At 42.7% G+C, this 66,350-nt stretch overlaps 2 protein-coding genes and 1 long non-coding RNA gene across 4 annotated transcripts; 1 reads left to right on the forward strand and 2 right to left on the reverse strand.

Moving 5' to 3' along the window:
• The first annotated feature begins 4,428 nt into the window (after positions 1–4,428).
• On the forward strand, positions 4,429–48,019 carry pex10 (peroxisomal biogenesis factor 10). 2 transcript variants are annotated; one of them, XM_084015416.1, is made up of 6 exons: positions 4,429–4,803; positions 27,795–27,875; positions 35,241–35,653; positions 43,637–43,809; positions 44,231–44,366; positions 45,259–48,019. In XM_084015416.1, the coding sequence occupies exons 1-6, from the start codon at positions 4,692–4,694 to the stop codon at positions 45,325–45,327; spliced, it is 984 nt and encodes a 327-aa protein (XP_083871542.1). In that variant the 5' UTR covers positions 4,429–4,691; the 3' UTR covers positions 45,328–48,019. The 2 variants fall into 2 exon arrangements, with proteins under 2 accessions (XP_083871542.1, XP_083871543.1); XM_084015417.1 differs by lacking the exon at positions 4,429–4,803 and adding an exon at positions 9,493–9,519.
• On the reverse strand, positions 20,057–20,976 carry LOC311017149 (uncharacterized protein; the record flags this gene model as incomplete). The annotated part of the gene is made up of 3 exons (XM_084015323.1): positions 20,714–20,976; positions 20,139–20,241; positions 20,057–20,082 (listed from the first exon to the last, which is right to left on the reverse strand). Exons 1-3 carry the CDS (start codon positions 20,834–20,836, stop codon positions 20,057–20,059), a joined length of 252 nt encoding a protein of 83 aa, XP_083871449.1. The 5' UTR covers positions 20,837–20,976.
• Positions 48,020–63,595: 15,576 nt separating the features above from the next.
• On the reverse strand, positions 63,596–64,456 carry LOC311017287. Its single transcript, XR_014597616.1, has 2 exons — positions 64,331–64,456; positions 63,596–63,838 (listed from the first exon to the last, which is right to left on the reverse strand). It is a non-coding gene; the product is annotated as an uncharacterized lncRNA (long non-coding RNA).
• Positions 64,457–66,350: the final 1,894 nt, after the last annotated feature.

Genomic DNA, 66,350 nt, shown 5'->3' on the forward strand with positions numbered 1-66,350 from the left:
ATCCGTGACGTTAGCAGCTGGCTGTAGCAACAGGCTAACGATTTGTTCGTGTCTGTGTAGTCATATTAGCCGCTAGCTACACACAGCGAGCCGGCTCCCCGGCTGCTTCGTGAGTGTAGGGGATAAAGCTATATCATACACACAGCACCGGCTCCCGTCTCGTTCCCGTCCCCGGGAAATACAGTATTTAGGGGGTACAGTAACGGTATTTACAGGCTGTGTGTTAGGGGCTATTGTGTTGACGTGTTGATGATACTGTTGTGATGTAGCTGAATAAAAGGCATTTAGAGCTAACCGTGAAGTGCACAATCGCATGTAAAGAAGCTCAGAGAGAGAGCTTTTAGCATTTATTTTTTTTGACTTGTGTTGTACCTTCCACACAAGATTGCTCCAGACATTATACATTGCGTTGTATGTAAAGCAGAAGAAATTGTTTGTAAAAGTGAAGCGCACAATATTACCGAACGACTGAGACGCGTATTTTCATATTATTATTGTTGCAGGCAAACATTGTATGGCCATAGTTGTTCTGGCCAAAGAGAAAAGACACCAAGGTAGCAAAGTCACAGCCAGCTTGCTGACTCAGACTGTAACTTTTTAAAATATTGCTGTTTTCCAGCTACCAGAAGAAGCAAACTCCTGAAGCAGCTACTCAGGGAAGTAAGGAGATGAGAACATCAACACCCAGCAAGCGGACAGCTGCTAAAATCTCTCATCGATCATCACCAATCGAACCAGTGTCTGAGGGGTTAGTATGTTTTCAGGAATTTCAATCTTTTCAGAATATAGACAAAACATTGAAAAATATTATAATATAAAATAACATGAAGTGCTGACATGTATTTAGCCACACTTCCCAACTACACACACACCACTGATTACACTGGTGACATTATCTTGACAGGGAAGATATTCTAATGGCTGGAGTTGGAGCATTGGTATGTGTTCTAACGCTACTGTTCTCTTCTCTCCATAAAGGCCTCAGCTACATGATCCAGAGATGTGAGCAAGAGAAGAGAGAAGACAAGACCGTCTTGTTTACCAGACATTTATTTTATTATAAACATATAAAAAATAAATACAAAATAAAACTATGTACATACTGCAAATTTGAAAAATACTTTGTTTTTCTGTAAACTTTGAAAATAAATATAAAAATATAGACTGTACATAAATGGTTTTTATTTTTGGATGAAATCTTTGCCTGAAAAATGTTATTTTTTGAGGTATTGTAGAAATTGTCAGTCCGGCACCCTAAATGGAGCTTCCTTGTAACCTGTGTAATTCGCAAAAGGGTCAGGGAATTTGGCCCGGATGCGAATAACATAGCAGCTCGGTATCGGCCTCCGGTTCCCTCTTCCCAGACGCCCATTCTGCCATATCGTAAATTGCCGGTAGGCAGCAAACCGAAACTCTCTGTTATCGCTGCCCACATCTTGGCTGTCCTCCAGAGCGAAGATGTCGTTCCACGTCATCCTGACCAGACGCAGTGTACCCTCATCCAGGCAGTACATCTCCAGATGGGCACTCCTGCTCAGACACTGGTCCGGAGCCTGCCGACAGCACAAGTTCTCCATTTGGGTTGGCATGCGTCGGCAGTTCAGGCAGGTGCACCAAGCAGGCTGCCCTCTATCTGGAACATGTGTGCCACTCCTTCCAGAGTCAATTCCAAATTCTGAAACAAAAACATTGAGAACAATAATAATAAGAATAACTTTAGTAATCCTCAAAGGGATGTTATGATTTTATTTGGTGTTATTTTTATTCTGATTCAACTTAGTATAATACCAGTTATGACATATTGACATTTCTGTTTTTCTTGTATTTACTTTGTTTTCATCAGTGCTATTCATACCATTTATATTGTCTTATAATGGAAATGGTTTCACAAATTATCTCAGTGACACTGGCACATAACACTTGGCTTGAGACATTGAATCATACTACTGCTGTTACACGATAATGACTGTACACTTATGTCAGCTTGTTAGCAAGCTTTATCCAATGTTATAAATATTAGCTATGTTGGTAATTACCACAGTCAGAAATTAGCTGCAGCCACAAAGCCAAATGCTCTTCAAATACCATAACGTTGGTGGCAGGCACATTAGCTTCACTCACCAGTCACAAAACAATGGTTATCTCTAGCTCGTTATTCACCGTGGCTGGTGAAGTTTGAACTTTAGTAACCATTTGGCCAGTGTAAGGTAAACGTACTTTACATTACAACTGTCATTTTGCTGAATGAATGCGCTAATGTTGTCAAAGAAACATCCTAAAGTTACACTAAAATAAACACTTGTTTACTTACTTCGTCGCTTGACATGATGCTGTTCGCAGATGTATGCTACCAACGTAGTTCCGCGGAGGCATGTGCGGAGGTCTTGTAGTAAACAGTCACGTGAACAGCGAGTAAATAAATAACCGTGTCACAGCATCAGCTGCACTGAAGAGTTCATGCGCGCTCCCGCGCCGGCTTGGCATATGGCTGCAGTTACCCTAACGGCCGTCGTGTCACTGTTGAGTCTTATTTCTTGATCCTGCCCTAAGTTCCTTAAAGGAGTCATCACCTGGAAATCGCAATTTCTCTTGTTAAAACATGCATATCTGTGTTTGACCTCAGTTGAAACTTGCCTGAAAGGCTGGAGTTTGAAAGTGGCGCCGTTTTTTCGCTTCTGCTCTTTTTCCGAACAGGAATAGCACACAAGGGTGTGCATTCCTAAAGCACGAGATTTTGATTCTGCGCCTTCGGTGACGTCACCGTGGCGGCTACTTGCATAAGCCCACCCCTCTTTCACCACCCAACCCCGCCCCGTCCGCTACCTGAAATCGCCGAAGCGCCGCCATTATGTTTTGGAGTCTGCATGCAGGCAAGCCCCCCCGGCTCTGTCCTTCCTGCGGCGAATCAACGCGCGCCTCATTACATATTATACAATGCACATCCGGACCAGTCAAAACCTCGCGCGTAATCTCGCGTGATAAAATCGCAGTACGAAAAAGGGTCAGAACAATGCTCAACCCTAACCCTTTTTTTTTTTTCTAATAAGTTTTACGAATTGATCCAAAGCGATCCAAGGGGGGCTGGATACGTATAAAACCAGGTGATGACTCCTTTAAGAGTGATGAAACTGAATCACTGCATGTGACTGTCTTCCTGTCCACTCTGTCCTCCACCCAGTCTATTGCCATTAATATTGCGCATAGCTCCACTGCATATATGCTTAGGTGGTCTGATGTTCTTTTTGATATCTTGATATGATGACTGGGAACCACCACTGCTGCGCCTGTTGCTCCTGTTTCTGGCTCTTTTGATCCAATATATGTGCACATATTCCCCATACTTTCCCTCTGTGTAGTTATAAAATTCCTGTACTAGGTCCGCTGTTTTATTTCTTCTCTTGATGTTCCATATTTCTAGGTCTACGCTTGTCTCTTGTAGCATCCATTCTGGTATTTGCGTCCACAGAACTGTTGGGCTGACTTCTATTTGCTGTATTTTTAGTTGTTCTGCTATTCCCTCACTGACCCACCCAAAACTTGATTTTTGTTCTTTCCCCTTTTCCCTACACATCTCCAAAACTCTCTTTGTTGGATGGTCTTTCATTGTGTCCTTTTAGATGTATCCAGTGATTGGCTATAAGCTGTTTCCTTCTGATCCATAATGGCATTTCTCCTGCTTCAACCTGAAGGGAGCATACTGGTGCTGTTTTCATTGCTCCTAGACAAATTCTTAGTGCTCGAGCTTGAATAACATCTGTAAGAGGACCGATTTAGCTGCTGATCCATATCCCACGCTACCATACTCTATTCTAGATCTAATTAGTGCAATGTATATATATTTTAATGACGTGAAATCAGTCCCCCATTCTAAGCCGGCCAAACACCTCATAACATTCAATACTCCCTTACTTTTTTGAACTATTCCCCTCACATGTTCTCTCCACGTTAATCTAGAGTCAAAACTAAATCCCAAGAATCGCATGCTGTTTACTATTTCTAAGTTCCTTCCATATAAGTTTAACTTTTTATTTTCACAGATTTTTTTTTTTTGAGAAGAACATTACTTTACTTTTTTCCACTGAAAATTTGAAACCCCATTCTGCTCCCCATTTTTCCACTTGATCTATCCCTTGCTGTAATTTCTTGACCACAATGCATTTTGGGGAAGTTGAGTAGATTTAGCAAGGTCCGCTGTATACTCAGAAATTCTTGCCAATGCAGTATACATCCGGGCATTTCTCGCGTACACAAATCCACATACTATTGTATGTGAACGCACTACGTACTCAAATTTACGTCACAATTTAGTACGAGTAGGACGTTAGTATGGCATTTCGAACACAGCCGTAAAGTCCAGCAGATGGCGGTATATGCAACACTAAGGATGCCGACTGCCATTAAACACCAACGAAGAAGAAGAAGAAACAGCAACTGTAGCAATAACTGCTAGAGAGCGATAAATGCACGTTACGACCCTGCACAGTAAGGAGACGTGAGACAACAAGCCGGTTAGCTTGTTGTCGTCGCTGTGCTCCTTCTTCTCGTGCTCTGCAGTCTAGTTGTTGTTTCGCAGCCCGGTGGCATCTTGGATGTGTGCTAGTCCGTGGGGAGTTCGTAGGTTACATGGCGGTGTTTTACCGGACTGACGACCTGCTCTGACATTTAAATACGCTTCCTGTTGTGAGCTCACGATGCCGCTCGCTCCTGCGAACCAGTCCCAGTTGATCCGGTCCAGTCAGAAGGACGAATATTACCAGAGCTTCCTGAGAAACAATGCTAACGAGGCTTTTCAAACACTGGCTGGTAAGTTTGTCCAAACACATTCGTCTTCTTTAGCTTCAGAGCAAACTCTAGTCTCCTGTCCTCGTCGGCATAAATACACGGGTCACTATCGAATCACTGATTTAGCTTTGACAGAAGTTTGACTAGTAGCAATCTATATTTTTGCTATGAAAGCTGTTTCATTTTATTACTTATTAAACTAGTATTGCTACTAGTGATGACTAAAACCTTGCATGGTTGTAAGAGGAGTACAAGAGGACAATGATGACAATGATGACAATGACTCACCAGAGGCACAGGTAACAACTTTCCCTCATGACAATGGGGTCATTCCGTGTCATTTCATCAAATGCCTCCCACCTGACCATCTCAGAATGTCCTGAAAAAATTCAAATACAAAGACACACTTGTTAATAGGACAAATCCAAAATATTATGTCTCTACTCTCAACAGTTTTCTCATGAAACATCATTGAATGAACGGTAGTTTAGACGGTTTTTGGCATCATGCTCTGAAAAGCCATTTTTAAACAGCAATATCTGGAAAACTATCTCACCTGTGGCCTTCAAAATTTCTACAGTGTATACCTGTTACTAATAGCCTCCGGACATGAAATATCAGGGGTGTAGCTCAATGATAACCTATGGTAGGTACTTAAAATGTGGCTAGTTGAAATGAAGTAGCACATTTGAAGAGTGGCTGAGCCTCCATTTTTGCAGATAAAAGACTTCTATCACTTCTGCCTCTATCTCTGGTGTTAGCTTAAACATTCTACAAAATGTGGTTTCTCTCAGATTATTAGTTTCACAGATGTTAAGGCTCAAAAATGGAAGTAAACACATCTATGCCCAACTTCAGAGCCATATTCCAAAAAACTGACAAGTATCAGGTCCAAACTTACTTTTTTGAAAGATCATATTCTTGTTAAGATCATATTGAAAAATCGGGAGGGTTTTTTGCCTCAATTTGTTGCAGTGATTTTTTTAAATCCTCATATTGGTGGGGTTTTTGTGGCCGGTGTTGGTACTGCATGTCCTATTAGCCTACTAGTAAACATCACAGCAGGGCAATTCAATTGTGTTTTTTACCATTTACCAAAGACTTACATGTGACTAAATACTACTGATAAATTTAACCTTACGAAAACATTAAAATGTAGCACAGTTGTAGTTACAGAGGCAATAAGTCCTTGAATGTGAGTTAAACATGCTGAAAGCAGCTTTTAATCAGATCAGAATCAGAATCAGGTTTATTGCCAAAGTAAGTTTTCACTTGCAAGGAATTTGTCTTGGTTGTGTATGGTGCATACAATAAACATGTAATAAAAAAGAGAAAGTACTGGTATAGAAATTTACACAAAAAAAATATATAAGAGACACTATAACATATAACATAAACAAGTATGTACAATAATAATGTCTTAAACCATGAACAAACACAGCATTATAGTGAAGACTGTACATTTTGTCATACTTTAAGTATACATTACACAACCAAATCAAATAATAATCTTAATTTGAGCATAAAGATTTTACATTACAGTAGAAAAGTCTCCAAAGTTTGATATTGAATAACAGTTTGTCTCTATGCTCACTATGAGGGTCACACATTTTTCATCTTTTAGATCCAATTCCTTCGTCACATTCATTAATTTGGCAGTCACTTTACAAATTGTGTAATGTACATCTCTGCTCTGTTGTGCTCATCTTTTTTGATGGCATACATGCGCCCAGTTTCTTTAGAGGCAACGTCAATCCTTGCAGTTCTATGCTGCAGTGGGACATTGCACATGTCTTCTCTTCTTGGCTAGTAGAAACTCTTGGCAGGGCCATGTGGGTGCATGAACTCGACCAGTACATCTTCATCTGAAACATCTCTGATACTACCTATCCACTATTTCTGATCATACACACAACTCACATATTGTCTCATAGTGAGCATAGAGACAAACTGTTATTCAATATCAAACTTTGGAGACTTTTCTACTGTAATGTAAAATCTTTATGCTCAAATGGTTTGGTTGTGTAATGTATGTACTTGAAGTATGACAAAATGTACAGTCTTCAGTATTATGCAATGTTTGTTCATGGTTTAAGACATTAAAAGCTGCTTTCAGCATTTTTAACTCGCATTCAAGGACCTATTGCCTCTGTGACTACAACTGTGCTACATTTTAATGTTTTTGTAAGGCTAAATTTATCAGTGGCATTTAGTCACTGTAAGGGTCATTCCGTGTCATTTCATCAAATGCCTCCCACCTGACCATCTCAGAATGTCCTGAAAAAATTTGAGTACAAAGACGCACTTGTTAATAGGACAAATCCAAAATATTAGGTCTCTACTGTCAACAGTTTCCTCATGAAACATCATTGAATGAAGGGTAGTTTAGACGGTTTTTGGCATCATACTCTGAAAAGCCATTTTTAAACGGCATTATCTGGAAAACTATCTCACCTGTGGCCTTCAAAATTTCTACAGTGTATACCTGTTACTAATAGCCTCCAGACATGAAATATCAGGGGTGTAGCTCAATGATAACCTAGTATGGTAGGTACTTAAAATGAGGCTTGTTGAAATAAAGTAGTACATTTGAAGAGTGGCTGAGCTCCCATTTTTACAGATAAAAGACTTCTATCACTTCTGCCTCTATCTCTGGGGTTAGCTTAAACATTCTACAAAATATGGTCTCTCTTACACTATTAGTTTCACAGATATTAAGGCTCAAAAATGGAAGTTAACACATCTTTGCCCAACTTCAGAGTCATATTCCAAAAAACTGACAACACTTATCAGGTCCAAACTTACTTTTTTTGAAAGATCATATTCTTGTTAAAATCATATTAAAAAATCAGGAGGGTGTTTTGCCTCATTTTGTCGCAGTGATTTTTTAAAATCCTGATATTGGTGAGGTTTTTGTGGCTGGTTTTGGTACTGCATGTCCTAATAGCCTACCAGTAAACATCACAGGAGGGCAATTCAAATGTGTTTTTTACCATTTACCAAAGACTTACATGTGCCTAAATGCTACTGATAAATTTAGCCTTACGAAAACATTAAAATGTAGCACAGTTGTAGTTACAGAGGCAATAAGTCCTTGAATGTGAGTTAAACATGGTGAAAGCAGCTTTTAATGTCTTAAACCATGAACAAAAATAGCATAATATTGAAGACTGTACATTTTGTCATACTTTAAGTATATAAATACCACAACCAAATCAAATAATAATCTTTATTTGAGCACAAGATTTTACATTACAGTACAAAAGTCTCCAAAGTTTGATATTGAATAACAGTTTGTCTCTATGCTCACTGTGAGGGATCACACATTTTTCATCTTTTAGATCCAATTCCTTTGTCACATTCATTAATTTGGTAGTCAGTTTAGAAATTGTCTAATGTACATCTCTGCTCTGTTCTGCTCATCTTTTTTGATGGCATACATGCGCCCAGTTTCTGTAGAGGGAACGTCAAATCTTGCAATTCTATGCTGCAGTGGGACATTGCACATCTTCTCTTCTTGGCCAGTAGAAACTCTTGGCAGGGCCATGTGGGTGCATGAACTGAACCAGTACATCTTCATCTTGATCTGAAACATCTCTGATACTTCCTATCCACCATTTCTGATCATAACTCACATATTGTCTCATAGTGAGCATAGAGACAAACTGTTATTCAATATCAAACTTTGGAGACTTTTCTACTGTAATGTAAAATCTTTATGCTCAAATTAAGATTATTATTTGATTTAGTTGTAATTTATATACTTAAAGTATGACAAAATGTACAGTCTTCAATATTATGCTATATTTGTTCATAAGACATTAAAAGCTGCTTTCAGCATGTTTAACTCACATTCAAGGACTTATTGCCTCTGTAACTACAACTGTGCTACATTTTAATGTTTTTGTGAGGCTAAATTTATCAGTAGCATTTAGTCACATGTAAGTCTTTGGTAAATGGTAAAAAACACATTTGAATTGCCCTGCTGTGATGTTTACTTGTAGGATAATAAGACATGCAGTACCAAAAACGGCCACAAAAACCCCACCAATATCAGGATTTTAAAAAATCACTGCGACAAATGGAGGCAAAACACCCTCCAAATTTTTAAATATGATTTTAACAAGAATATGATCTTTCAAAAAAAGTAAGTTTGAACCTGATAAGTGTTGTCAGTTTTTTGGAATATGACTCTGAAGTTGGGCAAAGATGTTTACTTCCATTTTTGAGCCTTAATATCTGTGAAACTAATAATCTAAGAGAAACCATATTTTGTAGAATGTCTAAGCTAACACCAGAGATAGAGGCAGAAGTGATAGAAGTCCTTTATCTGCAAAAATGGGAGCTCAGCCACTCTTCAAATGTACCACTTTATTTCAAAAAGCCTAATTTTAAGTACCTACCATACTAGGTTATCATTGAGCTACATCCCTGATTTTCTATGTCTGGAGGCTATTCGTAACACATATACTCTGTAAAAATTTTGAAGGCCACAGGTGAGATAGTTTTCCAGATATTGCTGTTTAAAAATGGCTTTTCAGAGCATGATGCCAAAAACCGTCTAAACTACCCTTCATTCAATGATGTTTCATGAGAAAACTATTGACAGTAGAGACCTAATATTTTGGATTTGTCCTACTAACAAGTGTGTCTTTGTACTTGAATTTTTTCAGGACATTCTGAGATGGTCAGGTGGGAAGATTTTCAGAAATTTGATGAAATGACACGGAATGACCCGTAAGTATTTGGTAAATGGTAAACACAATTGAATTGCCCTGCCGTGATGTTTACTAGTAGGATATTAGGACATGCAGTACCAAAACCGGCCACAACAACCCCACCAATATCAGGATTTTAAAAAATCACTGTGAAAAAAATGAGGCAAAACACCCTCCTGATAAGTTTGGACCTGATACTTGTCAGTTTTTTTGGAATATGGCTCTGAAGTTGGGCAAAGATTTGTTCAGTTCCATTTTTGAGCCTTAATATCTGTGAAACTAATCATCTAAGAGAGACCATATTTTGTAGAATGTTTAACCCTCGGGGCACTCAGAGAATTTACGCACACTCACTACCTTCGGGCCTGTACAGGCCACGCCAATACAAGTGTCATAAAAAAGAAAAGAAAAAACTTTTTTTTTTTCACTTTCACTGCATCAACCTTTTCAACAACTTCAGACCTAACCTTAGATATAAAGTTTATTCGTTTTTAATTTTTTTTTGTGTGTTTTTAAGCCTTTTTCTCACACGAACATTATGTACTTTTTATGCGAAAAACACACAATATGCAATATTTTCCAAAAATGAGGCGCAAAGAGGATTATTGGGGATGAAGTTATTACAGCCTCGACTAGGTCAAAAATTGATAATATCATTGTTTTTGATGCATTATTATTATTTTTGGAGACATTAGAGTTTTTTCAAAAAACTTACACCTGTTACTTTCGGGCCCAAATGGGGTCCCTCTCATAAAAGTGTCATAAAAAATTTATATATATATATATTTTTTCACTTTCACTGCATCAACCTTTTCAACAACTTCAGACCTAACAAAAGATATAACGCTTATTATGATTATTATTTTATGTTATAGGCCCTTTTTTCATACAAAAAATGCCTAATTTTAATGCAAAAAGCACAAAATATGTAATATTTTCCCAAATTTACTGTCAAAAACTGTCAAAATCAGAAACAAGTAAAAAGTTCCTCTTCCCAGCCTCCTGGACCTCAGGCTGGTGATGTTTTGTGGAGAGCAGCAGGACATTCTTCCTCTTCTTTGGAATGTATGACACCATGGTCTTGTTTTTAGTGAATGCGAAGAGAGAGGAGAGGACTTCTCTGCGCTTGATGTCCAGCAATGGCCTTGGAATCTCTGGCTTGTTGGCTCTCATGGTTCCGACAAGAGCCATCCTCCTCTTTGTCAGTTCGTCAGCCAGCCTCGCAGATGTAAAGAAATTGTCGGTCATCACAGTGTGATCCTCCATTTCATTCGTCATTTCCAGGACAACTCGCATCCCCTGGTTGATCTCTCTGTGATCTGCAGACCTCCCTGTGTACACCTGGAGCCTCCAGGCATAAGAGGTCTGCACATCACAGAGAGCCCATATTTTCAAGCCATACCTCGCAGGCTTTGATGGCATACATACTGCTTGAATGAACAGCAGCCCCTAAAAGGGACCAAATGTTCATCCACGCACACATCTCGGCCTGGGTTGAAAAACTTTGGGATGCGAGTAGACCATCGGCTCCAAAGCTCCTTTATCGGAGCCAGCTTCTCCCTCTGGGCGCGGTCTGGCCAGGACCACGGATCATCAAACCTTATGGAAAGGTTAATCTCCATGAACCTGTTCCGGGGCATCGCTGCAGCGAAAACAGGACGGCCCGTCTCCATGTCCCAAAGGCCAAGAGTGGATTCGTGCTGTGATCTGTAGACACCTGCCAGGATCAGCAGCCCCAAGTAGGCACGTAGCTCATCCTCGTCGACATCCCTCCAGCTGCTCTTCGTAACTCTCCTACCTTGCAGGTTGGTAAAATGGAGGATGAGCTGCAGGATATCTTCGTGAAAAAAAAGGTCAAATGCAGTCTCAGGGCTGCTGACCCTGGCAACAGCATAATGCAGAGGTCCTGGTGTTAGAATTGGAGGCAGGTTGTAGGGGAGAGTATTCTCATGGGAGGCAGACCACTGAACCCCGTTCTTGGCAGTCCACGAGGTGTCCTCCTCTGTCTCTTCCTCCTCCTCCTCCTCGTCTGAGCTGCCGGGCCCCTCGGTGGAAGGGAGGAATTCTTCACCCGATGACATCTGCAGGTTCTCCACATCCTCTTCTATGCTGGAACTGTCGTCTCCACTGACGACAGTCTCACTTTCGGAAGATTCCATTATGACAGACAGTGCCTCATCAAGATTCATATGCCTCTTCATGGCTGCGTCCTGGAGAAATGACCAGCCAGACAAGGCTGCAAACTATTCTAACAGACTTAAAACATGCACCTGCACAAACAACAAGACAATTCATCCAATGGGAGAGAGTAGGCTCTCTTTTCAAAAAGACACACACAGACTTCAGAGAAGCAACTGCATTTATTTTATACCACACAGCCAATAGTACAGAGGAGGGTCACTTTTGATCAAGAAAAATAAACATAAACAAATCCCCACTGGCCTTTCGGAATTGAATTTCTCACACACACACACACACAATCACATTCACACCACTCTTTTATATCAATCCCAACACACCCAAACCATCTCCTATTGTGACTCTGATCTCAGGCTGCTCCTCATGTCTGTCTGCTGTCTGCTGGACAAATGACCAGTCTGACCAGGCTGCAAACTATTTGTGCAGACTTCAGAGAAGCAACAGCGTGAATATTTTATACCACACAGCCAACAGTACAGGGGAGGCTCTCTTTTGATCCAGAAAATAAGACATGCACAAATCTCCATTTGCCTGTGAAGAGCTCATTTTCACAGACACACACACAACACACACACACACACACACACACACTATATATTCTCAAACACATATAATTATTAATTCCAACACACTGAGACCATTTTTGTGGATTTCAGCCTCTTCACTGTCATGCATTCTGCAGGATAAGACAACCAGTCCTCCATTGAAACTGTGGAGGATTGTGGTTAGCTCTACTGCCCCCAGTGGTTTGAGGAAGTCAGCACACCTCAAACCTTTTTTTTCTGTTATTTTGAAGGGAGAGGCTTGGGAAGTCACATTGATGCTGGCTTTAGAGAAAAAAAATGACAGTTTCACAGTATGTCAAACTGTATGTTTATGGTTTTATAATGGGAGTTAATGGGGCCGCCACAGTCCCGAAGGTGGCACGTGTGAGAATTTTTTTTTATGGTATATTCTATACATCTTGCAATCAAGTGGATGACATTTTTTTTTTCATTTTTTTTTTAATTAAAAGAAAATCCTTGGAAAAGTTTCAGAAAAGTAGGCGTTAAACTGACAGAGATATTGATAATCAAAAATCAAAAGTACCCAAACGGTCCCTCAAAGTGCCCCGAGGGTTAAGCTAACACCAGAGATAGAGGCAGAAGTATAGAAGTCTTTTATCTGCAAAAATGGGAGCTCAGCCACTCTTCAAATGTACTATTTTATTTCAACAAGCCACATTTTAAGTACCTACCATACTAGGTTATCATTGAGCTACACGATATTGACGCATGTCACACTATACCAACAAAGGACCAGAAAGTCAAACACATTGTCATTGTCTGATTTGCAAATGCAGATATAGCAAAACAAGCAAGGTTCCTGGAAACGAAGGGACACATTCAGTCCATGTTGACTGCAAATTGCAAGGTGTTTGTTAAATTGAATGGTAGTCCAGAACAGGCCAAAGTGATGTGTATAAGGAGCATGAGCACCTTGATTAGTTACGTAACCATTAGTTCAAGTCTGGGAATTCATGATTCTGAACACCTAGTGAATAAGTAGTTCTATTTAGTTCATGCTGTTCTCATCCTTATTTCAAACATGTCTGATAACAATGATTTTCGATATATTGGACATCTTAAAGCTGTATTCTACAATTTGAAAGGTTTGAAAAAAGCATCCCTCCCCACACACACACCCCTCCCCTCTGTGCTCCTCCGAGCTCGTATCGTTCTCCCCTTGCAGCCTCCCACCTCCCTCTTATTTTACGAAAATGGTTCACCGAAATGTGTTCTGAAAACATTTTAGGCGAGAAATAAGCTATGCAGTTGCTGAATCTGTCTTTATTTTAGATCGACAACGGTCAGTTTACAAGATCTTCGAGAGCTTGCAGGTGGCGGCGCCGTCTCTCAAAATTCGCTGCTCCGCGACGGCATTGCACGGCTTCTTACATAGACAATGAATGGGAACATTCCCTCTGGGTATGAACTCAGACAGGACGCCGTTTAGTTTCCCGGTGTGTCCGGGACTTCCACAAAATGTACAAAGCAGTAATAGTGTTTACGGCCACGAATGATGAAACATTATCGGTGTAAATGCAGCAGTTGCCGGTCGGATTTCTCTCTCACCCCGACTGCAATATGTTCTCGATCCCAAACTGCTCGGCGATCGCTCGCCACCCCCCCCCCCCCCCCCCCCCCCCCTCTCCGCTGACGCCACAGCCTCAGCCAGAATCTCTCTGAACTCACGTGACAGCCCCTGCTCCATACCTGAACTGCTCAGGGGAACAAGAGAGAGTGAGCGAGGATTGGATCGGAACATTTTGCCAATAGTAGCTGCAGTAACTCTGCAGAAAGTTGGCGACCTCTGTGCGCTATGTGCCTCAGCATCCGCTGACCCCGCTCTGTCATTTTACGTGGTCTACCACTTCTTGGCTGAGTTGCTGTCGTTCCCAATCGCTTCCACTTTGTTATAATCCCACTGACAGTTGACTGGAATATTTAGGAGCGAGGACTTTTCACGACTGGACTTGTTGCACAGGTGGCATCCTATCACAGTACCATGCTGGAATTCACTGAGCTCCTGAGAGCGACCCATTCTTTCACAAAATTTGTGGAAACAGTCTGCATGCCTAGGTGCTTGCTTTTATACACCTGTGGCCATGGAAGTGATTGGAAGACCTGATTTCAATTATTTGGATGGGAGAGTGAATATTTTTGGCAGTATAGTGGATATGTAATTTATCATTCATAACAGGAACATTTCCAGATAAAATGAAAGGTGCTCAAGTAATTCAATGGCGACAAACACCTTTTCACCAACCTGTATCCTTGCTTTCACAGTTCTCAAAAATAATTGAAAAACCTTTTGTTACAATAACTTCATTAAAATATATACACTCACCGGCCACTTTATTAGGTACACCTTGCTAGTACCGGGTTGGACCCCCTTTTGCCTTCAGAACTACCTTAATCCTTCGTGGCATAGATTCAACAAGGTACTGAAAACATTCCTCAGAGAGTTTGGTCCATATTGACTTGATTGCATCACGCAGTTGCTGCAGATTTGTCAGCTGCACATCCATGATGCGAATCTCCCGTTCCACCACATCCCAAAGGTGCTCTATTGGATTGAGATCTGGTGACTGTGGAGGCCATTTGAGTACAGTGAACTTATTGTCATGTTCAAGAAACCAGTCTGAGATGATTCGCGCTTTATGACATGGTGTGTTATCCTGCTTGAAGTAGCCATCAGACGATGGGTACACTGTGGTCATAAAGGGATGGACATGGTCAGCAACAATCAATTGGTACTAATGGGCCCAAAGTGTGCCAAGAAAATATCCCCAACACCATTAGACCACCAGCCTGAACCGTTGATACAAGGCAGGATGGATCCATGCTTTCATGTTGTTGACGCCAAATTCTGACCCTACCATCAGAATGTCGCAGCAGAAATCGAGACTCATCAGACCAGGCAACGTTTTTCTAATCTTCTATTGTTCAATTTTGGTGAGCCTGTGCGAATTGTAGCCTCAGTTTCCTGTTCTTAGCTGACAGGAGTGGCACCCGGTGTGGTCTTCTGCTGCTATAGCCCATCCGCCTCAAGGTTCGATGTGTTTTTTTTTTGTGATCAAATTTTTTTATTGATTAACTGAGATTATCAAGATACAACACATATTTTACATAACAAAACATAACAAAACAAATGCAAACTGCAAAATTGCTTAAATCATAAAAGCTGCCAAATTAACCAAAAAAACTTAAGCCAATACATTAACTAAAAAAAATAAAATAAAACAGACAAAACAAACAAAAGGTGTGCCACCTTCCCTCCCCCCACCCACCCATCCAGAAGTCATACACAATTGTATGGAGGGAAACTCTACGACCACACATTCACCTATACAGGGAACAAAAATAACTAGCCAGAATCAGGATATGATCATTTTAATAACTCCTTTAGTGAGTTGGCCACAGCCCGCCAACTATTCAAAATGGATTCTTTTGCACCATTGATTCTGGCAGTCGACATCTCCATGAATACAACATCTAAAAAAGTGAGAATCCAATTCTTGAAGGCAAGAGAGTGGGGAGGCTTCCACCGCAACGCAATCAGCTTCTTAGCAGCTGTGATACCAGCAAGTACTAATCGCCCTGCAGCCCTCGACAGACCCATCCCAGATAAGTCATTCAGTAACAGAACAGGAACTGTCACTGGGATAGTTACAGATGTCAAGTCTGATAGTTGAGAGGCCACCTTAGCCCAGAACTGTTCCACCGGTGGACACTCCCACATCATGTGAATAAAAGTACCCGGAGAATTCAAATTGCAGAGGCTGCAAGACGGATCAGTTATCAGTTTCATTGCATGTAGTCTACGTGGAGTGAGATAGGTTCTATGGACATAATTAAAGTGAATCTGTTGGTGATTCGGGTTGCGGGAAGCCTCCCTGATACTCGTCCACACCTGCTCCCAGTCAAAATCAGCATCCAGACTAGGGTGATCACTTCTCCATAACCTATCTAGTGGTAAGTCAGAATAAGAAGATGTCAGAAAAAAGGAGTATAATTTGGAAACCAAGCCGCTATTAACTCTATGTGTTATGATCAATTTATAAAGAGGGTGAATATGTAAAGCTTGCTTTAGGGGAATACTGTGTGCATTAAGAGCATGTCTTAGTTGTAAATAAAAAAAGAATGAGGAAGGCGGTAAGGCATAGGTGTCTCTCACATCTTGAAAGGAGCGCAACCCTGACTCATTAAAAATGTCACCTAGATAGCGGATAGTACTGTTACTCCAAGGAGATGCTGTGATGGGTCTGCCTCCAATCATAAGACTCTTATTGTGGAGTAGCGGAGAGAGCGTGTGCCACTTGCAAGGTATTTTACACAGGGATTCAACTGTGTGCCAGGTCTGGATAAGAAAGGAGACTATTGGACCAAAACGAAGCTTACATTGTGAGTCGGACATGTTGGAAAAAAGTGCCCCTTGCAACGTCAGTGGTTGAACAATGTCTTCCTCCAATTCACGCCAAGAAACAGACAAATCAGCATTAGCCCACACAAAAAGAGGTCTAAGGACAAAGGAGTAAAAATACAATTTAAAATCAGGAACTGCCAGTCCTCCGTCTCCTCTACCTCTCTGCAAGGTTGCCAGTTTCAAGCAAGGAATTTTTATTCCAAATAAATTGTGAAATAATACACTCAACAAAAATATAAACGCAACACTTTTGTTTTTGCTCCCATTTTTCATGAGATGGACTTAAAGATCTAAAATTCATTCCAGATACACAATATTACCATTTCTCTCAAACATTGTTCACAAATCAGTCTAAATGTGTGATAGTGAGCACTTCTGCTTTGCTGAGATAATCCATCCCACCTCACAGGTGTGCCACATCAAGATGCTGATCTGACATCATGATTAGTGCACAGGTGTGCCTTAGACTGTCCACAATAAAAGGCCACCCTGAAATGTGCATTTTTTTGCTTTATTGGGGGTCTGGGGACTCAGAACCAGTCAGTATCTGGTGTGACCACCATTTGCCTCATGCAGTGCAACACATCTTCTTCGCATAGAGTTTATCAGATTGTCAATTGTGGCCTGTGGAATGTTGGTCCACTCCTCTTCAATGGCTGTGCGAAGTTGCTGGATATTAGTGGGAACTGGTACACGCTGTTGTATACGCCGGTCAAGCACATCCCAAACATGCTCAATGGGTGACATGTCCGGTGAGTATGCTGGCCATGCAAGAACTGGGACCAGTGTTTCCCCTACCATTGTACAGGCCTGGCGGCCCGCCAGGCCAAGGAGACCTGCCGCCAGGCCCAAAAAAAATCAATATACCAAAAATAAGCCACCTATCAATTCATTCATAAATCAATAATCATTTACATTAGGAGCGCCTCCGCGCGGCACAGCAGACTTGCTCCGCAAGACGCGCGCTCCCGCTACGTTCTTCTTCCGTGTACTTGTCGCTTTCTACTTTGAAAACACGGAACGTTGACACTGTATTTTGATAAGCTGTTGCACTCTTCAGACTCGTGGTGTGAGCGGAACCGGTCAATAGGGTCCATAATATTTATTTTATTACATTACATTATTATTTATTTTTACATAATAAAAATGCCGCTGTGTGTCTCCGTCCAAAACCCGCTGCGCTCGCGCTGTCTGCTCGCACAGATACGCTCGTGCGCACATGCGCTGATGCAGGTCGAGTGTTGTCGAGAAATATAAGCAGAGACGGCGCTCCTTAAAAACAACATCACGCCATGTGTGTGTAGTATTAGGACGTGATGACGTATGTACAACCGGCCAAAGCCCGTTTGCCCCCCCTCCCGGGGGGGGGGGGGGGGGGGGAGGAATGTTTTTGATAAGATGTGGAACTTTGAGTTAACTGCTGTTGAGTAAACCTATAACTTATATTTTACTTGATAAAATAAGACAATATATGCACTCATATGTCGTTGTAGTGTTTTACAGTATCTGTAGCTATTAATGTGATGCTCATCATTTTCCAGACATATTTTTCTGGACCCTGATCATTTCCATCAACCAGCACCTTAATAAGTCACTCTCTCCTTGTGATCTTGAATACACTCTGGTTGAACAAAAATGTTGAATGCAAATATAATAATTGCAGAATTGCAGACTGCTTGCTGTGCCACCTGACTTAATCCAACTGCACCAATACACCATCCCACGCGTCTCGTCTGTTTAGGGTTTTTTCGGTGGGTACCACCGGGCCTGAAAAAAACTCTAGGGGAAACACTGGGGACATTTTCAGCTTCCAAGAATTGTGTACAGATCCTTGCAACATGGGGCCGTGCATTATCTTGCTGAAACATGAGGTGATGTTCATGGATGTATGGCACAACAATGGGCCTCAGGATCTCATCACGGTATCTCTGTGCATTCAAAATGCCATCAATAAAATGCACCTGTGTTCTTCGTCCATAACAGATGCCTGCCCATACCATAACCCCACCACCACCATGGGCCACTCGATCCACAACATTGACATCAGCAAAGCGCTCACCCACACGACGCCACACATGCTGTCTGCCATCTGCCCTGAACAATGTAAACCGAGATTCATCCGTGAAGAGAACACCTCTCCAACGTGCCAGTCGCCATCGAATGTGAGCATTTGCCCACTCAAGTCTGTTACGGCGACGAGCTGGAGTCAGGTCAAGACCCCGATGAGGACGACGAGCATGCAGTTGAGCTTCCCTGAGACGGTTTCTGACAGTTTGTGCAGAAATTGTTTGGTTATGCAAACCAATTGTTTCAGCAGCTGTCTGAGTGGCTGGTCTCAGACGATCTTGGAGGTGAACCTGCTGGATGTGGAGGTCCTGGGCTGGTGTGGTTACATGTGGTCTGCGGTTGTGAGGCCGGTTGGATGTACTGCCATATTCTCTGAAACGCCTTTGGAGACGGCTTATGGTGGAGAAATGAACATTCAATGCACGAGCAACAGATCTGGTTGACATTCCTGCTGTCAGCATGCCAATTGCACGCTCCCTCAATGCTTGTGGCATCTGTGGCATTTTGCTGTGAGACAAAACTGCGCATTTCAGAGTGGCCTTTTATTGTGGGCAGTATAAGGTACACCTGTGCACTAATCATGATGTCAGATCAGCATCTTGATGTGGCACACCTGTGAGGTGGGATGGATTATCTCAGCAAAGCAGAAGTGCTCACTATCACACATTTAGACAGATTTGTGAACAATGTTTGAGAGAAATGGTAATATTGTGTATCTGGAATGAATTTTAGATCTTTAAGTCCATCTCGTGAAAAATGGGAGCAAAAACAAAAGTGTTGCGTTTATATTTTTGTTGAGTGTAGAATGAATTCTTTTCCAATAATTAGCCGGTGGTGCAAGGGGAATCATAGAGGACACAAAATTAATCCTGGGTAAAATATTCATTTTCACAATGGAGATGCGGGCTTGAAGAGAATTGGGGAGGCCAGTCCATTTATCTAAATCTGATTTAACTTTATTCCAAATTTCCAAGTAGTTATGGGAAACAATGCGATTCAGGGATGGGAAAATATGTACTCCCAGATATTTAAATTGTTATACAACAGGGATATTAGGTGGGAATTGTAGTGCTCTAGCCGTGTCATTAAGGGGTAACAAGACAGACTTATTCCAATTGATTTTGAAACCAGATAGATCACCGAACTCACTACAGATAGAGAGCAGAGTTTGAAGGGATTGGACCGGGTTCTCCATAAATACAAGTATGTCATCAGCAACGCCAGATGATGAGAGGTACGGTCTACTGAAATAGGTTGCATGGTAAAGGATTGACGGATCATCTGGGCTAAGGGTTCTAGAGAAAGCGCAAACAGTGCTGGGCTCAAAGGACAACCTTGCAGAGAGGACCTGGAGACAGGAAAAGGTTCGATGTGTTGTGCGTTCAGAGATGCTCTTCTGCATACCTTGGTTGTAACGAGTGGTTATTTGAATTACTGTTGCCTTTCTATCAGCTCGAACCAGTCTGGCCATTCTCCTCTGACCTCTGGCATCAACAAGGCATTTGCGCCCACAGAACTGCTGCTCACTGGATATTTTCTCTTTTTTGGACCATTCTCTGTGTTCCGTTTTCTCCCCACGGAAAGGGCAACCCGGTGTACAAAAGAAATTACTCAGCGTTCCACTTTTTCTTTGTTTATTTCTAAAAAAGGGAAGCAGGTAATAACCTGAAAAGTAAGGAGTGCAACATTTCACTTATAATGCGCATAGCACAAACATCACAGCTCACTCACCATAATAGCTCAATAACAATCAATAATAAATAACATATCCATATCTCATGACAAATATCAAAATATAAATCAACTAACAATAGCATAAACTTCATGCATTAATCAAAATACAAATAACAATAATAATTCATAATCTTTCATGTACACGTTTCAAATGTCGAGCATTATACACCATGTTCAATACCGAAAGACCATGCAAAAGTGCATTTAACCTTTCTCCGTGAATAAAAACTACAGCTCCCATAAACCCTAGAGATGGTTGTGCGTGAAAATCCCAGTAGATCAGCAGTTTCTGAAATGCTCAGACCAGCCTGTCTGGCACCAACAACCATGCCACGTTCAAAGTCACTTAAATCACCTTTCTTCCCCATTCTGATGCTCTGTTTGAACTGCAGCAGATCGTCTTGACCATGTCTACATGCCTAAATGCATTGAGTTGCTGCCATGTGATTGGCTGATGAGAAATTTGCATTAACGAGCAGTTGGACAGGTGTACCTAATAAAGTGGCTGGTAAGTATTCAGTCACAGGCTGTATTTGAAACCGCATACTACCGTACTGCCTACTACATACTGCGTTAGTATATACTGTATACTGCGTACTGAATGTGGGATTCAGTATGCTACTTCAGCAGACAGACGCCGTTCACACCGCAGTATGCAGTATGCAAGTTTCCCAGAATGCATTTTGTGGCGACCGGCAGCGGTAGTTGTAAAACAGGCGCAAAGCTGTTTTATTTCCCGCTGTAGCGCTGTTATTATGTCACTTTATTACATTTTTATATTTTTTCATGCGAGAAAGTAACCGTTTAGATCCCCAATGTGCGGTTAGTTTACCCAAATGACGGCTGTTTAGTAATTTGCCTCGATGTTTTCGGAGAAGTGAAGCTCCGGAAGGAGCGGGTCGTCTCAGAGGCAGCTGCCCGTCTCCAGAGGTGTTCCGCCGGCCAACATGCGTCGTCGTCCCGGGGGAGACAGCAAGCCAGTTATCTTAACCGCTGTTTGTAGTGGACAGTATACAGTATATAGCGCTGTCTCGGGAGCTCTGCATGTACAGAAATCCCCAAATATTAATTAAAAAAAGTTTGAATTAACAGAGTACTTTTTTTCATTTCATATGTACAACAGCCTGGATTTCTATTGTACCTATATAGCTTTCGTCACAATAATCAAGTAGCCTATGCACTGTACTTATGTAAACAAATATAACCAATATAAACGGCGTACTGCTCCGGCGTTTGTATTCCCCTGGAAACGCTCTCTTGCTCCGTCATTACTCGATTTATCCAGGCTCCAGCGCATTGCATTGTGGGAAACAGTAGGCAGAGTAGACTGGTCGGATGCATACTGGAAATATTCTCCGAATCAGTACGACATCCGGGAACTTTTCGCATACTGCAGATTTTGCTTTTGTTTGCATACTGCATACTACATTTTGGCCAAATCAGTACGTACTAGCAGTATAGTATGCGGCTTCGAATACAGCCACAGTGTTTGGAATAACTCTGTTTAAATGAACGGCGTTAGGTAACGCCGTTATTTTTTCAGTAACTGGGTAATCTAACTAATTACGTTTCCGTCGTTACAACGCCGTTATCGTTACTGAACGCGGTGCGTTACTATGAATTGAATTTGTCGGTTGTCGGTTAAAAAAAAAAAGTCAGGATCGTGTTCTGCTTGCGCGCCGCTCGTGCCTGGTCTCGGCAGCCTGTTGTCCGTGGAGAAACGTGCAAACTTGCCGCGAGCTGGAGCCGGAGTTGGGGCTGCTGCTGGTCTGAGCGGCGAGGGCCACGCGGGCCCCGGTGTCCCGCCGTTCTGGTGTTGGACGGGAATCCGGTGCAGCTGTGGAGCGCGGATGGTGCCCGTTGGTGATGATGATGATAATGAACGGCCCGGCAGCTCGTGGAGGCACCGGGGTCTCGCCGTCATTATGTCTACTGCTGTGCGCTCTGACCCTGTTTTGTGATATATGACAGACACAGCGTCTCCCACTGTATAATTTCTCCTCAAGTTTAAATTTTTCCTGCATGCGAGGTGCGGAGAATGCAATCTCAATTATTATACACAAGACTACACGCTACGCGACTAATGAGATGGCATTGCAAGATTTCTTTTGTGTGAAATGAACAACTTATCCCTAACACTGAATTTTTCATAAATTATACTTAATAGCCCAAATAAAAACATTTCACGCCGGTGCATCTTTTACGCATTCCGAAGGTGCCCGTTTTGTCTTGGATGGGCTTGGATTCGGACATTACTACATTTCAGGATTTTCAATGGTAACAGATAAGGTCATGATAATAATCATCTTGCTTTATTATTATTAGCACTACCATCTCCTCATACTAAACAAGCAGCGTCTCGGAGCTGTCATTTTCCTAAATGAGCCGCGGGACTCGATGTTTCGCGTTGTAGGGGATTTAAAAAAGTGACGTGAGTGGAAGGGTGGCGCCGGGCAGAGTGTGTGTAAATGAGTCGGAGACAGAACGGGAGAGAGATAAGCAGCAACGCAAATCGAAATCAGGGGGGGGGGGGGCATTTTAATAGTGCATTTAATAGCGCATTTTAATCTGATCAGTTAACCGGTTTCAACCGGTTAATGAGGCTCGGTGGTCGGTGAAAAATATTTTTTAGTTTTGGCCATCCCTAATTCGAAGAAGCAGCAGAGATGGTGAGTCCGGAGCAATCCGATGAAAAGTTGGCATTTTCAAGGTGGAGATGTCTGTTCTACTCATTTCAACTGACTTGTGAAAACTGCTCAAAAAAATCCAAATTCTTTGACATAAAGCAACTCTTTTTTTTTTTTACAGTAACGCAAATAGTTACTTGCCCTGGAAACTAGTTACTTTTATTATAAAGTAATTCAGTTACTAACTCAGTTACTTTTTGGAACAAGTACTGAGTAACTATAACTAATTACTTTTTTAAAGTAACGTTCCCAACACTGTTCAGTCAGTATGGGTTCACATCAGGCAGATCAATTTATATGGCATTAATTGAGTTGGTAGAGGAAATAACTGTATAGACAAGAAATATACTATGGAAAAATTTGTTGACCTAAAAAAAGCATTTGACACAATTGATCATGAGATACTACTTAAAAAAACATAGTGAGAGAGAGACTTTATTGATCCCAAGCTGGGAAATTAGTGTAGCAGCAGCATTACACATCGCATGGCTACTATTGGATCTTATTGGAACTTCCGATCCCGACCCACTTCCACATTTGAAACTATGAGCGGACAAGCTGGTTGCCCTGAGCAGTTCAGGTATGGAGGTAAAGCAGAGCTGCAGTAGCAAGCGGCCTCTACTTGCCCCACTGGCAAAGGCTGAAAGAAAGAGAGTCTGTCACTGAAAAGACAGACACAAAGTGGAGATGCGACGTAAAGAGGGCTCAAACCCGAGTAAACCTCGGGTCATCATTTGAACAGCTGGGCTCTCAAGTCTCATGCATTTCAACCTGTTCACACTCTCACACGCCACATCTAGCCAGGATTACCAGGATCATTAAAAAATCTTTCCCTTATTTTACGCAAATAGTTCACTGAAATGTGTTTCTGAAAACATTTTATGTGAGAAATAAGCTATGCAGTTGCGGAATCTGTCATTATTTTAGATCGACAACAGTCAGTTTAAAAGATTTTCGAGAGCTTGCTGGAGGCAGCGCCGTCTCTCGAAACTCGCCGCGCCCCGACGGCATTGCACAGTCAGCCAAAATCTCCCTCTGAACAAAGTTTAAAAACTTGAGAGCCCTGGGCCCTCATTTATAAAGCTTGCGTACGCACAAAACGGGTCTGGAAACGTGCGTACGCCACTTTCCACGCAAATGTTGTGATCTATAAAAACCAAACTTGACGGGACCCGTAAGCAAACTCTGAGGCATGCGTACCGGTACGCACATTCTGGAGACTGGAAGGGAATCAGCAGTAAACGTGAGAAGAACTATATATTTTTGATGACTCGCACACATTTAATTACACTCCATATCATACGTTAGATCTGCGTTACCATGATGAACTCCAGCAATGTTTTTGACACTTTTAATGAGTGATAGTTTTTTTCATGTTAACACCTTCTTTTAAAATCTGACTTGTATCTTAAATCAAAATCATTTTGAAATATTGAATCAGCGCTGTCACCGCAGGAGGAGGAGACGGCCCAAATGCATGTAATGCAGTATACATAAATACCTTCCATTAGATCACTGCAGAACACAGCGGAAATAACTAAATATTCTCCTTATTTATGTGCATATATCATCAACGCACATACTTACAGCCATTAAGCCATCGTATAATTGTTACACTTATCCTCGTTTTTAAACCACCAGAGCGCAGAGGAAATGTGCTATAATGAGTGCCACGCTCATGCGCCCTCAGTCGTGGAGTCGTTGGAACTTTACCAAACTTCAGGAGGCAGACTCTACCACTCGGCAAAGGTGGTAGAGTCCCCAGCATGATGAGCCACGGCCCCCTGCCCGACTGGAGGGGTATCAACAGGGCGCAAGAATCCGTGAGGATGTTATGCGTTTGTAATATAAGGAAGACAACAATCAATGTTCATTGTAAACATATTATTTTATTAATCACAGTGCGCGTTTGCCGTAGCTCATCTGCAACGTTGTTGATGGCGGTGATTGTGTCTCGCTGAAGTTGCAGGACGGCATCAGTGTGCACCCGACCGCTTGATGTGCCATGCGCCCGGGGTGCGCTGCTGCTTTGCGCCGGACCCGGACGCTGTGCCGAGGGCCCGTCACCCTCCTCACATCACCCTCCTCACATCACCCTCCTCTACGCCACACGCTGCAGACTCTGGAAGGACAAAAACTATTTAACGTTTTGTTTTATATACAATAAAAGTTTAAAATCTGTTCACCCTTATACCTCTGGTCTCAGTCGCGTCGGTTTCTCCCTCCTTTTCGGACACAATCCCCGTCAAAGTCACATCAAAATCAAACTTCCTCAAATACTCTAGCAATACATTAAATCCATGTTAGGAGCGGAAAGATGTCATTTACCTTCAGATCACCGTCCGCTCCGTCCCACTGACGCCGTTGACTGCAGCAGCAATGTGTTGCCACTCGCACTGCGTCATTTTATTCGTGATCCCGCTGCTGTGGCCACTAAATTAAATTATTGTCCGTGCCTCCACCTCCCCAACAAGTGTCTCTTTCTCCGTTTCTGAAAAGTTATGTTTCTTCGCTTTTTCCTGACCTGTCGCCGTGATTCACCACACGGAAACGATTGCATGCCGGCTCATTAACATAGTAAAATGTGGGCGTGTACAGGGCGGGACTCAGGTACGCACACTTGTAGGTGATCCTGTGATTTATAAAGGGAACATTGCGTACAGCTTGCGTGCGCCGTTTTATAAATCAGATTTTTTTTTGGCGCACGCAAACTTTGGCTTTTTGGCGTACGTACACTTTTAGTTAGGATCCTACGCACAGTTTTATAAATGAGGGCCCTGGACCAGGTCATCTTTCGTCTTTATTGTGGATGTTGTGTCACAGCTTTCATGCCGATGCTGGCTAATGACTGTGAAAGCTGCTGTTAGTTTGTTGTTGTGTTATAAGACAGTGTCGAGACTATTTCTGTCTCTGCAATATTGTTTATTTGTCGACGGAGACTTTAGCCTGGAGGGGGGATGTTCTTTGTGGGAGGCTCCGAGGGGAGGACGATACAAGCTTGGAGGGGAGGGATTAAGGAGCACAGAGGGGAGGGGTGTGTGTGTTGTGGGGGGAATGCTTTTTTCAAACCTTTCAAATCGTAGACCAGGGGCCTGTACTACGAAGCAGGATTTGTGCTTAGCGAGGTAACTTAAGCGTTAACTCTGGGTTTTCCGTCCTACGACGCTGGTTCACTTCTTACCGGGGTAGATCGCCATGGTAAATTACGCTGTGGAGCTAACCTGCTCCGGAGCAGGTTATGTTCCTGATAAGAGATCAACGTGGAGAAACACACCGCCGACTGACCAATCGGCTCTCTTGGTGCGCAGATATTAAAAAAAAAAAAGATGCTCGGTGGATCGTGAGAGGGTCTCGTAGGTGAACTGTGTACACTGTAGAGTGTACAGAGACCAGCAAAACCCTTTTTCTGTCCCTGACGATGTTTTTTTTAGGACATCATAAGAGTTAAAGGGATGAGAGAGTGCGACGACATGATTTAAAAGACGGCCGTAGGGCGGATTCGAACCCGGGCCGCTGCAAGGAGCTTCGTAACATGGGGCGGTAACTCTACCACTAAGCTATCAGCGAAGTTAAAGTGATCATGTAATCAGTCAGACCTTGTACTGTTCTTATGATGGGGCAGTTTATAGTAGTATTACCCTACTAATACTATTAATACGACTTCCGCATTCACACAGTCGGCGAGTTTCTGCCAGCAGCATTTGGCAGATGAAACGGTTGCCTTTTGCCTGCATTATATGTTTAACTTCTTCGTATTTCTGTAAGATTATGGTTTGCTCCGCTGCCGTAGACTGATCCATGTTTGTGATTGGTCAAATGCTGCAAACGCCGCCTCTTTCATGTGCACGCGCTCATAGCTGGACAGGTAAACCCTGGGTTGAGTTAACGAGTTGATAACCAGCTTCGTGTGACCGCTTATCTCCGATTGCGTTTGTTTGGGTTACTTAAGCTGGATCTCTGAAAGATACCCTGGGTATGTTGAACTCGCTTCGTAGTACAGGCCCCAGGGCATTAAAAGCATGTGCATATCGGTCTATGGGGTAACATTGTGGAACGGTCTGGAAAGAAATCAAACAAAGCACTAACTCTATACAGTTTAAAAACAGATACAATAGAACAATTCTTGACAAATATAAAAAATAACGACCTCTAAACAACTCTATTTATATTCTGTATTTATTCTATTATATTTCTGTTCCCTTTTATGAAACCATTTGAATAATACAAATAACTTAAATAAACCTTTGTTTATTAATTGTTTTGTTTTATTTATTTATAATTTTTTGTCATTTTGTTTTTGTTTTTTATTTATTTTATGATGTGAGGAAGTTGTGAAGAAGGGACAGGACTAAATAAGCTTTTTGCTTCCTCCTGTTCCCTCTCGAACATATTATTTTGTTGTTCTGACATTATTTATTGTTGTTGTTCGAGATAAAAACCAAAAAATAAACAATAAAGCAAAGTAACAATGAAACACCTCTGTGCTGCTGTGAAACCTGATCCTGTCCGTCTGCTCAGTTTGTTCAGTCTCACTGCTGTTTTCAAGCAAAAGACAAACTGGATATCATCAAAATAAAACATCCTGCTGTATGTCACAGTGATAAAGTATAAAGTATTAAGTATTTGTTTTTTTCTGCAGGATCCAAAAGATGGCTGGACTGGAGGAGAGAGATCGAGCTGCTGTCAGACCTTGCATACTATGGTTTAACAACATTCTCAGGTAGGAGAAGGCAGCATGACGTCTGGCAGCATGTTGGGTCTCAAAAGTCTGAGGACAGAATGGAGCTGGACAAAAGCAATGCCACATGAAAGATGTGAAACTAGAGGTCAAATACGGTGGAACTACCACAAATGTAAAGAGAGAATCAGCTGAGACGTCTGAGCCAGTCAAACTCACGGGAGACGTTACAGTCAAAGTGAAACGCCGTTGAGAGGGTTGCCTTAACTTGTGACAGCTGGACCTCCAGAGCGACAGACTGGTAGCTGACTATCAGAGGTCCAGAGGTCAGAACGGAGGTCCAACCTGCAGATGACTAGACATCAAACACTCTGATCATTAATATTGATCACACACTGCTCTACACTTGACAAAAAATGTTAAAGCTAGGGTCTACGATCCTGGAGAGCTAGCAAGAGAGCTAGCAAGATTTCAGAGTCGCACTTCCTCTAAGTTCCCCTCCCCCCCTCCCCCTCCCGTCAGTGCTCCGTCCAAAGCCACGCCCCCACAAACTTGAACGCGCATCTGGCAGTGAGACTCAGCCGGGAGGAGAGCCGACTTTGCCGACTCAGCCGACTCAGCCATTTCTGCCTCAGACTACGACTACCTCATGTCTCATTCATCAGTAAGCAAACTATTTTATTATTCTAATGATAATTAAAAAAAAAAAAAAAGTACAATAGTATGTCTCTGCCGACCCAGAGGCTGCAGATTCAGCTTTCAAGCTAGCATGTTATGTTTAGCAATAATAACTTTAGATGTTTTGTGTTTGATGAACTCTCAAATGTACGTCACTTTGGATAAAAGCTAAATTACATGGTAACAATGTAACGTTTTTTTCCCCCCTGACAAACGTGAATTTTGTGTTCAAATATATCTTTGTTATTATGCTTGTTAGAGCTTTCACGACGAGAGCATTGGCTCTGATCCTAGCTACAGTCCGGGGCTGAGCCCGTCTTCAGGTCTAAGGGGACAGGCCCGAGGTCATCGAACAAGAGGAGGCCGTGCTAGAGGTGGTACACCGGGTAGGAGCCGAGGAACTCGAGGTAGAGGACGTGGAGCAAGCCGGACTGTGACCGGAGAACACCTTCAACATGACGACATTGTGCGAGTGGAGAATCTGCAAGCTCAAAGAATTGCAGATGAGCAGGTAGCCTATCTAAAATAGCATTTTTAATTAATATTTTTCGGACCTCAACATCACCAATAACTATAAATGATGATGACCTGCCTTGTAGGCCTACTGTGAACACAAAAGTCCTCTTACAGGACAATACAGATCTGTCCAAAAAAGTCTAATCTTCTTGATGAATTATTGTTTTACAGGCCAGAATTCAAACACTGAGCTTTGAAGAATGCAAACATTTGCTGCAGACCTGCCTGACAAGGGACCCAAGCCTCATCTTTGATATCCTGCACATGTCAACATCAGGAGATGCTCCTCCACCAGGCCCTCCAGCTCCAGGTCAACCCACTTGGTGTGTGTGCCGCAACTGCCGTGACATGCCCACAGATATCGAAAGAAAGTGTTGTGGGCAACAACCTGACTCCTGCATTTCCATACTGCCTCACTTTGATGTATACATTCTGCAGGAGGGGGTCTTGCGACTTGCCAGAAGGATCTGGAACGATGTCCGGGCTGTGGAGGACCTTCCAAACCCAGGGGAGAGTAGTAAACAATTCCGCCACGCAGCATACCGGCAATATGTTGTGTGGCAATATGGGGCACTGGGAGCTGGGCACAGAGTAGTAATTCCTAGTTGCTGTGTTTGGAAAATAAGAGACCGCTACCCAGATCCACACGGACAGTATAAAGGTTTCATCCCCAGTAGAGTGTAAGCACAGTGCAATAAATAGCATTTACTTTTGATCCCTGCCGTTTACACTGTGTACTGCTTTACATATTCCTGTAAAATTTGCACTGAGGTTTACAGTCTGTACAGTCCAAAGTTCTGTTTTTTATTGTAATTTGTCTAGTTTGAATAAAATTTAGAAAATGATAAGTGCCTTTCCTTTACTGTTTCTGCATAAGCAAGCTATTACATTTCTCACCTCCTTACATTCTAAATGAATGACAACAAATGTGGTTTTAAACACTTTTTATTATTTTATCAAAAAATAAACATAAAAAAATAGACCTAACAAATACTTTTAAAAACAAGAACACCTGAGTGTATCTACACAAAAGAAAAGGTGTTTCCAGGGATGGCTGACAGGTCATGCTGTGCATGCGGCGTCATTGTCAGCTGTGGTGATCACTCCTTTGGCAGAAATTTACCTTTAGGAAGAATATCAAAATTACACATCTGACAACTTTGTTTCCATTTCACATAGTAACAAACATTTATGACATGTGTTTCATCCTTGGCTTTGTTTAGATAATTATTTAAGATCATAACTTATGATATCGATTTTTAAAATGACCTTTTACACATAATTATGTTTGAACTTCGTGATCAAGCTACAATATTGTAAGAAAACTCACATAGCCCTCTGCTGAGTTGACTCTGCAGAAGCCGGGACACCTGACACCTGACAGAACCCCATGTTGACGGGGATCATCGGGCCTCTTCCTTGCGACCCGTGGCACACCCCCAGTAGCGGACAATTGGCACCGCAGAATTGCACTTTGGAGGTCCACAATGTATGTGTAGTCCTTTTCCACCTTTACTGTGTAAAGGCTCCACTTCCTGGACTTTTTATTGTACACCTTGCCGTATCTACCATAAGAGAAAAGATTAGAAGCTTAGGGATACATTCATATTACCTTACAGTGTACATTATTTCATTTTTCCATATAAAATTAAACATACTGAAGAGAGCCATCAGCCCTTCTCTTGGCTGGTCTGTCAACATGGTGGTTGTAGTCCAGGGCAGCCAACATGACTCGAGCAGCGTACACGGGCGGTGAAAAGCTGAAGCGCTTGCTTGCGTACATGAGAATATGATTGTGGAAGGACTCCAACTCTGCAGTTGACCTGAAACCACAGAGGAAAGATACAATTGCTTTATACTCTGGTAATACAAATGAAGAAATAGCAGTACAGAATTTTTTAAAGAATGCCACACAACAACATTATGTTTGGGGATTGAAGCTGGAAGTGGAAGCGATGCCCCTAAGAGAGCAGAGAGGGAGTACGGATGACAAAGGGAGGCCTCAGTATTAACCCATGCCGGACAGTTTGCACTGTCAGAAGATAAAAGCCATAATGTTGAATAAGTTTGACGCCCAGTAGTATAGTTGAAAATTAGGGGCAGAAAGGCCCCCAAGCCACTTGGGTCTCTCAGGGAACTCTTTACGTATGCGTGCATGTTTACCCACCCACATAAAGTCAGAAATTAGTCGTTGTAAAGTTTTAATGAATGGGCGAGTAATAAAAATGGGAAGACATTGAAAAAAATAAAGACATTTAGGGAGAATGTTCATCTTCACTGAATTAAGTTTGCCAATTAAAGAGAGAGGAAGGGCTGCCCAACGTGCAAAGTCAGCTTTACAGCGCTCAAGAAGAGGAGCAAAATCAGCCTGAAATAGTTTTGAGTATGTCCGAGCGATAGTCACACCAAGATATTTAAATTAGTCCTTTACAATGGTTGCGTGATATCAAGTCGGAGGAAGAGTTTTTGTAAAGCGATCCTATCTTTTAGGAGTTCGGGAGTAGGGTTTACTGCATATTGCTAATCTAGACGGAGAATGGAGTAAGTGAGGTCAGAGATTCTACTTTTGCAAAGCTTATTTACATGGGATTTATAAGAAATTATTTGCCCCCGCAGAAAAGCCTTCAAAGCTTCCCAGCGGATAGATGAAGAGGTATCAGCCACAGGATTAGTCAAAAGAAATGTGTCAATTTGGTTTGAGATATAGGTGACAAACTCGGGGTTGGAGAGGAGAAGAGGATTAAAGCGCCACAAACTATTTGGGGGTCTTTCCTGCCACCAAGGATTAGATGGTGTGTGTGCAAATTTGGCATCAAACTAAAGAGGTTATTAAAAAAGTTTGCATCATGCCAGTTAGGGGCATAGATGTTAACCAGTGCAAGGGCTGTATTATACAGGGTGCCAAAGACCATCACATAGCGACCATTAGGGTCCGAAATGACGCTGGATACAGAAAAAGGGACATCTTTATGGATGAGGATTGCAGTACCTCTGCTTTTAGAATGAAAGTTAGAGTGGAACATCTGCCCCGCCCACTCCTTCCTGATCCTAAAGTGGTCTAATGTACGAAGATGTGTCTCTTGCAAAAAGGCAATGCCTGTTTCTAGGTGTTGAAGATGGTCAAGTACACGCTTTCTTTTAACGGGATTATTCAGATCGTTCACATTCCAGCTGACCAGATTCGTATGTAATTTCCTAGAGAGAGTGCTCATCGATGTGATTACCTTTCACCAAAGTGAGGAAGCAGCGGTAACTGGACCTGTGGGGCAGGATGGGGTGGGGAGGAGGAGGGATGGATGGACAGAGACGCAACAACAAGAAACACATCAAAAGAAAAAGGGAAAAAAATAGGTAGGAGAACCAAACACAAAAAAAATGCCTAAACTGACGTGAATGCACTTCACCCCTCCAAATGAGGTGAAGGCAACCTACCCTACAACACTTCATAACTGTATGTAAATACATACTGCGATACCTATTTAGCAGCATCCCTACTAAATAGAAAACAGGAGAATAGCAAACTTTTTTATATATATGACTGTTTTACAAAATGGGCTAGATCTTTAAACCAGAGACAAATAACAAATCAAGGTCATTGAAGACCAAAATCAGAGCTCAAAAGTAAATGTATAGAGGTGAGAGAAAACAAACAAAAAACAATAATAATAATAATGATGATGATAATAATAATAATAATAATAATAATAATAATAATAACAATTTAAGTGGCAGAGAAAAAAGGAAAAACACTTAATAAAAATATCAATAACAATTTAACAGCTAACACACAATGGGTCGCTCTTGACAAACTGTAATACGGCTAACCCAAGCCATTGAGGGGGAATAATCCATCGACAGCTATTGGTGCACACTGACTGCGGTGGGAGTCCGACTGGAAATTTATATATACGTTTTAAGCATACACAACCAGTCATGTGTCACAAAACGCCATCTGGGTGACAAACGGAATTGGTTATGCCATGTTAGCTCACCGCCACTAAGAAGGTAAGTGGCAGCTGCGCTGGTGGAATCACCGGAGGTCGCTGGCATATGTTGGTCAATGAAGCTGAGAGCCTCCGATGGCTCGGTGAAGCTCACCTTCTGATTGTCCCACATGAAAACCAGACGGGCGGGATGGTACAGACGGAAGGTGATGTTAGCCTGGTGAAGTCTGCGTTTCACACCGGTAAACGCGGAGCGGAGGTGGCCAGCCGGGCCACCTCCGGGCTGACATCGGGGAAAAAGTGAATCCCCTTGTCTCGGTACAGAAACGGCCCCTCGTGGCGGCTGACGAGACGCAGCACCAATTTGCGTACTCTGTAGCTGTGCATCCGAACCAGAAGTGGTCTTGGCTTGGCATCAGCTGGTGGTTTGGGTGCGGCGGTTCGGTGGACGCGGTCAATGATAATGGGCATTTCAAAGGCATTGGGGCCAAAAACGGGAGGAGGTTACACACAAAATCAGCCGGTTTAGGCATCTCCACAGATTCGGGCAGGCCAATAATGCGGATATTCTCTCTTCGTGTGTAATTGCTCAGGTAGTCGTTGTAAAGTTGTTTCTTCATGGCCTCGTTTTCCTTCGTTAGCCGAGCTACCGTCCCACCTAGCCCCGAGAGCTGTCAGTTAGGGACTCCTCCACATCCTGAATTTTCGTGAACATCAACCGTCCGCTGTAGAGCTGGAATAGCAGCGCCACACTCTTTCTGAAAGTTTGCAAGTGACTCAAGGTTTTCGTTTTTCAGTTTGTCGATGGCGGCTTGAAAATCAGCAGCAGCGTCCATGATTGTGGGTAGGGGGGAGTACAAGCTAGGTTGGTTAGCTAGCTTAGCTGTGGAATCTGAGTCAGCCGTGGAGTGCATATCTTTAGTCTTCTGTCTCGTTTCTGGCATATTTCCAGACTCTCAAGTCTCTTCCAACTTTGGGGTAAAGATAACTCGGTAAAAGTTTGCAAAAGCACCAATAAAATATATTTCAGCGGGAGCTGTGAGGGGACCGTCTAGCACGCTCGCATGCTTCACTGGAAGTCCGCTGGTTCACTTCTTACCGGGGTAGGTCACCATGGTAACTTACACTGCAGAGCTAACCTGCTCTGGAGCAGGTTATGTTCCTGATAAGAGATCAACGTGGAGAAATACACCGCCTACTGACCAATCAGCTCTCTTGGTGCACGGATTTAAAAAAAGAAGCTCGTGGATCGTGGATCGGGTCTCTGAGGAGAACTAGAGTGTTCAGAGACCAGCAAAACCCTTTTTCTATATGAGAGATTCTAATCGGAGGGAATGACTTATCTGTGTCAGCATACAGCCTACTTACTACTTTGAATTATGTTTTTATATTTATTTTATTTGCTCCCAAGTCCATTTTACACCGCCGGGATTGCAGCTGAAAGAATGAGGCTGATATTGTCATACACCACGTTATAAAGAATACATCTAACTCTCACAGGACAGCGTGAAAGTTAAAGGGGCGAGAGAGAGCGACGACATGATTTAAAAGAGGGCAGCAGGGTGGATTCAAACCCGGGACCGCTGCAGGGAGCCTCGGTACATGGGGCGGTAACTCTACCACTAAGCTGTCAGCACAGTTAACATGTTAGTTCAATCAGTCATATCTAGTAGTTCCCTTATGATGGGGCAGTCATATTATGCGACTAATAATATTATTAATACGACTTCACACGCATTCACACAGTCGGTGAGTTTTTGCCCGCTGTCCTTCCTGCATGTTCCAGATGAAACTGTTGCTTTTTACCTGTATTATATGTTTAACTTATTTGTATTTCTGTAAGATTATGGTTTGCTCCTCATACTTGAAATATGCAGCTCTGCTGCCGTAGACTGATTCATGTTTGTGATTGGTCAAATGCTGCAAACCCCGCCTCTTTCATGTGCATGCGCTCATAGCTGGAAAGGGAAACCCTGGGTTGACTTACCGAGTTGATAACCAGCTTCGTGTGACCTCTGATCTCCAATTGCCTTTGTTAGGGTAGCTAGCGCTAGATGATGGATTGTTAAAGAGTTCCATCTCTGTACAATTTGTTCTGTGAAAATGTTTTTTATAACCAAGAAAAATTGGTATTGAAACTGAAATCTCTACCGATATTGAACGGGGAAGTCAGTCGCGGTACCCTGACCAAGTCAACATGAAATCTAACTTTACTTCATGTTGGTTCAATGAGCGGTCTTCTGAGCATTTATTGTGCTCTCCTCCCAAGGCTACCAGACGCTGGGTGAGGAGTATGTCAACATCATCCAGGTGGATCCCACTAAACGGCAGATCCCCTCGGGGCCGAGACGAGGCCTCCTGGTCCTCTGCCACGCCTTCTTTCCGTACTTCCTGGACAAGGTCCTGGTGTGTCTGGAGAATGAGCTGGAATGTGGGCCGGAGAGCAGCGGCGGGGTCAGGCAGCAGCAGGCGGCGTTGGGGCTGTGGAGCCTGGAGTCTTGTCTGAGAAGATGGATGCAGAGGTCACTGGGCCTGCTGTCGGGGCCCCAGAGGAGAGTCTGTCTGCCGGCCGTGTTCATCTTCCGCCAGAGTCTCACCCTCCTGCACCGGATCCATGTGGCCCTGTTCTACATCAGCAGCTCTTTCTACCACCTGTCCAAGAGAGCGGCTGGGATCAGCTATGTAGGCCATTTTTTATTTTACGTGCCATATGCCATAGGTATCACACGTGTGTGTGGTTTCAGTGGCGCCGCTACGATTCAATTTCAATGTACGCACAGAAACGGCAAATACAACAACAAATGGAAAAATACTTTTTTAAGACAAAATCTAATGTTTTCAGTATCAGTGAAATCAGTAGCGTATTTCATGTTAATAGGCCCCGGTGCAAATATTTTTTTTGTGCCCTCCATCCCCGCCCTAAACACAAACGCACGCTTGTGAGCACTCCACGCACGCACACACATGCTTGGACACACATGCACAGTACGGTATGATAACTCTCCTGGCCCGGGGAGAGAGACATGCATCGGCTCGGCCCACAGTGCTCAGCAGCAGAGAGGTGACAAGACTAGAGCCGAGCTGTATTGTGTAGTGGAGAGGGGCCAACACACGCTATGCGCAATTGCGCACACACGCGCGATCGTCCTCTCAAATGCGGCTGCGTCTCTCCAGGTCACTGTGTGAGAGAAAGAAAAGCTCTGACTTGCTTGGGCAGACGTTGTTTGGTGTCACCCGCTGATTTGCATAATTTAAATATCTAGCCCGCTGAAAAAAAAAATTATAATTTTTTTCACCTTCAAAAAAAGTACGCACAGTGCGTACAGCAGGGATGCCAGGGTGAAATTGGACAGGGGGCCAGATTTTTTTCAAGTGAGACCTCAGGGGGCCGGATTACACTTTCGGACTGAAAAGGCCAAACATTGACACAACACATGGATAGGTAGGCTATTTGAAAGTATTCATGAAGGCCTACACATCAAAAAGAATTGCATTGGCACCAAAATAGCCTCACAATGAGGCCTAAATTACATACAATCACGTGCACCTGCACCTGATTGGACGATCGCTTTCACAGCTGTCCTGTCTGCTCCCGGATTTCAAACCGACCAACATGGCGGCTCGTTTGGAAACTTTCTCTTATTTTATGACAATAGTTCACCGAAACGTGTTTCTGAAAACATTTTATGCGAGAAATAAGCTATGCAGTTGCTGAATCTGTCTTTATTTTAGATCGACAACATTCAGTTTAAAAGATTTTCGAGAGCTTGCGGGAGGCAGCGGCGCACCGTCTCCACACTTGCCGTGAGTAGAATGCATTGGGCATACCGTAAATCCTTTAATATAGCCTCAGCCAAAATCTTCGCGACGCGAACCTGACAATGAATGGGAGGGGGGGGGAAATAACGCTGCCTGTCGACATTTGCCCCGGCCAATGTGACTGGCCGGTAATAGAATACAGGCCAGTATTAGAGGATTTACGGTATATATTTAAAAAAAATAAATAGATAAAATAATAATTAAAAAAAATATTCTCCCCTTATCACCCGCGGGCCAGATGTGACGTACAGTCAGGGGTAGTGTATACATTACACAACCAAATCAAATAATAATCTTAATTTGAGCATAAAGATTTTACATTACAGTAGAATAGTCTCCAAAGTTTAATATTGAATAACAGTTTCTCTCTCTCTCTATGCTCAATATGAGACAATATGTGACTTGTGTGTATGATCAGAAATGGTGGATAGAAAGTATCAGAGATGTTTCAGAGCAAGATGAAGATGTACTGGTTCAGTTTCCCTTGGTGAAACAGACAGAGAGGAAAGACACTGGATGAAGCGGTGTGCCGTTAATAAGACTATATTGATATCGATATCAGAACATTCAAATAAAGATAAATTATAATCAGAAAATCGATTATATGAACCCAGCCCTATTTATTGATTGTGCAAAATTATCTTTTAAATTAACAAACATCATGTGTCCATATTCAAGCAGATCAGGAAATGATTTGTCTCTATGTTGACTATTGTGCATATTTTTTGTGAAACATTTGTTTGAAAGATATAAAAACAAATAAAATATATAAAATCATATATTTTATAATAAACACTCAACAAAAATATAAACGCAACACTTTTGTTTTTGCTCCCATTTTTCATGAGATGGACTTAAAGATCTAAAATGCATTCCAGATACACAATATTACCATTTCTCTCAAACATTGTTCACAAATCAGTCTAAATGTGTGATAGTGAGCACTTCTGCTTTGCTGAGATAATCCATCCCACCTCACAGGTGTGCCACATCAAGATGCTGATCTGACATCATGATTAGTGCACAGGTGTACCTTATACTGCCCACAATAAAAGGCCACTCTGAAATGTGCAGTTTTGTCTCACAGCAAAATGCCACAGATGCCACAAGCATTGAGGGAGCGTGCAATTGGCATGCTGACAGCAGGAATGTCAACCAGATCTGTTGCTCGTGCATTGAATGTTCATTTCTCCACCATAAGCCGTCTCCAAAGGCGTTTCAGAGAATATGGCAGTACATCCAACCGGCCTCACAACCGCAGACCACATGTAACCACACCAGCCCAGGACCTCCACATCCAGCAGGTTCACCTCCAAGATCGTCTGAGACCAGCCACTCAGACAGCTTCTCAGGGAAGCTCAACTGCATGCTCGTCGTCCTCATCGGGGTCTTGACCTGACTCCAGCTCGTCGCCGTAACAGACTTGAGTGGGCAAATGCTCACATTCGATGGCGTCTGGCACGTTGGAGAGGTGTTCTCTTCACGGATGAATCTCGGTTTACATTGTTCAGGGCAGATGGCAGACAGCGTGTGTGGCGTCGTGTGGGTGAGCGCTTTGCTGATGTCAATGTTGTGGATCGAGTGGCCCATGGTGGTGGTGGGGTTATGGTATGGGCAGGCATCTGTTATGGACGAAGAACACAGGTGCATTTTATTGATGGCATTTTGAATGCACAGAGATGAGATCCTGAGGCCCATTGTTGTGCCATACATCCATGAACATCACCTCATGTTTCAGCAAGATAATGCACGGCCCCATGTTGCAAGGATCTGTACACAATTCTTGGAAGCTGAAAATGTCCCAGTTCTTGCATGGCCAGCATACTCACTGGACATGTCACCCATTGAGCATGTTTGGGATGTGCTTGACCGGCGTATACAACAGCATGTACCAGTTCCCACTAATATCCAGCAACTTCGCACAGCCATTGAAGAGGAGTGGACCAACATTCCACAGGCCACAATTGACAATCTGATAAACTCTATGCGAAGAAGATGTGTTGCACTGCATGAGGCAAATGGTGGTCACACCAGATACTGACTGGTTCTGAGTCCCCAGACCCCCAATAAAGCAAAAAAATGCACATTTCAGGGTGGCCTTTTATTGTGGACAGTCTAAGGCACACCTGTGCACTAATCATGATGTCAGATCAGCATCTTGATGTGGCACACCTGTGAGGTGGGATGGATTATCTCAGCAAAGCAGAAGTGCTCACTATCACACATTTAGACTGATTTGTGAACAATGTTTGAGAGAAATGGTAATATTGTGTATCTGGAATGAATTTTAGATCTTTAAGTCCATCTCATGAAAAATGGGAGCAAAAACAAAAGTGTTGCGTTTATATTTTTGTTGAGTGTATATTAGGGCCGGGACTCGATTAAAAAAATTAATCTAATTAATAAGAGGTTTTGTAATTAATTAATCGAAATTAATCGCATTTTAATCGCATATAAATTTGACCTGAGAACAGTGAGAAGTAATTTTTTTCACATGGATTTTTAGTATACCATTGAATAATGACTGAATACATAAGCTTAAGCAACAAAATATTGTTTATTTTTGTTCAACCAAGTCCAACAGACCAGTACAAATTTTGCCATTAAGTGTAGCAATAGCCTCCCTAAGGACCTTGACGAGGCGTTGTCACACGTTGGGATGGATTAATTAGACAAAAAATGCCTACATTCGTGGGAAGTTAGCTAGCGGTTGTTTGTTAGCATCGTAATAAAGTAGCATATCTGCAACTTTTTCCCGGAATATCGCCCCCCTCTCTCGACTCCGTTGTTTTTCATACAGTGGCCCTGATGAGCCTTCGTACAGACGAGCAGAATATCTGCTACGAGCACGGAGGCCGCCGTTGTTGTTGTTGTTATGAGACGTCGTGGGGTAAGAAGTCAGGCTCGAGGGGCGGGCCGATGACGTCAGCGTATTCGTTTTCGCCGTCTACATGAAAACGAACACGAAAAGGAGGGGTGTCGTTTTTTTTCTTTTTCACCCTGAGAGCTGGTTTCAAAAAAGTGCGTTTTCAGGCCGCGAAAACGCCGGATGCATGTGGACGGCCGGGCGAAACGCACAAGAGTTGTGGTTACCCACAAAAAACGTCTTTGTATGGACGACCTCTGAAGTCATGAATGCTAGTTGGTGCTCGAGTATAATCGATCCGCCTGAAACTCATCCAGTGAGAAACGTTCCGCGGTGCAAAAATAAGTGCGATTAAAATGCATTGTATTCTATTACCGGCCAGTCACATTGGCCGGGGCAAGTGTCGACAGGCAGCGTCATTTCCACCCTTCCCATTCATTGTCAGGTTCGCGTCGCGAAGATTTTGGCTGAGGCTATATTAAAGGATTTACGGTATGCCCTGCAATGCATTCGACTCACGGCGAGTATGGAGACGGTGCGCCGCTGCCTCCCGCAAGCTCTCGAATATCTTTTAAACTGAATGTTGTCGATCTAAAATAAAGACAGATTCAGCAACTGCATAGCTTATTTCTCGCATAAAATGTTTTCAGAAACACGTGTAGGAAGATAAGGGTTAATACCTAATGGTACCTACGTAAACTGTGTATGTAAGGAAATTACAATATTAAAATATGTATATCAATGTATATTAATCTACAATTTCAATACCTGCTCTCGTAAAAGGGGCACCATCTGTTGGTCAGACAGAACTTTATAGAATTCACATTAATGACTCTAATGACCACTTATTCATTAATTAACAATTAATCAATATCATTTAATAAATCAGTCTCATTTCCTTAGATCATAAGTTCTTGAAATAGGGATCTTTGTATTCTGCACAGAAGAAATATCCACGGACAACGACTTTATGCTTTAGGGGAATTTATTGATTAACTAGGGATTAAACAAAAGTGAATAAAACAATAACAGATGTAATAAACAAAACACCAATACAACGCCAGAAATATAACTGGAAATGTGATTAACAGCTCTTCTAGCACGTTTGGCGATAAAGGCGAGTGGGTTCTTCCTAAGAATTTGGACTCCTTAGTAAGAGGAAAAAGTGAATAATGGGATAAATGACCTCACAGATATTAGATATTAACAGACGCTATAGTTAGTTTCACCCTGCAACTCGGTCATTACTGTTGAATGCGGATTCGGTCTTACTTTGGGACGCTTCTTCTCGGCTTACTGAAACTCCAAGCGGTCGCTCTTCCGTCGGTGACGTAGACCCGAAGGGATCTTCCTTGCCGTGGACCGAGGGAACCGTGAGCGCCGATCTGCGGTAGTTTCGTAGCGGGCGTCCGTCTTTGCTGTAATCCGTCTTAGTTAAACAGCTGTCTTCTCCTTGAGTTCAGCCTTGGGTGGCTTAGGTATAAGTGTTAGTCAATATGCCAAATCTTGCTGCCGCTGGTTGAATTAGCATTGATCAAAAAGGCTTGCGGAAAAAGAAAAGCTAAAAATGCAAAATTGAAGAATCTAACGTCGAACGAACTATTCCAAAAAAGGAGTAAAAATTGGGAACTAAGAAAAGTACGAAACTTGAAGAGGGTAAAAGCAAAGGCGAAGGCCGGGAGGCCAGCGCCTGGTGGCACGAGTGGGGAGGGAAGAGCGCCTGGATGCAAGAGCACCGGGAGGCCAGCCGGGAGGCCTGAGCCGGGAGGCAAGAAGCGCCCGGGAGGGAAGAACGCTCAAAGCTCGCAACTGGTAACACGCAGCTTTTATGCTGACCGAGGGGGCGTGTCCAGGAGGGACCCGTTCGAGTTACAGTCTGAAATCTTTGTGATTTAAACTGTTAAACAAAACGAAATGCAATCCTATGACTAGAACGTTTGAACACCATCTCGCCGTTATGGTCAAAGTTGGCACATAGAATGATAGGTCTAAACAAATGAAACATGAACTGTAAACATTTCTCTGTCAAATCATTTTTGGTAGAGTTGAAAGGAACTTTGATCCAACACATACAATGCAAACCTATCAAGCTAGCCCAAACAAGTTTGGTAACTTAGTAAGCATTTTGTCCTTGGTGATGCGGGCAGATTAATGAGCAAACACATTTTTGTCTGACTGCATGAGTGCAGTAGTTTAGTCCATTAAAATTACATCGTTAATTTTTAGCATTTTTGGTAACTCTTCTGTTCTTCGTCGTAGAACAACGGGACGTTCGCCAGTATGCTTATAATTCCTCAATGATTATTGGATGGTTTTAAACTAATATTGAACACATATCTCATCCTTTTCTTGGATTGGTCAAAATGTGAACATGTTTTCCTGCAGAGTTCATGTGACCTCTCTCTGCATGCCAGCAGACGAGGTCATTAGTTTATGACTCCCAAGAGGGGAGGAAGGGGTCTTCACCTTAAAGGATAACACCAGATATACTTTATACTTCAATCGAGGCTCTCTGTCAAACAAAGGTGTTAATCAGTTTCCAGATGTGTTTAGGTGCCTCAAAGTCTGGTGACTCTGAAGGTCTGGTCCTCCTTGTTCGGGGGTGCGTGGAGAGCTTGTAGATGCTCTGATTTAAGGGTTCGTAAATACTCTAACCGAGCCATAAAGAGGACTCACACTTCCTCCAAGTGGTCCAGTGACCTGAAGGAGAATGTTTACTCATCTGCTGCGAGGGGGACCTTTGTCTGTATATCTTTTAAAGGTGAATAGTTCATCTTTCATTCGTTGAGAAGTCACATCCGAGAATCGTGGGGCTGTGGCCCCTACACAAGTTTCGGTGAACTTTTGTCGTAAAATAAGAGAAAGTTTCCAAACGAGCCGCCATGTTGGTCGGTTTGAAATCCAGGAGCAGACAGGACAGCTGTGAAAGCGATCGTCCAATCAGGTGCAGGTGCACGTGATTGTATGAAGGAGAGCGCCTGTCAATCATCCTCCTTTGTAATGTATGTAATTTAGGCCTCATTGTGAGGCTATTTTGGTGCCAATGCAATTTATTTTTGATGTGTAGGCCTTCATGAATAATTTCAAATAGCCTACCTATCCATGTGTTGAGTCAATGTTTGGCCTTTTCAGTCCGAAAGTGTAATCCGGCCCCCTGAGGTCTCACTTGAAAAAAATCTGTCCCCCTGTCCAATTTCACCCTGGCATCCCTGGTTTAAGACATGGATGGATGGATGGATGGATGGATGGATGGATAGATAACGCTGCTTAGCATGTTCAACTCACATTCAAGGACTTATTGCCTCTGTAACTACAACTGTGCTACATTTTAATGTTTTCGTGAGGCTAAATTTATCAATAGCATTTAGTCACATGTAAGTCTTTGGTAAATCGGAAAAACACAATTGAATTGCCCTGCTGTGATGTTTACTAGTAGGCTATTAGGACATGCAGTACCAAAAACGGCCACAAAACCCCCACCAATATCAGGATTTTAAAAATCACTGCGACAAAATGAGGCAAAACACCCTCCTGATTTTTTTCAAGAAATTCCGTGATGGTCAGGTGGGAAGATTTCGAGAAACTTGGTGAAATGACACGGAATGATCCAGCTGTCACCAGTTCAGACGAGCCATACAGACATATTCTTATTTCTTTACATTATGGTGCTCATTTCCTGTCATCCAGTTCTGATTAAATATGAATTATTTATGATTAAATGTGATCTACTGCTGCCATTAGATTCACTTTTCCACCAAATACATCCTGTTTGTTGTTTTTCCAGGTTTTATATTCCTCAGATAATCCCTTTCTCACTGTAACAAACATGATGCTGTTGTTACATTTTAACACTCAGCTTTGTGTTTTCCTGGCACTGAGAGTTTACAGTCAGGATGTTAACAAAATTACAGTTTAATTGTGCTGTTAATTACAATTAACTGTGTGTGTGTGTGTGTGTGTGTGTGTGTGTGTGTGTGTAGCTGCGTGTGCGGGTGCCCAGCAGTGATGACGGGACCATCAGGAGCAGTTACAGGCTGCTGGGTGCAGCGTCCCTCCTCCAGCTGCTCATCACTGTGTTTCTGCAGCTCAACAGCTTCAGACAGAAACAGAGAGCCAGGCAGGAGTGGAAGCTCCAAAGGAACCTCAGGAACAGGTACAGTTTTCTCCAAAGGTCAAGGAATAGGAGTTAGGACCTTATTTTTTGACTATTCGACTATACCCTATGTATTGATACCATTATTGATTCCGCTTCTTTGACTCCTGATAAGTTTTTTGTGTAGGGGGAAGTCGTAGGCACACAAGTTTCCAGTGTCAGCGCCGTCAGAAAAACAAGCCAGCATCGAGAAAAGTAAATGAAGCATACAATTTCGATGGATTGGTCAATTTGGAACCGGTTCTCAGTTCCCGTCCCTCATTATTGTCAGATCATTCCTTTAGGTCTGCAAGCACTCAGCGAGAAGCCATGAACCAAATTGAAGATGCTGATTGTTCTGCTAAGATTTTCAATAAACACAAAATCTGACTGTGAGAACTACAGGACTTGATGCTGAACTCGTTGAACCGTCTGTCTCCAGTCCTCATGAGAGCCACAGATCCAGCCCCAGAGCTGTCCGCTGTATCCTCTGTCTGGAGGAGAGGAGACACTCCACCTCCACTCCCTGTGGACACCTCTTCTGCTGGGAGTGCATCACAGAGTGGTGCAACACCAAGGTCAGACTTCCAGCAGAACTTCACTCCACCTCTGTGTCCACTTTAGAGGCTTCATGTTCTGAGGAAGAATTTCTCAGGCGATTTCAGTTTCTTCAGTTCAGCCTGTTCTAAAACCACCCAGCATCATGCAACAGTGATACAACTATACTATGAAAATGTCTTGTCATGATTATCCTTGCCAATAATTGATTCACAATATTATCCCGATTAGCATTAATACTCTTAATAAAATCAATACGTCTTAAAAGGGCACTAAATCACTTTACTTTACCTTCTTCAGTTAAGAAGCAAAGTTCCATCCTATCTTTTTTTAGTGAATATTCTTTTTAGTAAAAAACATCCTGTAGTTTTTAATTCACAATCTATTTTTCACTTCTCGACATCAAACAAGCACGGCAGCTTCTTCAAGTCCCTCATGAGGATCCCATAAACCTAATGTTGCAAATAAAAAATCTAACTTTTGGTAACAATTGCTTCTTCAGTCCACTAGATGGTGCTGAGTATTTTCTGGTGAGGTCATGGGTAGAGTCAGGAACAAAGATGGATTGTCAAATCAAAGATGGAGTGTTAGTCGGTCTGTCTGCTGAACTGAAAAAAATGACTATAGTGAGATAAACTGAGTGAAAACTTTATTACATAAAACAGACCAACAACATCATTTGCAGTAGGGTGATATATTCCAATACTCAGCATATCACGAAATGTTTCAAATCTCGATAAGATGGTATTGTGACTTGCGTTAGCTGATATTAAAGGCTGTTTTTTACATTGACTCTTGTACAGTGCTCATGACATCACTTCCTGTAAACTTCACGTAGAACAATGAGGATCTGTTTGAATGGAGAATTCTCTGGTTCAGATAAAAACACTGAATCTGTGTTACCTCCCACAGGCTGAGTGCCCTCTGTGTCGGGAGAAGTTCCAGCCTCACAGACTGGTGTACCTGAGGAACTACGACTAGACTACAGACACTGTCATTGTTGTTATTGGCTGTGCTGGCAGGCGTCCCCGCAGAAACGTGGAGACCACGAAGGAACCTCCGGCTCTGGAAAGAGAAACCAACACTGAAGCGCTCTAAACTGTCATTCTCTCTGCTGGCCACCAGGGGGCGACTCCTCTCTGATTGTATAGAAGTCTATGAGAAAATGGTCCTACTTCTCTCTTGATGTATTATCTCAGTAAACATGAGTTTATGGTCTCAATCTCTAGTTTCAAGTCTTCTTCAATCCAGCATGATGTTCATTTAGTACATTATGGTCCATTTAGAGTCCAACAGACCAGAAAGCAGGGGATGCTTTAGGGGGCGGGGCTTACCTGCTGATTGACAGGTCGCTACCACGGCGTTGTTCAGTGTTTAATTGTCCTAAAGACATTGTCAGAGGTTGGATGCGGTAAACAAGCATACTTTTTAATAATTAGCACCCCAGTTAATGTCACAGTGAATGTGAGTGCCAGGTGCACCTGGGCTAAAAGAGATGTCACACTGTCGGCTACAACATATATGCAGTATACGTACATTTGCATATTGTCATTGTTCCTTCCTTAGCAATGCTAGCTCTATCAGTCTTTGCTTGCCAAAAAAGTTTTAAACTTTAAATACCGTAAATCCTCTAATACTGGTCTGTATTCTATTACCGGTCTCTAACATTGGCCGGTCTCGCTGTTGGCGGAGGTAAATAACGGCCGGTCTCTAATGGAGGCCGGGGCAAGTGTTGACAGGCAGTGTTTTTTCCACGCTTCCCATTCATTGTCAGGTTCGCGTCGCGAAGATTTTGGCTGAGGCTATATAAGAGGATTTACGGTATGCCCTGCAATGCATTCGACTGATGGCGAGTGTGGAGAGACGGTGCGCCGCAGCCTCCCGCAAGCTCTCGAAAATATTTTAAACTGAATCTTGTCGATCTAAAATAAAGACAGATTCAGCAACCCGGGGTCATACCGATCAACAGCTGAGTGGCGGCAGCGAAGAGGCGGAGGCTCCGCTTTTATGTCAGCGTCAAAACGCTTTTGGTGCGTGTTTAAAACAGTAGGTTTACTTCAAAACGCGAGCGTCAGACGCTGTCAGAGCGTTTATGAACAGTGTTTTACAGCTCCCTCTAAATGTCGTAAAAATGGCTGGCCACTTAATTTCTTGACAGGTCACAATACATGTGCATGTACAGAAAATATGCGTCGTTATTACCTCTTTTATATACAGTCTATGGTTATAACACTAGTCAGAGTAACCACAGACTCCACTTTATTCTCCATCCTGTATCGTAGCTAGCCAGCCCGCAATGTCCAACTTCACTTCACTGACGGTAAAACACGGTCCGTTAACAGCAAGCTTTATAAATACAACAAAAAAGTTGTACTAATAATCTAATAATCTATTTAACACGCCCTTTTAACTGAAATCAACAAACATTTTACAACAAAGAAAGAGTCCGGGCTTAAACGACGCTCACCGGCAGTCATAGAGTTTTTTAGACCTTTTCCTGGCCCGTTTCTTCATGAAGCGTCCGTCGACTCAGCGTGCGCACACAAAGCCTTCCTGCCCCGCTCCCCCACTCAGCTGATTACACCTCTGCGGAGCCTCACACACAGCGGAAAAGTTTGGCATGGGCGAGCGTGCGTGCGCGTTCCCTGCTCTGTACACAGTGGGACAATCAGTCTCCACCTGAGGGGCGCATGGCGTTACCTCTGCTTCGCCGCAACAGTAGCCATGGACTTGATGACCAGGGATGGAGTGAAGTGCAGAGACGGGAGTGTCCGGTAGTGTGACAGCAGTGAGCTGAATAGCTTTTTGGTGGTTGCCAGCTGGCAGGAGGCTGCTAGCTAACCAGCTAGTTGTCCGGGAGGTAATGAAATTCGCACAGGGCAACGACTCACGCAGATAAAGTGAAGAAAAAAATGTGCGGCCCGCACTAACAACAAGCTTCGATTTCAGGTAGGGGGCCGCAAAATATCATTCCAGCGGCCGAAATTAGCCCGCGGGCCGCGCATTTGAAACCCCTGCTTTATATTAAGGTAGAAATATTATCCATTAACTAGCAGCTAATTAGCATGCGCATTAGTAGCATATTGGCTAATTAGTCATTATAGAGCACGTATTAATGCCTTATTCTGATGACCTTGTTCTACACCTAATAAACCATCAACTAAGAGTTTCCCCTTAATAACCCCCTAACAATTGCATATTGATAGCAAGTAAGGCAGTTGTAGTACATGAATTACAACCTTTATTGGTTTTGCTTAGTATGGGCCTTATGGGGTGGTAGTACCACAAGAATAGATATTCTGTCACGGTTTGGCTGGGACAGCCTGGTTCTTTTGTTGTGTGCTGTTTTCCCTGTCTGTTTTTCCCCCTCCTTCCTCTTCCTAACCAGCTCCTCCTCGGGGTGTGTCCAGTGGGCATGTCGGCGGCTGCAGCAGAGTGGTGCACCTGCTCCCCATCAGCTCATCAACTCCCAGTCTACATAAACAGGGTCTCTCCACCACTTCGGCGCCAGATTATTCCGTCCCTACGGTGATGTTATGCGCTCCGTATCGATTGCCTCCACAAGAGTTGACGTGCTTCTTGGTACCTTTGTTTCTTCGCTAATGCCTGTCCTTTAGTTCACCCTCCAGGAAACCTCCAGCGCCCCTTTGCTCGGATTTCCGCCTGCCTGCCTGCCTGCTCGTCACCTTGCCTGCCTACTAGCCGACCTGCCCGTCTGGCCACTTCATCCGCACCAGATCTCAGAATTATTACCTGTTCAAATAAACTCTTTTCCCTGCCATCCAGTCTCTGGTCTCCAAATCCGGGTCCACAAACAAAACTTAACATATTCCTCCTTAATAACGCTTAATAAATACACTGTAAAATTTTACCAGGATTTAACAATATTTAACTGTAATATTTATATAATAAATTATTGTATTAGCACTTAACAGGCTTTAACTATAATAATCACAATATGATACTGTAATTTAGAATTTACTGTGAAATCGATGCAGACACACTAAATTACTGTGAAAAAAGTGATACAAGGATTACGCAACATTTTACTGTATTATTTCACAGTAATATACTATATTCAAAGCATCCTCTGACACAACACAACAAATTACTGTAAAACTTTAATTGCACTTTAACCGTGCTGCATTGTGGGATCAAGAAGAGGCAAACTGGTGGATCGATGCCGTTCTCTTCCATGGTGGATACTGTTTGGACCCGACACACATACCATAGAAGAACTCAAAGGTAAGGTTAACATCATTAGCCTAAAATATTAGACAGCTTGTCACAACTGTCTATTAGTTGTGTGAGTTAGTAAATGAACGATCTTTTGGATCAAGGAAACTAACTTTATGCTCCACTTTTTTGGCTGTTAAGTCATTTCAAAGCCGTTTTTCTCCGCATAGCTTTTCCTCACAGAGAAGTAACTTATGTCATAGTGTGTGAGTTATTCGACCGAGAATATGCTGTGTTTTTGGCGCGAATTAGCATGAAAGTCAAAGTTAAAGCAAGCTAAATTTAGCCTTCAGCTGCAGCAACTAACTCATTTCAAAGCTGTTTTTCTCCGCAAAGCTTTGCCTCACAGAGAAGTAACTTATATCCATGGTTGTCTTTGCTTATTGTTTACAGGTGCTTCTTGGGCATTAACCCAGAGATGGGGTCCACGTCGAAGAAGAAGCATGGAGCCATCAATCCAAATGTGAGCACTCTACAAAGAAAGCTTGTTGATTTTGAGTGGTCAGTTTAAATGTGAAATTGTTGCGTAGTCAGAATGTTCATATTGTATATGTTCACAAGTTGTTGATTGTTTATACTGTATTTTTATACTGTATATGTTTAGAAGTTTTTGTAAATTGACGTTTGTAAATTCGATAGCGATTTAATATTGATTGATTCATGTCAAACAAGACTGTCAAGGCTGACAGTGGGGATTAAAATATTTGGTGGTTTATTGAATATTGATAGTTAAAAAAGATTGGTTGATTTATAGACAGGGAATGAATATATCGGCAAAATGTAAATTCATGTTTATGTTGTAAAATAGTTTTTATAATTATTTAAAAGTTAAAATGAGTATTGTCTTTGTTTCCTTTGTTCTTGTTTTTACTTTTAATTTAGCAAATCCAAAGCATGTTTGTGTGGTAAAATCACAGTTGACAAGTCAAATTTGCAATATTTTACTGTATTATTTAAATTGTAAATTAACAGCAAATTACTGGCTACTGAGTTGCATTACTTTTACAGTAAAATACAGACAATTACTGTAATTTACATACAGCTACATACTGCTATATCACAGTAATTCCATGGGCATGGCAACTGTGAAGTTGCAGTATATATCTGTAGTTGCATTGTATTTTACTGTGAAATATTTACAGTACATTATTGTGAAACATGTGCAGTACATTACTGTGAAATATTTATAATAAATTACTGTGAAATTACTGTAAAAGTAATGCAACCAGTAGCCAGTAATTTACTCTAAATTTACAGTGAAAATTTTTACAGTGTATGGTATATTCTAAGGTAACAAAACACAAAACTGCAGGTGTTAATATGGGCCAAATAACTCCCAATTAAGTCTTTATAACTGAGAATATGCTCCCCATTCTGAAGTGACATCTTGCTCATTGCCAATTCATAAGTAGTTGACACTTACTAACCCTGTAAATGATATCTTGAAAAACATTGTTGTTTGGAGCTCTCTCTCCGGGCAGTATGGAGACCAGAGTTGTTTTTATCGCTCTGGTGCTAATACTGCTTTTTTCGCCGTTGTCCGCCGTGTCCGGGAAGCCTGGCGCTGACCCGGCATCAGAGGGACTACCGTGAGAGCAGCATCATGGTGTTTACCGAGACGTGGCTAACGGCGCAGACCCCGGAAACGGACGCTAACCTGGACGGATTTCAAATGCGGCGGGTGGACAGGACGGCAGAGAGCGGTAAGAGGAAAGGAGGAGGGCTGGCTGTGTTTGTTAATGACAGATAGCGTAACTCTGGGCACATCACTGTTAAAGAACAGGTCTGCAGTAAGGGCATTGAAATTTTAGCGGTTAGCATGAGGCCGTACTATCTCCCGAGGGAGTTCACACAGGTGATCGTACTCGCTGTGTATATCCCCCCCTCTGCTAACGCTGATGCAGCTTGTGACGCTCTTCACTCAGTCACAGGCCCTCTTCCTCATCTCTGGGGATTTTAATCATGCCTCTCTGTCCTCCACTCTGCCCACATTCACACAGTATGTCACCTGCCACACCAGAGACAATAAAATACTGGACTTATTTTATGCCAACTGCAAGGAGGCATACAACTCATCCCCCCCTCCCTCCCCCTGGGAGGATGGGGGATGAAGATCTGACCACAATCTGGTTCATCTCCTGCCTGTGTACATGCCCCTTGTAAACAGGCAACCAGTGGAGACCCCTCACAGTCAAAGCATGGACTGAGGAGTCTGAAGAGGCTCTGATACCCCTTTTCCACCGAGGCATTTTGAGGGCCGGTTCGGAGCCGGTGCCCAATCGCGAACCATTTCTTCCTGTTTCCACAGACAAAGAGCCGGCTCTCGGCCTGGAAAACTGGTTCCCGAGCGGCCCCAACTCCTTGCTGGGCTGGAACTGGGTACCAGTACCAAAGATCCCTCACCCTAAGGACTTCAACAACTACAGACCAGTTGCTCTCACTTCACACCTGATGAAGACCCTGGAGCGGCTGGTCCTCGTCCATCTCCGCCCTCTGGTGGGTCCTTTTATGGACCCACTCCAGTTTGCCTACCAGCCTGGCATCGGAGTGGACGACGCTGTCATCTTCCTCCTGGACAGATCACTGTCCCACCTGGAGAAGCCGGGGAGCACTGTGAGGATCATGTTCTTTGATTTCTCCAGGATTACCTCACCAACCGGCCACAGTATGTGAGGACTCAGCATCTCGGCAGCAGACAGGAAGAGACTTGACAAACTTACCAAGAAGGCCAGCTCCATCCTGGGATGCCCTCTTGACCCAGTGCAGGTGGTGGGAGAGAGCAGGATGATGGACAAGCTGTCATCGCTGCTGGTGAAGGAGTACCACCCCCCTGCAGGTCACTATCACCGCACTAGTCAGCTCCTTCAGTGATAGACTGATACACCCCAAGTGTGTGAATGAGAGGTATCGCAGGTCCTTCCTTCCTGCTGCTGTCAGACTCTACAATAAGGACTGCTCCCAATAGACCTCATTCTGCACTCTATACTTTATTGTAAATTGTATATAAAAACAAAAATCACTGCTGGTAATTTTAGTACAATATCATGTTTATATGTATATAACAAGTCTACTCTATTTCTATTCTATTTTTTACATTTTTTACATTTATATTGTTAATTTTTGCTATTGTTATTATTACTATTGTGTTTTTTGTAACATATTGTCCTTTGGCTGCTGTGGCAAACAAATTTCCCCGTTGAGGGACAATAAAGGAATTCTGATTCTGAAAATGCATCTCTCTTTACAACTGTCAGTTTAATATAACGTTGGTCCACCCTTTGCAGCTATACCAGCTTCAACTCTTCTGGGAAGGCTTTCCACAAGCTTTAGAAGTGTGTTTATGGGACTTTTTGACCATTCTTCCACACACTGATGTTGGACGGGAAGGCCTAGCTCTTAGTCTCCACTCTAATTCATCCCAAAGTGTTCTATCGGGTTGAGGTCAGGACTCTGCAGGCAAGTCAAGTTCATCCACACCAAACTCTCTCATCTATCTCTTTATGGAGCTTGCTTTTTGCACTGGTGCATAGTCATGTTGGAACAGGAAGGGGCCATCCCCAAACTGTTCCACAAAGTTGGGAGCATGGAATTGTCCAACATCTCTTGGTATGCTGAAACATTCAGAGTTCCTTTCACTGGAACTAAGGGGCCAAGCCCAGCTCCTGAAAAACAACCCCACACCATAATCCCCCTCCACCCAACTTTACACGTGGCACAATGCAGTCAGACAAGTACCGTTGTCCTGGCAACCGCCAAACCCAGACTCGTCCATCAGACTGCCAGTTGGAGAAGCATGATTCATCACTTGTGTCTCCTCTGCTCTAGAGTCCAGTGGCGGCGTGCTTTACACCACTGCATCTGACGTTTTGCATTGCACTTGCTGATGTATGGCTTGGATGCAGCTGCTCGGCCATGGAAACCCATTCCATGAAGCTCTCTACACTGTTCTTGAACTAATCTGAAGGCCACATGAAGTTTGGGGGGTCTGTAGCGATTGACTCTGTAGAAAGTTGGTGACCTGTGTACTATGTGCCTCAGCATCTGCTGACCCTGCTCCGTCATTTTACGTGGTCTACCACTTCTTGTTGAGTTGCTGTCGTTCCCAATCCCTTCCACTTTGTTATAATCCCACTGACAGTTGACTGTGGAATATTTAGGAGTGAGGAAATTTCACGACTGGACAGGTGGCATCACAGTACCACGCTGGAATTCACTGAGCTCCTGAGAGCGACCCATTCTTTCACACGTTTGTAGAAACAGTCTGCATACCTAGGTGCTTGGTTTTATACACCAGTGGCTATGAAAGTGATTGGAACACCTGATTTCAATTATTTGGATGGGTGAGTGAATACTTTTGGCAATATAGTGTATCACAATAAACAGTATTATCCCTATGTATGCATTGTTGGGGATGCATTTATTGCAATAACTTTGGCTGTGATTGTTCCCTAGCCATAAAAAGTAGGTCCAGATGTGTGTTTTTGAATGAATTTTGACTGTGTGAGATGTTATTGTTACACTGGTACTGTTAATTACAATAGTTGTTACATAGACTTCCATTAAAACCATATTATTTGACCCCCCCCCCCCCCCCCCTCCTTTTAAATTAAAGTGAAAAAATATTTTGTCTGCAATTTCTAATGAAGTAAATAATAATAAATGAATGTCTGAATTTCAGCCCCTCCCCCACTGACCTCTATGATGACCTTATACTACAAATTGGCGTTGTTGTGTAAATTATGGCTGCAAACCTGTAAAAACTAAAATGGTGTTGTTGTGTAATTCGTGATAACATCTTTTAGTCAGAATGGTTGAAGTGAAAGAATATTTTCCAGGAGTGTGTCTGTGTGTAATCATACCACAGACACTGAAATCCTTATGTAAAAAGTTGCTATTTTGTAAAGTCATAGAAAGCCATAAAACCAGTATTTTTGTTTCCTTGACCATGGAAGGATAACATCTGGATTTTCATCATGTTTTGCATTCATTTTGAAGGAAAGGCCTAAAATTTGATCTTTTTACTCAAATCTAGCTTTTTTTATGCATTTCATATGGGTTTCCACTGAGGAACAAACAAGCCTCATAACACAAACCAGTAAAAAGTAAAAAAAAGTTTAAAAAAAATGCTTTAATGCAAGCTTGTTCATGTATCGAAAGGAGGGACTGGTGCCTTAATGTTCATGACAAAATACGATTGTGTATGTATCCATGTGTGTGTGCATGTGTGTTTGTGTGTGTATTTGCATGTGACATCAGATAATTTGGCTGCAAATCCGCACCACCTATATTTTTCTCCTCTCATACTCACTCACACACCCGCAAACACACACACACACACTAGTCAAGGCAGGAGATGACCAGTGCTTGGACCAGGAGTTGCATCCTTGTTGAGGAAAGTCCAAATCCTGAGAGAGGAATAGCTGGGTGTCATCTGCGTAACAATGGTAGGAGAATCCATGTCATGTGATTACAGAGCCTAGTGATCTGGTGTATAGTGAGAACAGAAGCGGTACTCATACTGAGCCTTGAGGGACGCCCATGTCCAGAGAACAGGGTTTGGACATAGAGCCATTCCATGTGACCTGAAAGGTGTGATTTGTCAGGTATGATTAGGTCAAGGTTAGAGCAGAGTCAGTGATGCCAAGTTCAACCAGGGTGGAGAGGAGGATTTGGTGGTTGACTGTGTCGAATGCAGCAGATAGGTCGAGGAGAATGAGAACAGAGGAGTGGGATGAGGCTCTGGCATCTCGCAGGGACACAGTCACTGTGAGGAGGACCGTCTCAGTGGAGTGAGCAGTCCTGAATCCTGATTGATTAGGGTCAAGGAGGTTGTTCTGTGAGAGATAGGATGACAGTTGGTTGTAGGCGGCACGATCCAGGGTTTTAGAGAGGAATGAAAGAAGAGATACAGGTCTGTAGCTTTGGATGTCAGCAGCGTCTAGGGTGGGTTTTTTTTAGGAGGGGCTTCACTGTAGCCTCTTAAAAGCTGCTGGAATGACACCTGAGGTGAGGAAGGAATTGATCAGGGTGGTGAGGAATGGCAAGATGTCGTGTGAGCTGTCTTGGAGAAGGGAGGAGGTAATCAGGTCAAGTGCATGAATGTCTTCAGAGGTGAGAGGGCTAAAGCTGGTCAGGCCATCAGAGTTGAGAGTTGAAGGAGATGTTTTCTAGGAGGTTATAGGATCGAATGAGGAGCTGATGTCATTTACTTTCTCGGTAAAGTAAGTTGCAAAGTCATCAGCAGTGAGGGAGGAAGGAGGGGGAAGGGTAGGAGGGGTGAGGAGGGAGGAGAACACAGAGAAGAGTTTCCTGGGGTTGGAGGCGAAAGAGTTGATCTTTGCCAGGTAGAAGGCAGATTTAGCTGCCGAAACGGTTGAGGTGAAGTCAGAGAGGAGGTGGTGGTAGTGAGCAAGGTCCTCCTCGTCATATTTCTGGCTTTCTTACAGTGCAGACGCTTTTCCTCTTTGCTCTCACCTCTGCTTGCATTTTTCTGCTGATATTTTTGCTTTTCTTTTGTGATAAATTACGAGCAGCAGCTCCTTGACCCTACATCACTGGAACTACACATTTTTTGTAGAGAGCAGGCTATTTTAACATTTGTACAACATTCTTAGTACCGAGCAAGCCTGGCCTACTGATAGCACAAGCCTGCACTGAGACGTGGGGAGACGTGACACGGAGCTGAAGCTAATTAGTAGCAAGATGCCTCCCTTCTCTGCAGACGACTACCACAAACTTCTACAGAAGATTGCAGTACTGGAAACTAAAATGCACAGGTTAGAAGTGAATGTGGAAGTAAATGGACATTGTGGAAACGACACCACTCTACCATGGATCCAAAACAGTGGACAAGATAATGCTAACACACTGCTAGTTAGCACTACAGAGAAACAGGAGGGCCGTGTGCAAGGTAATAAATCTACAAGTTATCTCTGGAACTCTCTTGGTGCTAAGCCTAAAAGTAAATCTCCTCCCAGAGAAATGCAAGGGCGATTAACAGGCAGAGCCCAGCGCAGTGAGATTTGTGATGCGACCGGCTGGCCTGCTTTACCATCCCGGCATAGCACCTCCTCAACTTCTGCTCCTAGCAGGACAGGGCCCTGGACAGCTGATAAACGGAGGAATAACAACAAACTTCCTAAACAACCATGTGTGCAACTGGAGAACAGATTCTCTCCCCTGCTGCAGGATCCTGGATCCCCGTCCAACAACTTTGATACTTTTTCATCGACTCAAAATGGGGTAAGAGCTGAACGAGCTGAAAGAAACTCAGTGAGTAAAAGGCTACAAGGAAAGCTAACGACTGGGCCTGAGACTCTGATTGTGGGTGACTCTGCTGTTAAAGATGTGAGATGTTTTTGCAGTAAAAACTTTATGCTTCCCCAAGGACATGGTATCTGACATGAGAGAAAAATAATGGATATCGTGATTGAGCACCCAATGGTGAAAAACATCATGTTGCACATAGGTCAAATTATATTGTGAAACAGCAGTCTGAAGTACTGAAGCAAGACTTTACTGATCTGCTAAACACAGTCAGCTGTCTGAATATGGAAGTGTCCATCAGTGGGCCTCTGCCACCAGTCGGAAAAGGAGTCGAGAAATTCTCGAGACTTTTGAGTCTCAACACATGGCTTTCAACTGCATGTGCCGTCCGTTTGGTTCATTTTATGGACAATTTCAACTTTTTATAGGATCGCCGACATCTTTTTAAAGCAGATGGACTGTGCCTAAATAGGCTTGGAATAAAACTTTTCATCTCCAACCTATTTTATCTCCTGCGTCACCCATCTGTTCCCTCTGCCAAGGACACGAGACAGGAAGACACCAAAACAAAACATGACACAAGCCCTGAAAGAGAGCCTGTTCGGCCCCCGCCTGAAGAGAGCTTCGACCATGTCAGTCATCAGTGCCGAGAGGAAGTGTCCCCACTTCCCACCTCACCAACAAATCCACCTTCCTCCCCTCCCTAAACCCCATCCAGGTCACCCTTCTCTACAGCCACCCTTTCCCCCTCCTCCCCTCATGGAGTTCACTGACCAAATGAAAGAGCTGGTCACTGCTGGGACCAGATTCACACCCCGCCCTACTCCCAGGTTCTGTCCCTCAAATGCCCCACTGCATCCTCCCCCACCTCCTCTTCCACCACTGGCTCTAAGTCCTCATCCAGTTCTCGCAAAATCACAGAAGGCACGACCTGCACCACCCCCACCTCTACAAGGACGGCAGAATTATCTTCTGTGACCACAGCCTGATAACAGTTCAGCATATTCAGTTACTTGTGTGCAAAATACAGCAAGCTCTAACTGATATGTGCTGGGCTCAGGCTACAAGATGGATCACACTCATGATTTTTTCCAGGATAAGTCAGGGCCCTATACGCTGGTAGCTTCCTCAGTTTTCTTTATAAGAAAACGAAAAATGCTCAGCAAAAAGCACCCAACCTATTCTGCAAATGTATCAAATCTAGCATCCATTCCTCATCAACCACAGCCAGTCCCAAAACATTGGGAAGATCATTTTTGACACACTAAAGCTAGCTTTATTAAATGTGAGGTCTCTGGCAGGAAAAATATTTGTAATCAATGATTTTATTACCAAGCACAATCTTGATTGTTTGTTCTTAACTGAAAACTGGTTAGATCAAAATAACAGTGCTGCTGTTCTTATTGAATCAGCTTCTCCCAACTTCAGTTTTATGAGTGAAGCTAGAGTGCATAAGAAAGGAGGGGGAGTGGCTGTTTTGTTTAACGATTCCCTCCAATGCAAGCAGATATCTTATGGAAACTTTGCATCCTTTGAATACGTGGCTCTTCAGTTGAATTCTTCTTCCCGAGTTATGTTCTTAAATGCCTACAGGCCACCTAAATACTGTGCAACCTTTTTTGATGATTTTTCTGAAATACTGTATATAATCTGTATTGACTCTAACTGTGTGGTTATTGTTGGAGATTTTAACATTCATGTTGACAAACTCCATGACGGGGGGACTAAAGAACTGTGTTGTGTCATTGATAACTATGGACTGATTCAGCATGTGACAGAGCCCACTCATAACAAAGGTCATACCCTGGACTTGATCATGTCCAAGGGTGTTAGCATTTTAAGGTTGAGCATTTCTAAGGTTGTTGTGACTGACGTTGCTCTTTCTGATCATTCCTGTGTTTTCTTTGAGAGTGCTATCTCTGTGCAGACATATGTTCAAAGAAAAGTAATCAAAAACGGTATATCACAGAAAACACCTGTGAAACATTTATCCAGGTGTTCTCCTCCACACCCTTCCTCCCTTGGGTCTCAGTAAATGAGCTTGTTGACAATTTCAATGTGAAAATCACAAATATTATTGATGCCATTGTGCCCACTAAGCTGAAACTGGTCCCTGGCAAAAAAATGTCTCCATGGAGAAATGCCACGTTGGTAAGAACAGAAAAAAGAGAGTGTAAAACCTTGGAGGACATCATACAACATCTGAAATCCTCCTCCTGCTGCCTTGATATTCTGCTAACAGGCCTTTTCAAAAATGCATCAAACTGCATGACCCCAGATCTTTTACAGATTGTAAACACGTCTCTTCTGTTAGGTGTCTTCCCACAGGCCTTGAAAACTGCTGTTGTCAAGCCTCTCTTAAAAAAGAACAATTTAGACATTCACTAATGAACTATAGACCAATATCAAACCTCCCATTTCTGAGTAAAATCATCGAAAAAGCAGTTTTTAAGCAGCTGAACAACTTCATGGTAATGAACAACTGTTTTGATGTCTTCCAGTCAGGATTTAGACCACACCACAGCACCGAAACAGCTCTTGTTAAGGTCTTCAATGACATCCACTTAAAGACGGACAATGGTAGAATTTCAGTCTTGGTATTACTTGATCTCAGTGCTGCATTGACACAGTCGATCACAACATACTCCTAGACCAGGGATGCCAGGGTTACGGCCCGCGGGCCGGACCCGGCCCGACTGTACGTCACATCCGGCCCGCGGGTGATAAGGGGAGAATATTTTTTTAAATTATTATTTTATCTATTTAAAAAAAATATATATACCGTAAATCCTCTAATACTGGCCTGTATTCTATTACCGGCCGGTCTCTAACATTGGACAGGGCAAGTGTCGACAGGCAGCGTTATTTCTATACTTCCCATTCATTGTCAGGTTCACGTCTCGAAGATTTTGGCCGAGGCTATATTAAAGGATTTACGGTATGCCCTGCAATGCATTCGACTCAGGGCGAGTGTGGAGAGACGGTGCGCCGCTGCTTCCCGCAAGCTCTCAAAAATCTTTTAAACTGAATGTTGTCCATCTAAAATAAAGACAGATTCAGCGACTGCATAGCTTATTTCTCGCATAAAATGTTTTCAGAAACACGTTTCGGTGAACTGTTGTCTTAAAATAAGAGAAAGTTTCCAAACGAGCCGCCATGTTGGTCGGTTTGAAATCTGGGAGCAGACAGGACAGCAGTGAAAGCGATCGTCCAATCAGGTGCAGCCATGTAGTGTGCACGTGATTGTATGAAGGAGAGCACCTGTCAATCATCCTCCTTAATGTAATGTATGTAATTTAGGCCTCATTGTGACGCTATTTTGGTGCCAATGCAATTTCTTTTTGATGTGTAGGCCTTCATGAATAATTTCAAATAGCCTACCTATCCATGTGTTGAGTCAATGTTTGGCCTTTTCAGTCCAAAAGTGTAATCCGGACCCCTGAGGTCTCACTTGAAAAAAATATGCCCCCTGTCCTAGACTGTCTGGAAAACTGTGTGGGACTCTCTGGCACAGTATTAAAATGGTTTGAATCCTACTTGAAGGACAGGGACTACTTTGTGTCTATAGATAATTACACATCTGAGTGGGCAAAAATTACGTGTGGAGTTCCCCAAGGCTCCATTCTGGGCCCTCTTCTGTTCAATATCTACATGCTTCCACTGGCTCAGATCATGAAAAACAACAAAATATGTTACCATAACTAACGCAGACGATACACAAGTTTACATAACAATATCACCAGGGGACTATAGTCCAATTCCAGTACTGATTAGATGCATTGAGCAAATCAATAATTGGATGGAGCAGAATTTTCTCAAATTATACAAAGACAAAACTGAAATCATTGTTTTTGGAGCCAAGGAAGAACGGTCAAAAGTTAGCACCCAGCTTCAAGTGGTAATGCTAAAAACCACAAACAAAGCCAGAAACTTAGGTGTAGTCATGGACTCAGACCTGGACTTCAACAGCCACATAAAATCAGTTACAAAGTCAGCCTACTATCACCTAAAGAATATATCAAGGATTAAAGGACTTATGACTCAGCAGGATTTGGAAAAACTTGTCCATTCATTTATCTTCAGCAGGCTCTACTACTGTAACAGTGTCAGAGTCACCAAGACCAAAAAAGTGGATCACATTACTCCGGTTCTCAGGTCTTTACACTGGCTTCCTGTCTGTCAAAGAATTGACTTTAAAATACTACTGCTGGTTTACAAAGCACTGAATGGTTTAGGACCAAAATACATTTCTGATCTTCTGCTTAGCTACGAACCATCCAGACCTCTCAGATCATCTGGGGCAGGTCTGCTCTGTGTCCCCAGGGTCAGAACCAAACATGGAGAGGCAGTGTTCAGTTTTTACGCACCACATATCTGGAACAAACTTCCAGAAAGCTGCAGGTCTGCTGCAAATCTCAGCTGTTTTAAATAAGACTGAAGACTTATGTTTGCCGCTGCCTTTCAGTAATCAATACTATCTGTGAACTTCTTATGCTGCACTGTATTTTCTATTCCTTGATATTCTTGTTTTTAATGATTTATTTTTAATTTATTTTATTATTTAATTTTAAACTTTATTTTATTATTGGTTGGTTTTAATGAGGGTTTTTCTATGCATTATAATTTTGCCTTTATTTTATTTTAATTCTTCTATTTTTTTCCCCTTTATTATGACATTTTTATGATGTGAAGCACTTTGAGACTGCCTTGTGTATGAAATGTGCTATACAAATAAAGTTGCCTTGCCTTGCCTCACCCTGGCCAGATTTCTTCCATTTTCTCTATGCCGACACTGATCTGTTGGTTCGCAGAGATTCGGACAGCCAGGGAGGGGAGTGAGATGATCACGCTGGTCGTGAGGTGAGGGGACAGAGAGTGTCCAAAGAAGAGGAGAGTAAGGACATCTCTTTAATGCCTCTAGGCATTAAAGAGAATTGTTCTGTGGATGGTAGTGAGGAAAAACAGTTGAGGAGAGAGCGGAGGGAGTGAGGGATTTCAGGTTGTGGCGGCTGGTGACAGTTCGAGGTGTAGAGGGGAGGGACGTGGTGGACTTCATGGAGAGGGAGTAAGTCACAAAGTGGTGGTCGGACACTGAGCGGGGTAAGAGAGAATCCGGAGATGCCACGGATCTTGTGAAGACAAAGTCAAGTTGGTTCCCGGCCCAGTGAGTGGGTGAAGAGCGGGTGAGTGCAGGCCTGGACTGGGACAAAAATTTGGCCCTGGACTTTTTGTTCCAGACTGGCCCACCCCAATCCGCGCGAAGATACTGTGCCAACTCGGCCCGTTGATGTACTGTACATACTGTATAATCACACAAGCCCTTAATAACACTACTATACTGAATAATATCCCTTTATATTCTGGAGCCTTGAATAAAATAAATGATGACTACACAGTATGTTGCTCATTTGCTCTTAAGGATACTGGAGAAAGGATTTAAAATTCAAGAGTGTTTATTCAACTCTGACTGAAAAAAATATGTAAAGCACATTTTAACAAATTGGACAGTGGACACGAAGAAAAGTGTATTGATACTGTTATGCACCTGGCCTAGGGGTGCCAGGCTACACAACAAAAAAAGGTGGGAGACAAGTTTTCCAAACAAATTAAGTATTTATTAAATAAACCAATTTAAGTGTTCAAATCATGATTCAAAATATGGGATGTGGGAGTCAGTAAATCAGTAGTGTAGAGTGTATATGCATGTGCGTGTGTGTGTTGTTTCAACAGAAGTGTTGAGGTGTGCATGGCTGCGGAGCTGAATAGGAAATGAAAAGAACAGAGAGGGAGGGACTGGGGAAGCAGGCTTTTATAGGGTGTTGGCACCCGGGCCCAGGTGCACGCCAATTGAGGCCAATTATGTCACTGCTCCCCAGTCCTAGAAACAATTAGAAAACAGAATGAAATAGGAGACAAAGCAAACAACAACAAACCATAACCAATAACCATAGAACCTAAGAGTGAACAACAAACTACTATAATACACAATATACAGGGAACCGTCACCCCCCCCCCCCCCATAAAGACGGGGTCCCAAAGGGATCACAGGCAACCCATTTTACATTAGATAAATATACTACCTACTCTCTACCATACCAAACCTCTACTCCAATGGCCGCCTGCCCACTGTCACAGGCCTCCACCCCAGCACCCGGATCCAAGGAAGCACTTTAAGGGGTGTAAGACAGACGGAGGTAAAAAGGACCAACGGAGACCGGACCTCAGTCATGAGGAGCCCGTGACAACGCATCGGCCACCACGTTTTCCGTCCCTTTAACATGACGAATGTCCAGGGTATAGGATTGCAGGAACAGTGACCATCTTAGCAATCTCTGGTTTGGACACTGCAAAGAATGTAAGAAAGTCAGAGGGTTATGGTCTGTATAAATAACCAGGGGGGTACTACCGCCCACATAAACACCAAAATGTTGTAAAGCTAAAATCAAAGCCAATGCTTCCTTTTCAATGACCGAGTAATTTAGCTGGTAAGAGTTGAATTTCTTGGAATAGAAGCTAACAGGTTTATCTATGCCCAGGTTGTCCTCTTGCATTAGTACGGCCCCCGCCCCCCTTAGCCGTGCCCCCGAGTCGAGATATTCAATACGAACCTCTCGCTACTGCCACACCTGATGCACCTAGCCACCCCCCGGCCTAAACCCGCGAGCTATTTTTACCCAGGCAGCTAAGTGCACCTACCAGGGACACTCGTATTAAACAATAAGCGTACAAAATCAAAACCAGCCAGGCAATTTTTATTTCAACTTAGCTGCACAACTACCAGGAATAAACAACTCCCCAACCGCACAAAATGAACCAAACAGCTACTGTACTGTAACTGAAATAACCAAACCTAACCAAATTAACTCAAATCTAAACAGATTCATTCAACTCATAGCAATTAACTGCATCTCCCCAAAGTCCAAATAACAAGCATGTAACATTGCTTTGTCTACTCACCGGACTGTTGACCAAATAATGGAACGAAGGAACCCCCCGGAAAGATTCCCAAATGACGTCACTCCATTCACAAAACCACAGTGTGGCACAAACCAATACAGGAGGGAGAGTAAATTGACGCTCCAAACTCACTGCACAAACAAATTACTTCTTATGGACGAGCCCCCATTTTGTTATGCACCTGGCCTCGGGGTGCCAGGCTACACAACAAAAAAAGGTGAGGGACAAGTTTTCCAAACAAATTAAGTATTTATTAAATAAACCAATTTAAGTGTTCAAATCATGATTCAAAATATGGGATGTGGAAGTCAGTAAATCAGTAGTGTAGAGTGTATATGCATGAGTGGATTATGTGTGTGTGTGTGTGTGTTGTTTCAACAGAAGTGTTGAGAGGCGTGCATGGCTGCGGAGCTGAATAGGAAATGAAAAGAACAGAGAGGGAAGGACTGGGGAAGCAGGCTTTTATAGGGCGTTGGCACCCGGGCCCAGGTGCACGCCAATTGAGGCCAATCAATTATGTCACTGCTCCCCAGTCCTAGAAACAATTAGAAAACAGAATGAAATAGGGGACAAAGCAAACAACAACAAACCATAACCAATAACCATAGAACCTAAGAGTGAACAACAAACTATAATACACAATATACAGGGAACCGTCACAATACTTAAAACACTTTAACTCTGGTGACCTGATATTGGGGATAGGTCAAAAATTGTCAAAATAGCAGATCTACATGCTCAAACCACACCACATTGCAACATGTGAGTTTTAAGCTTGTAGATCTGCAAATGTGTGGCATGCTTTGATGAAAATATAAAATAGTGGTTAATAAAAGCAACTATCAATTAATCAGGATAGTATATTATTTTCCAACACTTTAGATAACTAGATTTAGTTATAACAAACCACACACTATGCAGAGATCTATTATGTCAAGTAAAGTTCATAGACAACGGTTCTGAACATTTAGTGAATGAGTGTTTATCCACAACATGTTATCTAGCACACACACCTGCTATCACCACCACCAATCTCCTCCTCCTCCTGTACCACCATGGCAGCGGGAGCCTCACTTTCACTGTCCGCCTGCGACACCTGCCTAAAGGGACCCGCCGCAGCTGGCGCAGCCGAAGCCTCGGAGCCTGAGGCCATGCCGTCGCCGGCCCCCGCTGCAGCAAGCATGTTTAATATGTTTCTGCTCTTAGCGGCAGCAGTAGCGAGAGCTTTTTTTTTCTTTTCCCTCAGTTTTTCTGCACTGCCTTTTTCGTTTTTTCTCCATTTTCGCTTGTTTTTCGTGTGTGTCTCTTCTCTCTCATAATGATTGCTCATCATTAAAGGTGATTGGACGAGGGGGGGTCTGGAAAATGGGTGGGACTACTGGGCCTCTGTAGCCTATCATAGGGCCACTGGGCCAGGTATTCTTTAGATAGAAAAGCCACTGGGCCTTGAATGTGTCTGTGGGCTGCAGCTGAGCTCTGATGTCTCCCTCCCTGGGCTGCAGCAAAAAAAAAAAAAAAAAGGCACCCACTGCCGGCCCATTATTGACCGGCCCACCGGGAAAACTCCGGGTACTCCCTATGGCCAATCCACCCCTGGGTGAGTGTGAGGTCAAATGTGAAAAACACACGCACACAAACACACACACACACAAACACACGCAAATGCACATACAAACACACACGCACATACGCCAGGACATTTGAGAACAGGTGACTGTCTTTCTGATTCATGTCTTATCTGGGCCTTGCTCTTTTTGAACGATTGACTTTAGAGAGCAGTTTTAGTGCAGCAGTGTGAAAATGTAAACAAGGTTGAGAAGGCAGGAGTTTTGTTTATGCAGCCCAATTATCTGATGACACATGCAAACACACACACTCTTATTTTGTCATGAACATGCAGACATTGCATTTTTTTACATAAGGATTTCAGTGTCTGTGGTTTGATAACACACAGACACACTCCTGGAAAATATTTTTCACTTCAACCATTCGGACTAAAAGAGGTTATCACACATCAAAACCATTTTAGTTGAAGACGGAAAATGTATTACACAAGGATGCCAATTTTCTGTAAAGGGTCACCATAGAACTCAGTGGGGGAGGGGCTAAAAAGGGGCAATTTTGTGATTGACTTGATTTTTCAAAACTTCACTTTGTTAGGGGGAAATGGGTAATTACAGGAAAAATAATGTTTCAATTTCATTTAAAAGGAGGAGGTCAAGAAATATGGTTATAATGGAAATCTATGGTACAAATCCTGTAGTTAACAGTACTCACTTATTATTCAGATGGGTCGGCCAGTGATAATAATAATACAAGTACAATTTGTTTTTAGAATATTGAATTATCGTGTATTTTTCAAAATGCGGTTAGTGGTATATGATCAAAACTGGCATCTAAAGGGTTCATTTTTAATTGTGATTGATTAAATCATGATATCAATTAACACTTTTATGAAAAATATTGATCTTTCTTGATTTTATTGCAGTTTAAAGTTCAAAAGTCCGCTCCTGCAATGTAAAGCTGCCCATGAATGTTGAGCTGAAGAAGCTTGAAGAACAAACCTCTATCCTCTCCGTATCCTCCATTTTGTGTATGTACATTCATGCAGCAACTTGCTCAGATGAGAGTGTGCTGACTTCAGTGTACATGCATCCAAACTTCAGGAAATCTAATTTTCCAGCAAACTCTCATTTCTGTGTTCCAAAGCTGCTTTTTCCCACCATCTGGAGGGTGACTCATCTTCTGGGCGACTTCTCTAGCCTATGTCCTCGGCCTATCAGCTCTACTAATACATTGATCAATTGATTATTCTTACAATTATTATTTAACCATTTAGTTCCCATTATTGTTGATTATGTGTAACAATCATCGATACAATACAAGTGTTATGGCCACCAAGTCAAAATGCCACAAAGGTCAATAACATAAGACAAAACCAGGTTCAAATGCAAAAATTATTTACTTTTCCCTAACAAAAAGATCTAAACCTGGACCAAAACAACAAAAAAGGTTCAGATGGGCTGGTGAAAAAAAAAAATCCATCAGACCAGATACTCTCAACTAAGTGGAGAACCTAACTTGAAACAAAACATAAAAAATGGTAATGCCAGTCCCATCCATCCCCAGCAAAATAAGATTAAATGGATTGAACATAAAAAAAATTATGTAATGAACCCAAACAAACCAACAAAACACCAGGGGCCCATTTCAGGAAGCAATTTTAACAAAACCTGAATTCTAAGTTGACCAACTCTGAGATGGGCAACTCAGAGTTTTTGGTTTCAGAACAGCGGTTGTGAATTAGTTCAATCAACTCTGAGTGTGTAAACTCTGAGTTACGTGCATGCCTGCCGACTCTACAAAGCCATCATCAGTGGAGCTCCGATACTACGATTCACAATGGCAACCGGGAGAGTTATTAGATATTACTTTGTGTTTATGGAGAAAATATGCTCATCCTGAGAAATTGGAGCAACGTAACGGCAGCAAAGTAGAGATAGTTTGCGTGACAGACATTTATGGCCCGACTTAATGCGTATAAC

Source organism: Eutrigla gurnardus (genome assembly GCF_963514095.1).
Source record: "Eutrigla gurnardus genome assembly, chromosome: 8".
In the NCBI taxonomy this organism is placed as follows: domain Eukaryota; kingdom Metazoa; phylum Chordata; class Actinopteri; order Perciformes; family Triglidae; genus Eutrigla; species Eutrigla gurnardus.

Coding starts and splice junctions, on each gene's coding strand:
- pex10 (XM_084015416.1), top strand. CDS start 4,692: ATGCCGCTCGCTCCTGCGAACCAGTCCCAGTTGATCCGGTCCAGTCAG. Junction 27,876..35,240: donor TGGTTTAACAACATTCTCAG/GTAGGAGAAGGC, acceptor TCTCCTCCCAAG/GCTACCAGACGCTGGGTGAG. Junction 43,810..44,230: donor CAAAGGAACCTCAGGAACAG/GTACAGTTTTCT, acceptor GTCTGTCTCCAG/TCCTCATGAGAGCCACAGAT.